Raw genomic sequence first — 68711 nt, forward strand, 5'->3', positions numbered from 1 at the left:
TGTAAATGGCCATTCCTCTCAGTGCACTCGAGTCAACTATGGAGTCCCACAGGGCTCAGTCTTGGGACCGATCCTGTTTACGCTTTATATGTTACCCCTAGGAAACATAATCAGGAAACACAGCATTAATTTTCATTGTTATGCCGACGATACGCAGTTGTATTTATCCATGAAGCCTGACCAGAATGACCAGATAGAGAAACTGAACGCCTGCATCAGTGACATCAAGACCTGGATGACAATTAATTACCTCCTCTTGAACCCAGAAAAAACTGAGGTCATTATACTTGGTCCTAAAAACCTCAGAGATGCTCTGTCTGCTCAGATAGTCTCCCTGGATGGTATAAGTATAGCCCCCAATTCCACAGTTAGAAACCTTGGGGTTTTACTTGACCAGGATTTATCATTTAAGGCTCATATATCTCAGGCGTGTAGAACTGCCTTTTTTCACCTGCGGAATATTGCTAAGATCAGAAATATACTTTCTAAGAGTGATGCTGAAAAACTCATCCATGCATTTGTTACGTCGAGGCTGGATTACTGTAACTCCTTGTTAGCAGCGTGTCCTAAGAGTTCCTTAAGAAGTCTCCAGCTTGTTCAGAACGCAGCTGCTAGATTGTTAGCTGGAACCAGCAGAAGAGATCACATCACTCCTGTGTTAGTTTCGCTCCATTGGCTCCCAGTTGATTCTAGAATTAAGTTCAAGATCCTCCTGTTAACCTATAAGGCCTTACATGGAATGGCCCCGTCCTATATTAAGGACCTCATAGTCCCTTACCAACCAATCAGAACACTTCGCTCGCAAAATGCAGGACTGCTTGTGGTTCCTAGAATTGGTAAAAGTACGGTTGGAGGTAGAGCGTTTAGCCACCAAGCCCCTGTCTTATGGAATAAACTCCCAGCTCATATAAGAGAGGCCGACTCAGTTTCTACATTCAAAGCTAGACTGAAAACATTCCTCTTTGGACAGGCTTATTGTCAGACTAGTTAGTATTCAGAGATTATTTAACTTAATGTTAGTTTGTTTAAATTAAACTTAATAATAACTATTTCTTTTAAAAGGCTGCTAGAAGTTGAAGCTGGGGTAACTATGGTGCACTGGGGTTCTGTCCTCTTTCCTTTTTTACTTCTACCCTTCCTCTCCTCTATTCTTGATCATAATTTATCATTTAGTTCTCCATGCCTCTGTTTGGTGCAGTGCGATTCATGTATTGTCCCTCTTTTCCTCTCCCCTCCTGGGGAGTGGGAGTGCTTCCAGACTCCAGTTGGCTCATCCGTGCTCCAGTTCCTGACCGTTTACCTCGCCTTTGCTCCTGCTCCTACACCTGGCTGTGGATCCTGCCTCTGGCTCATCTCTGGCTCGTCTCTGCTCTGTACCTGACCGAGTACCTCGTCTCTGCTCCTGCTCCTACACCTGGCTGTGGTTCCTGTCTCCGGCTCGACTCGCGCCTTTGACTGTCCCGATAACCACGGCTGGATGAAGCTCGTCTGCTGGACTTTTATATATGTAGTTGTAGATTTAGATAAGTTAATTCTTCTCTAAGATTTCTGGTAAATCGCCTGTCCGTCCTGGGGGAGGATCCCTCCTTCATGTGGGCACCCCTGAGGTTTCTTCGTTTTTTCCGGAATCCGGTTTTTTTGGGAGTTTTTCCTTACCGCGAAGGGGGGTCTAAGGGCAGGGATGCCAGTATAGCTTAGTCAGTTTGTTAGTTCATTTTAGTATTTTTCTATTGAACTCTTTGTATTCGTGATCCTTTTGATTTCATGTTTTACTTCGAAGCCCATCGAGACGACTGTTGTTGTGATTTTGGGCTATACAAATAAAATTGAATTGAATTGAATTGAATTGATTTCAGTGGGCTTCAGGTCCAGAAGACGATGGAGGAGCGGCTTCACAGACCAGAGAACACCAGACGGTCCACTCAGAACCGTTCCCCGCTGATGGACGAGCAACACTTCCAGCATCAGAATCTTCTCCTCAGGTTTCCTAGAACCATCCGCTGGTTTTCAAACCTGCCGGTTCCTGGTCAGAGTCACAGGGATGCTGGAGCCTATCCACGTGCTTTCAATGAACCCTCTGAAGTTCTGTTTCCTCCTGCTGCACACGTCTTCACTGCTGACAGGAGGTTCATACACAGAAGTTCTGCAGAATCCTGGCGAGGATTTGGGTTTCCGAACCGTCTGTGTCCTATTTTTATAGAGTGGGAGGTTCTGCAGGGGAGCATCGGCGCCACAGACAGACTCAGGTGGACTCTGACTGAGAACTTGACTGACAGTAAAGTTGAGATATTTTGTCTCTTTTGTTCTGGAGAATCTCAGAAAACGGGCCGAGCTGTGACAGAAGTTCTGCCCCGCCCCCCCACAGAGGCCCCTGGCTCATGAAAGGAGAACTTTTCACATGAAAACAGCAGCGTCATGCATTATTCTGCTGCTCTCATCAGTTTCCCAGCATGCAGTTCTGTGCTCGTCAACATCAGGAGGTCAGACCTTTCAGTTCTCTTTCTCCACCACCCCCCCACTCCACCCCCCAGCAGCTAGAGGTCCCGGCTACAAAAAAAATCACAGAAGAAACTCCAGATTTCAGCAAGAATCAGGTCCTCATCATGACTGTAGAGAACCTGAAGATCCACCTCAGTGGGTGGAGTTTGGATGATCAGTGGGTGGAGTTTGGAAGATCAGTGGGTGAAGTGTTAATGATCAGTGGGTGGAGTGTGGATGATCAGTGGGTGGAGTGTAGATGATCAGTGGGTGGAGTATGGAAGATCAGTGGGTGGGATGTAGATGATCAGTGGGTGGAGTATGGAAGATCAGTGGGTGGAGTGCAGATGATCAGTGGGTGGAGTTTGGATGATCAGTGGGTGGAGTTTGGAAGATCAGTGGGTGGAGTGTTAATGATCAGTGGGTGGAGTGTGGATGATCAGTGGGTGGAGTGTAGATGATCAGTGGGTGGAGTATGGAAGATCAGTGGGTGGAGTGCAGATGATCAGTGGGTGGAGTTTGGATGATCAGTGGGTGGAGTATGGATGATCAGTGGGTGGAGTGTAGATGATCAGTGGGTGGAGTTTGGATGATCAGTGGGTGGAGTTTGGATGATCAGTGGGTGGAGTATGGATGATCAGTGGGTGGGGTTTGGATGATCAGTGGGTGGAGTTTGGATAATCAGTGGGTGGAGTGTAGATGATCAGTGGGTGGAGTGTGGATGATTAGTGGGTGGAGTGTAGATGATCAGTGGGTGGGGTATGGATGATCAGTGGGTGGGGGTTGGATGTTCAGTGGGTGGACTGTGGATGATTAGTGGGTGGAGTTTGGATGATCAGTGGGTGGAGTGTAGATGATCAGTGGGTGGAGATTGGATGATCAGTGGGTGGAGTGTAGATGATCAGTGGGTGGAGTATGGAAGATCAGTGGGTGGAGTGTGGATGATCAGTGGGTGGAGTGTAGATGATCAGTGGGTGGAGTGTGGATGATCAGTGGGTGGAGTATGGATGATCAGTGGGTGGAGTGTAGATGATCAGTGGGTGGAGTGTTAATGATCAGTGGGTGGAGTGTGGATGATCAGTGGGTGGAGTGTGGATGATCAGTGGGTGGAGTGTAGATGATCAGTGGGTGGAGTATGGAAGATCAGTGGGTGGAGTATAGATGATCAGTGGGTGGGGTTTGGATGATCAGTGGGTGGAGTGTAGATGATCAGTGGGTGGAGTGTGGATGATCAGTGGGTGGAGTATGGATGATCAGTGGGTGGAGTGTAGATGATCAGTGGGTGGAGTATGGAAGATCAGTGGGTGGAGTGTAGATGATCAGTGGGTGGAGTTTGGATGATCAGTGGATGGAGTGTGGATGATTATTGGGTGGAGTTTTGATGATCAGTGGGTGGAGTATGGATGATCAGTGGGTGGAGTGTAGATGATCAGTGGGTGGAGTTTGGATGATCAGTGGGTGGAGTATGGATGATCAGTGGGTGGGGTTTGGATGATCAGTGGGTGGACTGTGACTGATCAGTGGGTGGAGTGTAGATGATCAGTGGGTGGAGTATGGAAGATCAGTGGGTGGAGTGCAGATGATCAGTGGGTGGAGTGCAGATGATCAGTGGGTGGAGTTTGGAAGATCAGTGGGTGGAGTGTTAATGATCAGTGGGTGGAGTGTGGATGATCAGTGGGTGGAGTGTAGATGATCAGTGGGTGGAGTATGGAAGATCAGTGGGTGGAGTGCAGATGATCAGTGGGTGGAGTTTGGATGATCAGTGGGTGGAGTATAGATGATCAGTGGGTGGGGTTTGGATTATCAGTGGGTGGAGTGTAGATGATCAGTGGGTGGAGTGTGGATGATCAGTGGATGGAATATGGATGATCAGTGGGTGGAGTGTAGATGATCAGTGGGTGGAGTATGGAAGATCAGTGGGTGGAGTGTGGATGATTATTGGGTGGAGTTTTGATGATCAGTGGGTGGAGTGTGACTGATCAGTGGGTGGAGTGTGGATGATCAGTGGGAGGAGTGTAGATGATCAGTGGGTGGAGTTTGGATGATCAGTGGGTGGAGTGTGAAATGATCAGTGGGTGGAATGTGGATGATTAGTGGGTGGAGTGTAGATGATCAGTGGGTGGGGTATGGATGATCAGTGGGTGGGGGTTGGATGATCAGTGGGTGGACTGTGGATGATTAGTGGGTGGAGTGTAGATGATCAGTGGGTGGAGTTTAGACGATCATTGGGTGGAGTGTAGATGATCAGTGGGTGGAGTTTGGATGATCAGTGGGTGGAGTATGGAAGATCAGTGGGTGGAGTGTGGATGATTATTGGGTGGAGTTTTGATGATCAGTGGGTGGAGTATGGATGATCAGTGGGTGGAAGGTACATGATCAGTGGGTGGATTTTGGGTGATCAGTGGGTGGAGTATGGATGATCAGTGGGTGGGGTTTGGATGATCAGTGGGTGGAGTGTGACTGATCAGTGGGTGGAGTGTAGATGATCAGTGGGTGGAGTGCAGATGATCAGTGGGTGGAGTTTGGAAGATCAGTGGGTGGAGTGCAGATGATCAGTGGGTGGAGTTTGGATGATCAGTGGGTGGAGTGCAGATGATCAGTGGGTGGAGTGCAGATGATCAGTGGGTGGAGTTTGGAAGATCAGTGGGTGGAGTGCAGATGATCAGTGGGTGGAGTTTGGATGATCAGTGGGTGGAGTGTAGATGATCAGTGGGTGGAGTATGGAAGATCAGTGGGTGGAGTGCAGATGATCAGTGGGTGGAGTTTGGATGATCAGTGGGTGGAGTATAGATGATCAGTGGGTGGGGTTTGGATTATCAGTGGGTGGAGTGTAGATGATCAGTGGGTGGAGTGTGGATGATCAGTGGGTGGAGTATGGATGATCAGTGGGTGGAGTGTAGATGATCAGTGGGTGGAGTATGGAAGATCAGTGGGTGGAGTGTGGATGATTATTGGGTGGAGTTTTGATGATCAGTGGGTGGAGTGTGGATGATCAGTGGGAGGAGTGTAAATGATCAGTGGGTGGAGTGTGAAATGATCAGTGGGTGGAATGTGGATGATTAGTGGGTGGAGTGTAGATGATCAGTGGGTGGGGTATGGATGATCAGTGGGTGGGGGTTGGATGATCAGTGGGTGGACTGTGGATGATTAGTGGGTGGAGTGTAGATGATCAGTGGGTGGAGTTTATACGATCATTTGGTGGAGTGTAGATTATCAGTGGGTGGAGTTTGGATGATCAGTGGGTGGAGTATGGAAGATCAGTGGGTGGAGTGTGGATGATTATTGGGTGGAGTTTTGATGATCAGTGGGTGGAGTATGGATGATCAGTGGGTGGAAGGTACATGATCAGTGGGTGGATTTTGGGTGATCAGTGGGTGGAGTATGGATGATCAGTGGGTGGAAGGTACATGATCAGTGGGTGGATTTTGGGTGATCAGTGGGTGGAGTATGGATGATCAGTGGGTGGAGTGTGAAATGATCAGTGGGTGGAATGTGGATGATCAGTGGGTGGACTGTTGATGATTAGTGGGTGGAGTGTAGATGATCAGTGGGTGGAGTTTAGACGATCATTGAATGGAGTGTAGATGATCAGTGGGTGGAGATTGGATGATCAGTGGGTGGAGTTTAGATGATCAGTGGGTTGAGTGTAGATGATCAGTGGGTGGAGTTTGGATGATCAGTGGGTGGAGTGTAGATGATCAGTGGGTTGAGTGTGGATGATCAGTGGGTGGAGTTTGGATCATCAGTGGGTGGAGTGTGGATGATCAGTGGGTGGAGTGTAGATGATCAGTGGGTGGAGTGTGGATGATCAGTGGGTGGAGTTTGGATGATCAGTGGGTGGAGTGTAGATGATCAGTGGGTGGAGTGTAGATGATCAGTGGGTGGAGTTTGGATGATCAGTGGGTGGAGTGTGGATGATCAGTGGGTGGAGTTTGGATGATCAGTGGGTGGAGTATAGATGATCAGTGGGTGGGGTTTGGATTATCAGTGGGTGGAGTGTAGATGATCAGTGGGTGGAGTGTGGATGATCAGTGGGTGGAGTATGGATGATCAGTGGGTGGAGTGTAGATGATCAGTGGGTGGAGTATGGAAAATCAGTGGGTGGAGTGTGGATGATTATTGGGTGGAGTTTTGATGATCAGTGAGTGGAGTGTGACTGATCAGTGGGTGGAGTGTGGATGATCAGTGGGAGGAGTGTAAATGATCAGTGGGTGGAGTGTGAAATGATCAGTGGGTGGAATGTGGATGATTAGTGGGTGGAGTGTAGATGATCAGTGGGTGGGGTATGGATGATCAGTGGGTGGGGGTTGGATGATCAGTGGGTGGACTGTGGATGATTAGTGGGTGGAGTGTAGATGATCAGTGGGTGGAGTTTATACGATCATTTGGTGGAGTGTAGATTATCAGTGGGTGGAGTTTGGATGATCAGTGGGTGGAGTATGGAAGATCAGTGGGTGGAGTGTGGATGATTATTGGGTGGAGTTTTGATGATCAGTGGGTGGAGTATGGATGATCAGTGGGTGGAAGGTACATGATCAGTGGGTGGATTTTGGGTGATCAGTGGGTGGAGTATGGATGATCAGTGGGTGGAAGGTACATGATCAGTGGGTGGATTTTGGGTGATCAGTGGGTGGAGTATGGATGATCAGTGGGTGGAGTGTGAAATGATCAGTGGGTGGAATGTGGATGATCAGTGGGTGGACTGTTGATGATTAGTGGGTGGAGTGTAGATGATCAGTGGGTGGAGTTTAGACGATCATTGAATGGAGTGTAGATGATCAGTGGGTGGAGATTGGATGATCAGTGGGTGGAGTTTAGATGATCAGTGGGTTGAGTGTAGATGATCAGTGGGTGGAGTTTGGATGATCAGTGGGTGGAGTGTAGATGATCAGTGGGTTGAGTGTGGATGATCAGTGGGTGGAGTTTGGATGATCAGTGGGTGGGGTTTGGATCATCAGTGGGTGGAGTGTGGATGATCAGTGGGTGGAGTGTAGATGATCAGTGGGTGGAGTGTGGATGATCAGTGGGTGGAGTTTGGATGATCAGTGGGTGGAGTGTAGATGATCAGTGGGTGGAGTGTAGATGATCAGTGGGTGGAGTTTGGATGATCAGTGGGTGGAGTGTGGATGATCAGTGGGTGGAGTGTAGATGATCAGTGGGTGGAGTATGGAAGATCAGTGGGTGGAGTGTTAATGATCAGTGGGTGGAGTTTGGATGATCAGTGGGTGGGGTTTGGATCATCAGTGGGTGGAGTGTGGATGATCAGTGGGTGGAGTGTAGATGATCAGTGGGTGGAGTGTGGATGATCAGTGGGTGGAGTTTGGATGATCAGTGGGTGGAGTGTAGATGATCAGTGGGTGGAGTGTAGATGATCAGTGGGTGGAGTTTGGATGATCAGTGGGTGGAGTGTGGATGATCAGTGGGTGGAGTGTAGATGATCAGTGGGTGGAGTATGGAAGATCAGTGGGTGGAGTGTTAATGATCAGTGGGTGGAGTGTGGATGATCAGTGGGTGGAGTGTAGATGATCAGTGGGTGGAGTATGGAAGATCAGTGGGTGGAGTGCAGATGATCAGTGGGTGGAGTGTAGATGATCAGTGGGTGGAGTATAGATGATCAGTGGGTGGGGTTTGGATGATCAGTGGGTGGAGTTTAGATGATCAGTGGGTGGAGTGTGGATGATCAGTGGGTGGAGTATGGATGATCAGTGGGTGGAGTGTAGATGATCAGTGGGTGGAGTATGGATGATTATTGGGTGGAGTTTTGATGATCAGTGGGTGGAGTATGGATGATCAGTGGGTGGAGTGTAGATGATCAGTGGGTGGAGTTTGGATGATCAGTGGGTGGAGTATGGATGATCAGTGGGTGGGGTTTGGATGATCAGTGGGTGGAGTGTGACTGATCAGTGGGTGGAGTGTGGATGATCAGTGGGAGGAGTGTAGATGATTAGTGGGTGGAGTGTAGACGATCAGTGGGTGGAGTGTAGATGATCAGTGGGTGGAGTATGGATGATCAGTGGGTGGAGTATGGATGATCAGTGGGTGGGGTTTGGATGATCAGTGGGTGGAGTGTGACTGATCAGTGGGTGGAGTGTGGATGATCAGTGGGAGGAGTGTAGATGATTAGTGGGTGGAGTGCAGATGATCAGTGGGTGGAGTTTAGACGATCATTGGGTGGAGTGTAGATGATCAGTGGGTGAAGTATGGATGATCAGTGGGTGGGGTTTGGATGATCAGTGGGTGGAGTGTGACTGATCAGTGGGTGGAGTGTGGATGATCAGTGGGAGGAGTGTAGATGATCAGTGGGTGGAGTTTGGATGATCAGTGGGTGGAGTGTGAAATGATCAGTGGGTGGAGTGTGGATGATTAGTGGGTGGAGTGTAGATGATCAGTGGGTGGGGTATGGATGATCAGTGGGTGGGGGTTGGATGATCAGTGGGTGGACTGTGGATGATTAGTGGGTGGAGTGTAGACGATCAGTGGGTGGAGTGTAGACGATCAGTGGGTGGAGTATGGAAGATCAGTGGGTGGAGTGTTAATGATCAGTGGGTGGAGTTTGGATGATCAGTGGGTGGGGTTTGGATCATCAGTGGGTGGAGTGTGGATGATCAGTGGGTGGAGTGTAGATGATCAGTGGGTGGAGTGTGGATGATCAGTGGGTGGAGTGTAGATGATCAGTGGGTGGAGTTTGAATGATCAGTGGGTGGAGTTTGGATGATCAGTGGGTGGAGTTTGGATGATCAGTGGGTGGAGTGTAAATGATCAGTGGGTGGAGTATGAATGATCAGTGGATTTCTTCTGCATTCATGTCTGACATCAAACCACATTTAAAAACCCAACACAGCAGAACTTTGATCTACTTTGAACCTCAGGGTGGTTCACCTTCACATCTTTTTCTCCTCAAGAACAAGACCTCTGTCATGTCAACTGCTCCTCAGGATCTCTTCAAACTCTCGGGTCTTACCTGATTTTGTTGCTTTCAGACCACCAGAACCTCCCAGAACCGCCTGTTAGAACGGATTCATGTCTGCTCCTGTCTGGTTCCAGGTTCTCCTGAGTTCCTCCAGGTCATCTGCTCTGCTCCTTTTTGCAGGTTTTGGTGGGTTCTGTCACGTTCTGCAGCTCCTCAGTCCGTTCAGACGCTCCTCTGGTCTCAGTCCTGCACCTCCTCTGTATGGAGCAGCTCTGCTCCTGGCTTCCTGTTTGTTTTATGATGTTGCTGCAGGAAACGGTCATCACTTCCTCTGAGAGCCCCCAACTCACACACACACACACACACACACACACACACAGGCACACACACAGGCACACACACCCACATGCACGCACGCACGCACACACAGACGTCTACATTCTGATGAAAACAAATGCATTTTCTTTTGACTTCTTGAATTTTTCCCATGATTCCTCCTGTTTGTTATTTTCTCCTAGAACCTTTTCAGTCCGTTCGGTTCTGCTCTCAGAGGTCGCTGCAGGTCGCCACTCCAGAGAGACTGAGGTGACGTTAATCAGGATTTTATGATCAATCCATCATAATGAAACATTTTACCTGGAATTCTGCAGGTGTGGAGGGGAGGAGCTAAGCTCACAGTCATACCAAGACAGAACTGGAAGAACAACAGAACCAGGAGGGTCCATCAGCTGAAGATGACCTGTAGAACACCTGTGGCAGAACCCTTCATCAGTGTTAAAGTACAGATGGAAAGTTCTGGAATACCTTTTTCTGCTCAACCGTTTATTCTGGAAAGCGAGTTTACATTCATCAGCATGTGAGAACGATGGAGGACATGAAGAGGGCGGGGCTCACAACAGAATGGGAAGGTCCAGTTCTGTGTTCTGGGTCTGAACCAACAGAACCCGTTCAGAAAGCTGTTTCATTTTAAAGAAAGTTCCTCTGGGTTTGGTCCCCCCCCCCTGCCCGTCTCCCCTACAATGGAACAGATGACCCCAACCCCCCCCCCCCCCCCCCCCCCCCCGAACCCAGAAGGGGTCGGTAAGTCCGGACAGAAGGTTCTGATCTCATGACATTGATGGATCTGAAACCTCTGAAGGATCCGTCCAGAAAGGGGAGCTGAAACTGGATTCAGAGGAGAAATGTCGCCTCCTGGTGACCAAAGACGAAAACTGCAGTTATTCTGGTTCCACAGAACCATAACAAAGAACCACAACAAAGGAAGACAAACATTCTGTTGGTAAATAAATAACCCATCAGCTGACAGAACTGAGCCCCCAGGTGTCGCATGAGGCGGGGTCCCACGGGGTCAGACGGGGTAAATGGGGTCAAACGGGGTCGGATGGGGTCGAACGGGGTCAGACGGGGTCAGACAGTGTAAATGGGGTCAGATGGGGTCGGATGGGGTCAAACGGGGTCAGATGGGGTCAGACGGGGTCAAACGGGGTCGAACGGAATAGGATGGGGTAGAACAGGGTCAGATGGGGTCAGACGGGGTCAGATGGTCAGACGTAGGCCTTGGCACTGCTGCTGTCTGAGGCGGGAGCGGCTCTGTAGATGCTCGGGCCCCTGCTGCTCCTGGGGAGGTACAACGCCCTGCAGGAGAAAACCACAGCAAACACATGAAAGTCGGTAGAGTGGGGGGCATTTTTACGCCTGGGGGGCAAAAGAAGCGTGATGTGGACGGGTGTTTACTGTGTAGCGGTCCCCCCACAGGTGGAGCAGCACAGCATGGACCCCCCTAGAATGGCCAGTCCCGCCGCCGCCCAGCCCAGGTACAGACCAGTTCCCAGCTCGAACCTGCAACACAAACGTGGTGAGCAGCAGCAAGGTAGCCCACACCCCGACCCCCACCCAGCGCCGGACTGACCGCATCCCCGGGTACAGCGGGTTGTAGAAGTCCTGGATGACTCTGGCGGCGTACCAGGAGATGGCGGTGAGCGTGAACACACCTGGGGGAGAGCAGGAGCGGTCAGAGCCGCCCCACACTGACCTGAACGTGGCGGTCAGTCTGATAGTCACCTGACAGCAGGAACAGGACCCCCCCGCTCAGAGCCACCTGCTCCTTGACCTTCTCCGACGTCCGGCCGATCTTGGTGCACTTCAGTCCGAGGATGGAGACCACAATGGCGACGAGGCCGAGCAGCAGGGACAGGATCATCAGAGCTCTGCAGGTCTGGATGTGAGCTGCGTTTGCCCCCGGGGGCAGAAAACAGGAACAGAGGGGATTATGGGGCTTTTGCTCATCACAGCCAATGAGCAACCTCGACTTCAGGAGAAGGTTAGGGAGCACAGGTTCCAAACCACGAACACCAGGAGCTTCAAACCAGACTGCAGGTTCTGGAGAAGCTCATCAGAAGGTCCAGGGAGGGGCTTCAGAACCAGAGGAGAACCGGTGACCACAGAACCGGATCCTCTGAGTGGATCTTCATCGGGAAGCTTCGTTCAACCCTCAACCGTTAAGACGGTCAAACGTCTGTGAGCAGAACCGAGGCCCCGGCCTCCCCTGGTCTGGAGGAACCGTCAGATGTCCTGATCCAGCTACCTTCACCGTTTCTCCGTGGATCAGCAGCAGCAGCTGTCTGAATTTTTCACGTGGTCTGGCTGTATCTGCAGACTCTGGTGGTCTGAGAGTAGAAACCTCCTTCCATGTCCCATGGAGAAGGTCAGAACATCTGAGGGAACACAGAGTCGGTGCGAGGAATTGCTCACCTGACAGTCCCAGGACCGTCTTGAACTTGCTGCACTGGACCGACCCCAACGCCGTGGCGGCGCAGCTCATCCACAAACCCTCAAACTGCCACTGGCTGGTGGTGACCGCCTCCACGTGACTCTTCATCTTCCACGTGTGCGAGGAGGTACTGCTGGACTGCAGACACCAGGACAGCACGCCCAGAACCAGACCCACCAGCTGCAGGCCCACCGCCATGACGCCCGACGTCCTCAAACTCACCTGAGGTCACCTGGAAACAAGGAGCGGTTGGTGAAGGTGATCTGATGGCGGATCCATGGAGGCTCCTCTGCAGAGGCAGTTCTGACAGTCGGAGCAGACGTGGATCCAACACAGAACCTTCAAGCCCTGATGAAGACTCTGGATGAAGGTCTTCACCTCTTTGATTGTGTGGACTCAGCCTGAAGCTGCTTGAAGCCGAGACGAAAAAACTCAAACTATAGCAGAAATAGAAAAAGCTGAGTCATGGAAACGCTATGGCGGTTTGATTCACAGGTTCCGTGTGGCGGGAAAACAGGGTTTTACAGCCATTGACCGTATCACAGACCTGGACTGATCCAGTCATCCACTGAAAATGGTTCATTCCAGCTGCAACCAAATGAAGTCAATTCATCGCCATTTTCTTCCCAATACCAGCGCCGCCATGTTGGAGCCAGAAGCCGTCAGTAAGCAGTGATTGGTCCGAGTCGGTCTGAGTCATCGTTTCTCTGGCAACCATTCCTATCAACCAGGATTGAGGTTTTAGGAGGGCCACGCCCCTACCACTTTGAAATGGGTTACACGAAATCTGTCAATCATTTTGAACGTTGGCTGTTGGAACACCAGGGGGCGGGGCCACTCAGTCCACTTCTCAGATACAGTCAATGGAACAAACTCATACAAGACAAGAGTCATAAATAAAATAAATAAAATTGTAAGTTGGATTCTGTGGGACATTTTATTCTGAAAAACCTGTTTCCTGTCTTCTTTCCAATGATGGGTTTTTGTTTCAGTGAAACTCAGCTACAGTTTCCGACTGAAACTCTATTTTTTTCTGAGTTTACGGCTTGTTTTTTCAGAAAAGCTGACTTTTTCTAGTAATCTAACTAATTCTGTGGGTTTTTTCAGGTTTGCATGCTTTGACACTCATACAGTGGTGTTTCTCATTGTTTGTCTAATAAATAATACATTTCTGCAGCTTCTTTTCTGTGAAGCTTCTACATCACTGGTGCCAATTCAGGAAGAAGATCCAATGTGGTAGAACTTGGGTCGAGTTGGGTCGAACAGAACCTGGAAGGGTAAACGCTGGAAAATGAGGTTCGGTTCTGCAGGAGGAAGAACTTTACTCTGAAAGGGTTCATCCCAATCAAAACTTCCTGCTGGTTTCTAAATCTCATTTGATCCGAACAGAAACTACAGAACCAAAGAACTGAAGTTCTGGTATCGTTTGCACATCCATGTTCTCGTCACGCCTGAGGAATTGAACCCTCGTGATCATAGCGCTCGTCTGAAGGAGTAACTTCACGTGAGAACATGGAGTTCTAGAGTCTGTGGTTCTCTGGTCATTTTTGGTGTGAACCGCCAAACGCTGACCTCCTACTGAAGGTCCGGAGCAGAGCGGTCCGGTTCCGCTCGAGCCTGAGCTCCTCACTTTTCTCTGGCAGAAAGGGACTCGGATCACGTCTTACCTTCTGCTTACGGAGCTCCGCTCTGGTCTGCAGCTCGGGTTCCTGCGTTTGGCGGTCTGACTGGACCCACGGCGCTGGTGGACTCCGACCTCTGAACACACATCGGTATCGACCTCCAGGAATGCCAGTTTCACCTGCAGCTGTTTGCTGGTTTTGGCTCCAACAGCAGTTTCAGCTGAACCGTCCGGTTCTGCCACAGTAGAACCAGGAAGAGAACCTGGGAGCAGATGTGACGGAGGCAGCAGCAGAGGAACCTGTCAGTTCTTCAGGACCCAGATGGAACCGTTGGTGGACTTCAAACTGACGGCAGTGTTTGTCCCAAAGTTTCTGTTTACTCTGGGACAACTCTGACCGAGTCCCCCCCAGAGCACAACACGGCTGAGCGTCAGCGCCATGTAGAACACAGGAACGACCCATAACCGAAATGTAGTGGAGCGAAAGTTCCTCACATTCTGAAGAACCATGATGTGGTTCCTCCAGGAGAACCTGCTTCCTTCGTCCAGAACCACCAAAGCTGTCATTAAGAAGCTCTGGTTCTGATCAAAACAGCTTCAGCTTCCAGAACCAGCATTTCGGTTCTTACTAGCAGAACCATCTCAACCCGCTTGACTCAGAACTCAACATTTTTACAGACAAACAGACGAAAACATTTAGATCCTTTTCAGCTTTTATTTTGAAAGACAACCAACAGTCATAAATAGGTGGGCTGAGGAGGTGGAGCTCTGAGACGGATCCATTCTTTGGTCAAACCAGAACTCAACTGACGAGGAAGAGCCACATTCAGGAGAACATCCAGAGTTTGTTCTAGTGCAAACACAGACGAGTCCGTGATCTTCCACCAGGATCCTAAACAGTTTTTTCGGCGTTACGCCTTCATTCAGAACCGACAGTCCGGTGTTCACAGCGTCTACACGGCTCCTCCACCTGCTCCTCCTCCTCCTCCTCGCGTCCTCAGATCGTGCCAAAGTTTCACAAAAGGTTCTCGGTTCTTCCAGATGAGTTCATGACCAAACAGGATGTACCAGCTGGAAAGAGGCGGAGTCAGGTTAGAGAAACACCCGGATCCAACACTGACACCTACAGGACACTCAGAGAATGGCTCCGGAGAACCACAGAACCACCGTTCTCTGGGTTCTTCCCTGGGAATTTCATGATGATGACAATTCAAAGACAAGATTGTTAAAAACATCCCAGAATAATTCTGAGGAAACACGAGTGACAAATGAAAACCTGTCGTGGGTTTGCTTTTGCGCTACGCTGAGCTCATATTGGTTCAAAAGGTTTTAGGGAGAGAAGAACATAAAGAGGCGAAGCTGTGAGAGGAGGTCGCCATTACAAAGCTCTGCAGATGTCTGCGTTCTGTTTGCCCCGATGAAGACCTTCACCAGCAACGATCTTCATCATTTAGCAACGACTAAGAAAACGATGGAACCTTCAGGACCAGAGAAGGAAAGTCTCAGTAGAAACGTTTCTTTTTGTCGTGACATCACAAAACGTCTCATGACATCACAAAAACCGTCTCATGACATCACAAACGTCTCATGACATCACAAAAACCATCTCATGACATCACTAAACCGTCTCATGACATCACAAAAACCATCTTATGACATCAGAAAAACCATCTCATGACATCACAAAACCATCTCAAGACATCACAAAAACCGTCTCATGACATCACAAAACCATCTCATGACATCACAAAACGTCTCATGACATCACAAAAACCGTCTTATGACATCACTAAACTGTCTCATTACATCACAAAAACCGCCTTGTGACATCTTAATCTCACGTCACTGAAACCGGAGCGTCGTGGTCAACTAAAGGCGGCGTCTGATAGAGTTGGGAGGAGGAGGAAGAGATAAAGATCAGCTGCTCCTCAGACTCACATTCCAAACAAGGCTCCTCCTAAATGAGCAGCGTGGTCGAAGAACTTCCATCCCAGCACCAACCCGGCCGTATCCATGGCAACGATGGCCTTCAGAGCCTGAGGAGCAAACAAAGGTGACGGATGTGAAAGGAGGCGGGGCTTAAGAGGGCAAAGAAGGAGGGGGGGGGTTCTTACATTGGCAGCGGTGAAGGTGAACATGGGGAGGAAGATGATGGCTAGCTTAGCCTCAGGCATTTTGGTGCAAACAACAGCCAGGATGGTCATGATGGCTCCAGACTGAAAACACAAAACACACCCACCTTTGGTTTGGGGGCGGGGCTTATACGAGTCTCAGCAGGATCCTCAATAGCTGCCTGGCTCCCGATCGGCTGTGTGGTCTCTGGCATCAGTTGCTATGGTTACCAGGAATTGGTACCTACACTTACCTCAGGTTTGAAAACGGTACAGAGTGGAGCCAGGTGAATTCAACAGGTAACCACTAGAGGGCCGGTTTCACATTCAGTCTCTTTTGACGGCAGTTTCTCCAACTTCACCTCAGAAATACACAAATTTACGTCTGTATGCCGTTTTTACCTCCGGGACTAGGGATGGGTACCGTGCCCCGGTATTGAACCCGCCCCGGGGCCACATTCTTCAAGACCGCAGTATCGTTAAGATCTGACCTGAACGGTTCTGCTATCGGTACTGGAGAAGTTACTTTTTCTTTTTTTTTTGTCCCACAAGCGTTTTCTGCCATATTTCACTCACCAAGTCAGTCAATTTTCCATTAATTAATGATGATATTAATTTCGGTATTCTCGTTGAAGCGGAGAGCTCTGTCTGTCTATTTGTGTGCACGGGGGCGGAGCTGTTGTTCAGACGGCACGCGACGCGCGCACACACACAAGACAAGGCAGCGCACACAGTCAGTGGCGATCTCGTAGGGGACACGTGAGCGCCCTAGAATAAGAACACCCGTTTCTGCGTTAAATTAATGAAGTTTGCATCAAGGAGCCCCTACCATGCCGTCACCTTGCTGCTACGATGACCGTTTGTTGCAACACACTTGTAGAACACGCTGGGGCGGCGTTTTCTACACAAAACAAACATGTAGAGAGGCGTGGCTTAGATTCACCGCTTATGATTCCAGACCCGCGACAAACTATCAGCTGCTTCCTAATACTTAATAATAATTAATGACTAATGATAGTTGTCATCCGTAAAATTAATATAATTTATTGGCTTTACTGGATTTAAATAAAAATAAATAATTAGAAAGGAGTCTGCATCAAAGTGAATTTGTTTCCATCATCTCACTCAATCCTAACACTGGTGTTTGACAGACAGAAAAGTCTATTCAAGGTTGTGGAAAATGGACAAAAGATCAAAGGAAACATCACTCTCATAAAGAATACAAATAATTAGATTAAATAATTTAAATGAATATCCGGTCTGGAACATTCACATGTATAAAGTAAAAGTTTTTGTTAAAAAAAAGTGTTGTTGCATAGTGAGGAAATAAAACACTTTATGTTCTTAATTTGTTATTTATTTATTTTTCGTCCTCAAAAACTATCGATAAGAGGATCCGTTAAAATACCAGATCGATAAGCAGTATCGATAAGAGTAGTAGTACTGTTAAAACCTTAACGATACCCATCCCTATCCGGGACCAACCAACTGGATCTAAATCTCTGAGATGGAAAATGATGCTAAAATGTGGGCGTGGCCTGTTGACTGACAGCCTCAGCTCTAGAACAAACATCCTTCATCTCCAGGGGAGACCCGCCCATTTTTGCACAGGTAGGTGATTGATGATGTCACATCCTGTGTCGAGCACAGAACTCAGAAGAGCCCAAAAGCAGGCAAAGGGGTCCGGTCCCCCAAACCCTCAGGGTTCTGGACCGTCCAGCAGCAGCCGCTGTGAGCTTTACCCAGGCATGAAGGAGAACCAACACTTCCATTCTTAATTCTAGAACGTTCTCCTGGTTCTGATGCTCTCCTCAGCACCACATCTACTTCAGGAAAAGTTCTGCTCACCGCTCCCAGAGACGGGCCGAACCTCCCTGTGGCCATCTTACCCACGTAGCTGACGAAGGAGGAGACGACACCTGGACACAGGAAAGCATGGTTTCCATGGGAATGCGGCTTGTTGTCATGGTAACATCAGTCAGGACGCCTGCAGCGACACGGCGGTCCTTCTCACCTGCAGACAGGTAGACGGCCATGAACTGCTCCCGGCCCAGCATGGAGACGGCGCTGCTGGAGAAGCTCCAGAGGACGTACATGTTGGCAGCCATGTGGAAGAAGGAGAAGTGGCTGAAGGTGGAGAGGAGCATCGGGGAGCAGAGGGTCTCTGGTGGAACAGACGGCGGTTAAAACGTCCCAGCTGGACCTGAACGCACCGCAGGAAGAGGAGGGGCACACTCACTGGAGGCGGGGTTGGAGGTGAAGTACTTGACCATGGAGCGCTGCAGGGATGGGACTCGCCAGCACAGGAAGACGGCGGCGTTGACGGCGATGATTCCTGAAGAGGACCAGAACATTTATCCAACAGCAGGTCCGTCTGAGGAGAAACTCGGGAAAAACATCCAGTCAACAACGTCTGACTGAAGCTCGGGGGCGGAGCTGAGTAGACGGCTTTGAAAAGACCAGAACCGTCACTGCAGTGTTGAGGACTCTGCAGGACTTCAGACCTGGACCTGCGGGACTCCAGACCTGGACCTGCGGGACTCCACACCTGGACCTGCAGGACTCTAAACCCGGACCTGCAGGACTCTAGACCTGGAACTGCAGGACTCTAGGCCCGGACCTGCAGGACTCTAAACCCGGACCTGCAGGACTCCAGACCTGGAACTGCAGGACTCTAGGCCCGGACCTGCAGGACTCTAGGCCAGGACCTGCAGGACTCTAAACCTGGACCTGCAGTACTCTAGACCTGGACCTGCAGTACTCTAGACCTGGACCTGGAGGAGCACCAGAGCGGAGCGGCTACTCCTGCATCCACAGACGCTCCTGAAGGAACAGGAGAACGTCCCGGAGGTTCTCAGTGGCAACGGGACTCAGGCGGTTCCGAGGACCACTGAGGGTCACATGACCACAGTGCTGCAGTTATACAAAAGACACGTCAGGTAAAAGGCAGGTGGACTCACCTGTGACGGTCCTCTGGCCTTCACTTAAGCTGTTCCACCAGTGGTTAACCTGGAAATCAAGCAGCCAATCAGAGGCCTCCTCTTGAGGAGCTCAAAGAAAAGCTCCGATGGACCAGGTTCGGTTCTTGCCTCTTTGCGGAGGTCGCCCCGTTTCTGAGGGCGGACTTTATCCAGCCAGTCGGTTCGGATCTCGTCGAAGTAGCCCTGGACTCGGGACTTCAGAGACTCGTACTGCCAGACGGCCGCCGCGCCGAAGGAGCAGCCTGTAAACTGACCTGGAGTTAGTGACATCCACCCGGAGGTCGTCCCGCGGCAGACGGGGAGCGCCACCTACCCCCACCGTGAAGAGGAAGGGCCTGACCAGCCGGCCGAAGGCCCGCGGAGGGCTGGGCGGAGCCTGCTGCTCCCAATGAGGCGGGGGCGTCCGGCGCTGAACTGCGGCCTCAGGGGGCTCGGTGTGGGCGGGGCTGAGCTCCTCCTCCGCCTTCCTGCTTTCCGGTTTCTTGGAGGCTTTTTTGAAGCCGCACCTTTGCTGGAGGCTGTGAGGCCACCTGCAGGACAGACGGAAAACCGCAGCGTTAGGGAGGAGCAGCGGGAGGAACCACAAACACCGCCATTACCGGACCGAACCAGAACCACGCCAAGATTCTGATCCAGAGCAAACAGGGAACAAAAACAGAGTTCAGGTGGCAGCTCAGCTGACACACACCGCCAAAATAAAAGTTTGTGTTTGTGGAAAAAAGTTTCTCCTTTTTTTTTTGCTTTTTTCACATTTCTGTGGGAAAAATCGACGACTTGGAGTCAAAAACCCCAAATTATTGGGAACTGACCACAGAAAATGTTCAGAAGTTTCAAGTCCAAAAGTGATTAGAAAGTTTAAAACATCAAAAGATAAAGTTATTTAAAAGAAATCAAAGCACTCTGACGATTTATATGCTTTAAAAATACATAAATATTCAAGTTTTATGATAAAAGAATAAAACTACTCAGATCAGAAAACATTTTACATACATTTAAATATTTATAGAATTTATATACTTTTACTCTCCAGGATTTTAAGTCTCTAATCTTTAATTGTTTTAATCTCACCAATGTAAGATACATGTACCATATATAGGTTTATGGTATAGTCGCCTACGTTAAACTTTTATGTCTTTTAGGCGGCAATAGCTATAGTATTTTATATAAGTTTTAGATATTTGGCAATTTTATGTATTCTCTGAAAACTTTAATTTTTATTCCTGTCTTTTATTTCTCTGGTGTTATTCTGGCAAACTTATTCTGTAATAATAAACTTCTTCTAAAATAATTGGTTTTATTTTTCGACCAGTTCGGAATGGCGGTACGTGAAACCGGTTCCAATGGTTCCGGTTCGGTTTAAGGATCTCTCATTTCTATCTCGGACCTTCATGTTTTGTTTTTATCCCTCCGCCGGAAGTGGAAACTTTACAAAAATAAAGGCCAAAGCGGAGCCAGGCACAGCGGGACGGAGGCTCCTCCTAGGCCGGGACCGGAGGCTCCTCGCCCGCTGCGGGGACTCACCTGCCTCCCCCTCCGGTCAGCCTCCAGAGAGCGGAGCAGCTCCTCCACGCCATCCTGAACGAACCCGGTCCGTTCACGCAGTCCGACCGGAAACTCGCATCGGGTCATTGCGACGAAGACGACGGCGCGACAGCGCCACCTGCCGGATGGGAGGTAAAGCAAAGACGTTATTGTCATTATTGTAAAAAGTTATTTTCTCCACAAAAAGCTAAATTATAAGGAGAGGAAAACATATAAAACCTAATGAGAATTTTTAAAGTCACGATTCTGTGCAAAAAAACTGAAGCCATGAAAATGATGTATTCTTTGTTTTCATCAAAAGGTCTATTCAAAGAAGAATTAAAAGAAAATTTAAACAAAAGGTCAGAACTTCAATTTCTCAAAAACAAACAACAGAAATTCCCTTAAAAACTAAAACTAAAAGAGAGAATTCTGGAGATGAGCAAAAATAAAAAACAAGTGTCAGAATTCCTCTAAAAGCCTGGAGTCTGTGTGGAAGAAGTCAGTATTTGAAAAAATGATCATAAACGTTAGAAGTCTCAATAAAGGAAAAATACAGTTTGGATTGTGAGAAGATGAACGTTGTTATCCATCCAAAGTGACCGAGTACCTCGTCTCTGCTCCTGCTCCTACACCTGGCTGTGGTTCCTGTCTCCGGCTCGACTCGCGCCCCTGACTGTCCCCCCAACCACATCTGGATGAAGCTCGTCTGCTGGACTTTATATATGTAGTTGTAGAGTTAGATAAGTTAATTCTTCTCTCAGAGTTCTGGTAAATCGCCTGTCCGTCCTGGGGGAGGATCCCTCCTTCATGTGGACACCACTGAGGTTTCTTCGTTTTTTTCTGGAATCCGTTTTTTTTAGGAGTTTTTCCTTACCGCGAAGGGGGGTCTAAGGGCAGAGATGCCAGTATAGCTTAGTCAGTTTGTTAGTTCATTTTAGTATTTTCCTATTGAACTCTTTGTATTCGTGATCCTTTTGAGTTCATGTTTCACGTTTTCAATTACGGATACGAAGCCCATCGAGACGACTGTTGATGTGAAATTAGGCTTTACAAATAAAATTGAATTGAAATTGAAAAGGGATCAAGATAATACTAAATAAATAAGAAATAAAACACGTTGCTCAATAAAAAACCCAGTTTAATTAATTTGCACATGTTGCCATTGTGTTTTTAATGCAGTTTGTTTTGGTTCAGTACATGCATTTAATGTACGCGGTTCCTACATAAACTGAGATTATTGAAACGGTCCTGATAGATTAAATAATCTAATTTTCTGACCCCGTGCATGGATCTGATTTGGAATTTCAAAATAAGACTCAAGTGAAATCTGGTTGTAGCACGGTGTTACCATCTGTTGCCTACAGGTATGATGTCAACAAAGTCTTGAGACTATTCTAGGCAAATGACTCTGTGGAAACGATCAGTTTTTCTTTTACACATAACTCAACATAAGGCAATAACGCATTTATAACTCATTTCAATTGGGTTTTATTTTGAAATTCCACATCAGATCCGTCTGAAACATTTTTTGTGACATCACCAGGTGAGACACTATCAGTCAGAAGTGACATGCCTCGTAGCTTCACTTGTAGCAATAACGCATTTATACCTGGGGTTCGTGTGTGTATACACAACCATTGATTGACAGTTCTTACACTTTGCTTTTACTTTAAAAAGAAGTCCCTCTTGCTGTTACCGCAACGTACGGAAGAAAGCGGCACACCGTTTTTGAGACAGGGCTCACGTGACAGCCGTCCCACGAAAGAGGGCTGGCTGACACCGGTGCAGCGGTAACAACAACAGTAACAACCTGATCTTTTTTCTTTAAAATCTCCTTGTGAGGAGGGCTTTTGTTTTGAAGGCGCCAGGCAGCGGAAGTGGCGCAGCAGCTTCCGCCACTTGTGTCGATGTGGTTCGGCTCAGCTCGGCTTGGTCCAGAGCGGCGGCAGCTAGCGCGGTAACGGAGCCGGACGTTCGTGAGAGACCGTGACGGAAGCATGGCGGCCCCGGCTCTGTCGGCGGGCAGCCTCGGGAACAGCCCCACCGCGGCCGCCGGGAGGCTGCCGCACGGCGGCGGGCCCGACCTGGACTTCAGGTCGGGGGCCCGGATGGAGGACCTGAACCGGCTGATCCAGGAGTTCAGCAAGCACGACCAGCGGGAGTACGACGACCAGCGCGCCCTGGAGATCCACACGGCCAAGGACTTCATCTTCTCCATGCTGGGTGAGGGCGGGGCTTTGCCGCGGGAGGGGCCGGTAAACAGATGATGCCGCGACGCCGGGACCCCCGCTGCGGTCCGACACAGGCTTTTGTTTTGGAGGGGGGCAGGAGGAGCTGCTGCAGAGGGGTCAGGTTCTGTAAAGGTGCTGGTTCTGGAGACCCTGCGGGTGTTTCTGGACCTGTGAGGTGCTTTTGGTTCTGACTTTTTATTAGAAATGTTTCCTAAACTGATGAGGGTGAGGAGTTCTTTACACTTCTTCACCTGATGGTTAGGAGGAGGAGTCTGCTCGTCTTCCTCACCTGCTGCTCCTTTCTGAACCTCACTGGCGCCGCGGTTCCACCGCTAAAATGAGGACTTTGGGTCAGATTGTGATGAAAACGAGCAGGTGCTGCTGCAGACACCCGAGGGTTCTGACAGAACCGAGCCAGGAACCAGTGATGCTGCTGGGCGTCCTGCAGGAGGCGTGAGTGACGGAGCGGGTGGTTCTGCTCCTCCGGAACCGGGACGTCTGCCTGAGGATCAGTCAAGAGGTGGGATGCTGCGTCTGACCTTTGACCCCTCGTGTCAGTGCAGCGGGATGTGGATGACGCCTCATGTTAGATATGGAGACCACGCCCCCATGTGCTGCAGAGACCACGCCCCCATACGCTGCAGAGACCATGCCCTCATGGGTTTGATTTGAGGGGCAACAGGAGACCGGATGGGTCGGGCAGCGAGGTTTGTGGTTCCACTGCAGGAAAAATCAAAGAGAAACATTCTGCTGCCGAGCTGCAAGTTCCAGGTTCACACCGGGCATGTGTGGACGCGCTGAACGCTAAAGGACGCGCTGAATTCTTGAATGCGATTCAAGCGTGTGATCTTCATGGTGAATCTGCTCCAGGCTTTTTCTGTCTCAGCTCCATTCCGATTACAGAACGACTTGGTGTCGTAGAATTCCAGCCGGACACGAACCGCGTTTCTCTTCCATGATTGATTTTCAAACGTTTGGTACTTCAGTGACGCCATCCATACGTCACTACTAAGGCTGCATGATATTAATGATCAATATTGCCATGACGATGTAACTGGCAACACGTAATAGCAACTTAGGATCTGCGATTCCAGAAGAGAATGCAGGGCTGATGCTATATTGCTGGATCAAAATTAAACTTACAAGAAATGATCAAAGTTGAGCATAAATAAAGTGAAAACAGCACAATAACAAAAAGATATGATCGTGAAAAATGCCAGAGCCGGGTATCGAACCAGCGAGCTTCTGCACCAAGGAGTCCCCATTTATTTCAACGGAGGCAGAAATCCTGGAATTTCTGGAAAAGTTCAGGGATTTGAAGGAGCAAAAGTCACAGCTGGAAGAAGCTGAAGGAGCTGAACATTTGACTAGTTAAATGAATAAAACAGATGAAACATTGTGGGAGGAGCTAAGAGATAAAAAATGGATGAAGATACTAGAATAAAGAAAGAGAAACAGGAAAATAATGATTGAATACTTTATAGTATTCAACCATTTAGATTCCAAATGATCCTCGTCTACATAGGAGAAGATCTGACAGAAAACGGCTCCATCTGATTGGTCAAATGCATAAACGGATTTATTTAAAAAAGTTAAATACTTCAAGTAGCCATAGAATTGTTTTGGCGTTTAAGGCATTTAAGGGAACCTTTTCTTCCAGTTTTCTTTTACGATGTGGGTTTTGCACAGCTTAACATCACGATGACGATAAATTTGCTATTTCTGGCCTGAAAACGGACGTAGTGACACACTTTTGAACGTGGGGGCCCGAAGCGTGCACTTGTGTGTGTTTCTGTAGACTTTCATTGTGTTTGCTTGAACGGCGTTGCCGAGGTCGGTGTGAACGCCGCATTAGGAAGTCACGGTTTCTTCAAAGGTTCCTGTCCCGCGCTGTGTCGGAAACCCGAGTAAAACCGGAAGAACTCGTCCTCTGACCGGGTCTCTCCTCTGCTCTGTTTCAGGGATGGTCCAGAAGCTGGACCAGAAGCTGCCAGTGGCCAACGAGTACCTCCTCCTGTCGGGTGGTGTCCGCGAGGGTGTGGTGGACATGGACCTGGACGATCTGAACGTCTACGCCCGTGGCACAGACTACGACATGGACTTCACCCTGCTGGTTCCGGCGCTCAAACTCCACGACCGGAACCAGCCGGTGACCCTGGACATGAGGCACTCGGCTCTGGGTCACTCGTGGCTCAGCCTCCGCCTCTTTGACGAAGGAACCATCAACAAGTGGAAGGACTGCTGCACCATCGTGGACCACATCAACGGCACCACCAACTACTTCTTCTCTCCAACGCTGGTGGCAGACTGGTTCTACCAGTCCATCTCTCTGGTGCTCCTGGAGGTGCAGAAGAAGCCCCAGAGAGGGATGCCGAAGGTGGAGAAGGTGGAACGGAACGGAACCATCATCTCAGTGATCCTCGGCGTGGGCAGCAGCCGGATGCTGTACGACATCGTCCCCGTGGTGTCGTTCAAAGGCTGGCCGGCCGTGGCTCAGAGTTGGCTGATGGAGAACCACTTCTGGGACGGGAAGATCACAGAGGAGGAGGTCATCAGCGGCTTCTACCTGGTCCCCGCCTGCTCCTTCAAGGGCCGCAAGGAGAACGAGTGGCGCCTGTCGTTCGCTCGCAGCGAGGTGCAGCTGAAGAAATGCATCTCGTCCAGCCTTATGCAGGCGTACCAGGCCTGCAAGGCCATCATCATCAAGCTGCTGTCCCGGCCCAAAGCCGTCAGCCCCTACCACCTGCGCAGCATCATGCTGTGGGCCTGCGACCGCCTGCCCTCCAACTACCTGTCCCAGGACGACTTCTCCGCCCACTTCCTGCTGGGCCTGATCGACGACCTGCAGCACTGCCTGGTCAACAAGATGTGTCCCAACTACTTCATCCCGCAGTGCAACATGCTGGAGCACCTGTGTGACGAGACCGCCATGCTCCACGCCCGCAAACTCTCCTCGGTGCGCTCCGACCCGGCCGAGCACCTGCGCACCACCATCGAGCACGCCAAGGCCGCCAACAGGCTGACGGTGGAACTGCAGTGGCGGGGCAGCTCCACCAACCTGCCGTCTCCGCAGTCGGACGCGGGCGGAGAAAACCAACCCGACGACCGGCTGGCCAAGAAGCTCCAGCAGCTGGTCACCGAGAACCCCGGCAAGTCCATCTCGGTCTTCATCAACCCAGACGACGTCACGCGGCCGCACTTCCGCATCGACGACAAATTCTTCTGAGACTGAGCTCCTCCCTGTCCCCGCCCCCGATGCCCCGCCTCCTCTGGTTTTTGTACTTTTTTATGTTTCTGCCACAGAGTGAAGTGAGGTGATCGTGTAGTTCTCCACCGGTTTTTATTTTTGTATTCCTCCCTCCCTTCTCTCACTGTGTGCCCTGTCTTCTCACCTGCTGAAGGCCTTTCCCAACATCAGCAGGATGGTCTCAAAGAAACCGGGACAGAAACCCATCTCAGAACCCAGCTGCTGATGAACCCACCGGACCTGAAACCACCTCTGAGAACTTTCCTCTTCTGTGTTTCCTCCTGAAATCAAGAGTTGGTCAAAAGTTCTGCAGAACAATCAGATTAGTTCAGTTGATCCAAACCTGGAGCTCTGATCCAGCAGAGGAGCCAGAATCGGGCCGATGCCGGATCTTCAGGACCGGGAGTGGGCCGGAGTCTGCAGCAGTTTTGGGTCTGAAGGTGGATTTCTGTCTCTCTGAGGAATGTCTCCGGCCCGCCGGGCCTCGATGGTACTAACGTCTTAGAGCTAACTGTAAATAGAAGAACACGGACTGAGAGGCGGACAGACCAGAACGGACTGTCCGCCGTGATTTTGTCTAATTTTGCACAGAATGTACAAACACTACTGTTCCTCCTGATTGTGGACGTTCTGAAATGTCTTACTGTGGCGGACGGACGGGTCTGGACCCGAGGACGGTCGTGCGGGGAGAACCCGGCAGCCTCACTGCTGCTCTCTCCCAGAAATCCTTTCTACGCCGATGACCTCAGATTTACCTGTGTAGCAGGTGTGTGGACACCTCCCACCCCCCAGGAACCTGTAGAGCGCTTAGAGCGAAGTCTGATTGGAAAATGGAACCTCATGAAATGTTTCCAGCTCCTTCCGATTCGGAATCTCCGCTCTTAGAAGATCCGTTTGGGACGTCGGTGGGGTTGAAGTCCTGCTGTGATGTCACCGCCTCCTTGCTTGGAGAACCCTTCATGACATCACGGTTCTTTGGTTCCACAAACAGACGTGTCACCAAACACCTGAAAGCGAGTCTACATCCGGGCGGTCTGGTGGGATGTCCCGGATGACGCACCAGAACCGTGTGGTCCAAAGTGTGGCTCTGGTTTAGAGCCATGTTCTGGTTCAGTCCGGTTTGATTTTCCATCTTCCAATCGGTGGTTGGTAGGCGTGTCGAAGCAAATGAAGCGAAACAAACTGCTAACGGCGTGTTCCACTGTTTTCTGTGCCTCTCCCAGAGTGGATTTCCAAGGGCTAGATGAGGACAGGCCGTTTGGGCTCCCCCTCCTGAAGAGCGAGGCGGGGCTAGAGGAGGACCAGATGTTTAGGCTCCGCCTCCTGTATAGTGAGGCGGGGCTAAAGGAGGACCAGATGTTTGGGCTCCGCCTCCTAAAGAGCGAGGCGGGGCTAGAGGAGGACAGGCCGTTTGGGCTCCGCCTCCTGTAGAGCGAGGCGGGGCTATAGGAGGCGGAGCCCAACTGGCCGGTCCTCCACTAGCCCTTGGAAATCCACTATGACCCAGTTAGGTCAGGAGGATGTACTGAAAATACACACCGGGCAAACCGAACCGTGCTGAGGCAGCACCTTCAGTTTCAGAACTTAGAGAGGGGAGTTCTGGTCCGGCTGAACGAAGGTTCTGGTTGGCTGTGAAGAACATTCAGCTGTCAGCTGGGAGGGACAGAAGCTCAGGACCTGGTGGGACATCCTGTCCGTGTTTCTCACACCTGCTGCTCACAGATCTTCTCTCTCAGGTGAACCCGCCGCTGTGCGACCGTCCTCTGGTGCGCGGCGCCGTCCTCTGGCGCCGTCCACTCTGCACCTGGTCCTCTTCACGTCCTGACCAGTTCCTTCTTTTTTCTGACCCCACTTTCTGCTGCTTCTTCAAGTCTCCATGTTGTCCCTTCAGCTCCTTGAAGCCGCTCAGCCGGTGCCGCTCCACACGGGTTCTGGAGAACATCAGACCGAAGCTGGCGGTTCTGGAGCTGAACCGGACCCATTTTGTGTTGTGTGAAAGTCCAAACCAAAAAAGTCCTGCTGAAATCTCACTGGTGATGTAATGTTCTCCACGGATCCTCATCCTGAAGTGCAATTAGTGAGCAGCCACACTCATGCATGCACACGCCATGTAGCATCTGGCCCCGCCCACAGGTCTCTACACCCTCAAAGTGCCGCGCCCCCACTCGGTGAATGTGCCCCGTGTTCTCTGCTCACAACCTTCCGACTGTGACCTCTGGTTGACCTTTCAGCTGGCAGCTCCTCCGGCCGTTCACGGCGCCGTGTACAGCACAGCCCTCATAAAGTCTTCTGACCTGAGATGCTCCGCCTCTTCTTCATCCCCGTGACGCCGGGGAACATCCAGGTGTGGGGGGGGGGTGTTCTCCTGGATGTTCCCCGGCAGATTCCTGTCGGGTTTTCTTGAAAATAGGCAGCAGCGGTTCTGGAATCCAGAGGAAGTCCAGACCTGTAGGAACCTCAGGGAACGTTCCTGCAGACATTTCCACATTATTCTGACCAGAGTTTTCATTATTTCAACATCAGACGAGCTCTGACCAGAACCTTTATTATTATTCACATATTTAGAGTGAACCATATCGTCTGTTCTCGGGCATTCAGTTGATAAACCAACATTTGCGTCTGCTCCCGTTTTCCTTGTTTGGAAGGTAAAGTCAAAACTGTAAAGGTTCCACCAGAGAACCCTGTGGAACTCCAGTTTCACTTCTGAAGATGGTTGCGGTGTCGCCGCGGGGTGATGGCAGAAAAGGTCGGTGTGAGTTCTGTGTCTCGACTTTCAGCTCAAAGATGAAGAACCTCAGATTCTGGTGTCATCAAAGGGGCGTGGCCTCTTATATTGGGAAGAGTAAAGCCACCCATCACTGGAACCCGCTCTTCCTGCTGTGCTCTTCCTGCCCCGGCGGTGATCCATAAGCATGTGGCGCTGTTCCTGCAGGGGGCGCTAGAACCCCCTCAAAGGTTTGCTCTGTAGGAAAAAAGAATGGAAAACCTTTTAGAACCAAAGTTTGGGACGACGTTTCCACGGGATTTTCTGGTAAATATTTTTAAAGTTGGGAGAAAATGTTAATGTGGGCTAACTTATCGGAACCGAACCGAGCTAAACTGCTGAGACCATAAAGTTCTTTATAGGATTATTGAATCCAATATATTTGTTTAAGTGAAGAAATCTGTGATTCTGAGAGTTTAGCTCAAATATTTTCACTGTTTGCTGCAAAAACTAAGAAAATGATCAAAGTTTGATTCAAATTTCAGAAAATTTGGGGTTTTGCCAAAAATTTCTTTGGAATTTTGATGGTGGTCAATCTGTATCTGGTCCTGGACTGGTTCTAGCCTGGTTCTGGTCTGGTACCGGTCTGCTCTATGACTAGTCCAGGTCTGGTCCAGAGCAGGTTTCTTCTGATGGTTCTGGTTCTGTGAGTTCCCCTGAACTTGAGTCGGGTTTTCAGCACCGTGTGAAAACCGGACCCGATGAAGGTGAGTCCAGTGGAATAATTCCAAAGGAGAAGCAGCCCATCCAGGAGGTGGCGCTCTAACCCATCATCTATTGGGTTTCATGAGGAATCCAAACGTCAGGAAAAGTATTTTTCTCCTCACTCACTTCCCGTTTCCTCCTCCACTCCTGGCCTCCCCCTCACTGCTCCTCCCTTGGCTTCGCTCCTCGCCACGTTTCCTCATTCAAATGGTTAATGTCTGTGGTCGTCCCTCGTTTCCTCTGTCATCCATCGTTTTTCCACGCTGACGTCTCTTCTCCCAGCCTCCTGGGGTCCCTGCACCTGTTCTCCTCTTTGGTTCTCTTGTTTCCTGGCTTCCATCAAGTCTGTCGCCGTGCCAACAGGAAACAGATCGGCCGGCCGCAGCATATGCTGCAGCGCCGCCGGCTCATCGGAGACTCTGCAGGGCGCCAGTGAAGGTCCCATGGATCCCAGCCTTTCATCTAATTGGCTGAGAGTCGGTCATGTGACCAGAGAGACAAAGACTCTAAATCAGGGGTGTTAAACTCATTTTGGTTCGGGGGCCACATTCAACCCGTCTGATCTCAAGTGGGCCGGACCAGTAGCGTAAAGGTAAAATAACAGCTTTGTTTTTGTTTTTTTACTCGATTGGAAAACATGCCTCAACCAACATGGTAGCCTAATCATTTCTTATTACACGTTCATTCACAGAGGCCAATGGATCTTAAATAAAATTAAATTCACTTTAAAAAATATTGTTTTTTTCTATTTTATACAGACTGAATATTTTAAATCTGACACTGAAGCAATCCTGATAACAAATTCTAGAGGGGCTACAGAAAAAATGAAACATCTTCCTAAAATGTAAACGTCCAAACGGTGACAAAATTACACTAAATTAAACTTGCAAACATTTGTGAACATAAGAGTTTGGAGTTAACCTCCTTTCTCTCCTGAAACTTCACCAGACCGTCAATATCAGGATTCAAATCCTGTGCAGAAACACATTAACTGTCATTCAAGTGTGCAAAACACAATGACATGTCCATTATTATTATCATTCATTATTATAAGAACATTTTCCTGGTTTCTGCCTGAATTTTGTGGTAACACCTGCCTTCTTCCTGACCTTTGATGGAGCGCCATCAGTGACCAAAATTACCTCATGTGACCAGTTCCCTTCAACATCGTCCAGCACAGTAACGAGAGAGCTGACTATGTCATCAGTTGTTGTTGTGTCCATCAACTCCAGAAACTCCACTGTGACGTCTCTTCATCACCTCTAATAAATATGCACAGCTGTACATATCTGTGATGTTGGTGTTTTCATCAATAGTGACTGAAAATACAATAAATGTCTGTATTCCTTCATATGGCTGCCCATGTTTCCTCAGAGATGTTGGATCTGATCGTAATTCTTGACAGAATCGTGTTTAAGGTCGACTGCTTTTTGGGAACAAGACTTCTGCAGCCTTCAGCATTTTTCCATAAGTTCACCATCAGAAAATGGATTGGATGTTTGCTCCAACTTGTTTGCAATAATGTAGCTAGCTTTCACTGCTCCATCACTGACGTCACGGCTGCAGTAAATCCAGATGGTTGTTTATCGGTCCAGCTAATAGATGCTAAATATTTTTTTTCTTAACTGCAAATGGTGAAACTTTTCTTTGTGGAGAGTCTCATAGTGGTACTGAATGTTATATTCTTGGAGAACCTGTTGATGACATACCAAGCATGCAGGTTTGCATTCAGCTCCGTGAACAAATGAAACGCTTTCCATTTTCCTGGAAAGCTCAGGACTTCACTTCAACCTTTTTTTCTTTTTGATAACATTTTGGTCATTAGTGTCACTACTGATCATCCTTCAGTGGTGAGGCTCACAGGGAACCAAACTACTGCCTACCCAGACACAGAGCTGTTAGGTTTCGCTTTTGGCACATGCAGAGTTATGTTGTTTCACCTGTTAAGCTTTTCCTTTGCTCCCCCTAGTGGCGGAATTGCGCTTTTCGGTTATTTCTTTGAAAAATCATAACTTGGAATGGACTAGAACAGGGGTCACCAACCTTTTTGAAACTGAGAGCTACTTCACGGTTACTGAATCATACGAAGGGCTACCAGTTTGATACGCTCTTCTGAAATAACAAATTTGCTCAGTTTGCCTTTAGTTATACATTATTTATAATGATTAGTAATACTCACCTATGTAAAAACACTGATCATGTTAATGATTTCTAACAATGATTATCAAAAATGACAACAAGGTGGGAAACAGATATCAATATTCAACACTTTATCTCTATTAATCACAGTATTTGTTACATTTTCAGATGATCACTTACATCACTACATTTTAGCAAAAAATATCCCATTTGCACAAGCCACTGACATGCCCTGTTAACAAATCATGAACTATGTTGCAACATGTTTCAAAAAGTTAACAATTATGTAATGTTAAACAAAATCAACTTACATATTTTTAAATATGTAATACATTTTTTATTTCACATTTTGAACTAATGGCCAAGTCTGTGTTATGTTTAACAAAATTATAACTTTTAAATGTCATGAACACACTTTTAAATTGAACACAATTCTTCAATATTTTAATTCAACTTTGCCATGGCACTACCATGTTGTCACTGACTACATCTGGTATCCGTCCTTGGTTAGTGGGAAGACTGGCATTGCATGCTGTTCACCAGTGTGTTGTAATCTGGTGTGTAACTTGACACTGCAACTGTGAGTGAGTCTCTCAGATGTGCATCAGTGAGGCGTGTTCTGTGTTTGTTTTTGATGAAGTTCATGTCAGAAAATGCTGATTCACAGAGATAGGTTGAGCCAAACAGGCTGGCAACCTTCATGGCTGCTGTGCATACTCCACTGTACTTCTCTGTGTCAACAAGGCGCCAAAAGTTTGGTGCAGCCTGGTAGGCTTTGAGATGGAGATCATTTTGCAATGTTATAATTTCAATCTCCACCTGTCCAGCATCCAAGTTGAACGTTGCACTTAACTGCTCAGCAAAGCATGTTGTGTCCCCATTCATGAAAGGGTTGGAAATGAAGAACACACATGGTTCAAGCTGATGAAGGTCACAAAACCTATTCTCAAACTCTTGCCCAAGTCTGTTTATTACTTCAATGTACTTTTCTGCCACTTTTTCAAATGTCTCAGATGCAGAAGCATTGTCTTTCAGCACTGACTGCACAGAGGGAAAGTGCAGAACTTTTTTTCTCTGTAAATCTGCAGAGAATGCATTCATTTTGGCTTTAAATGCATTTAAAGCACTTATCATATCGACAACAGTCTTACCTTTGCCTTGCAGCTGGCAGTTCAGGAGGTTTAGTTTCCCAGTAATGTCCACCAAAAATGCAAGGTCAAGTGTCCACTCTGTGTCCTCTAGCAGTGAGACATCTTCGCCTTTGGACTGCATGAACTCTTTGATTTCACGCAAAAGAGACAAAAAACGATGCAAAACTCGTCCTCTGCTGAGCCATCTGATTTCTGTGTGTAGCAGTAGGTCCCCATATTCTGCTGACATCTCCTCTAATAGTACCTTGAAAATCCTGTGCTGCTTTGCTTTGGAGCGGATGTTGTTTATGATTTTCACAACGGGAGTCATCACGTGCCCAAAGCCGATCACTTTCGCACACAACGCCTGCTGGTGAATGATGCAATGGTAATGCAGAAATTTGGGGAAGTCTGGGTCACGTTTACAGTGAGCGATGAAACCTGTCTGTCGGCCGACCATAGCAGGAGCCCCGTCTGTTGTCACCGCTACCAGCTTTTCCAATGGCACCTTTTTCTGCACGAAAAACTCCTTCACCGTGTTATAAATGTCAACTCCTCTCGTAGTTGTCTTTAAGGGCAGTAGTGTCAGGAGTTCTTCTTTTGTGGAGAAATCATTAAACACCATCCGGATAAAAACCAATAACTGCGCTGTACTGCTGCTGTCCACGGACTCATCGCACTGGAGGCTAAACCACTTGCACTTCGCCAGATCCTGCTCCAACTGATCGACCAAGTTACTGGACATAGCTGATACTCGTCTTGCCATCGTAGATGCCCCCAGTTGGACGTCGGAAAGAGTGGAGATTAGGTCGCTTCCATTTTTCTCGTCTTTAAATACAGTGTTAGCAATTAATAACATCGCTTCTTTGACAACTTCTCCATCTGTAAATGCCTTTTTTTTCTTGATCAGAAAATGTGTAGCTCTAAACGAGGCTTCGGATGCTTTTTGTGAGTTTTTGGCCGGCCTCGTAAAAAAAGACTGTTGCTTACCCAGAGCGGTCTTTAGCTCACGGGCTTTTTCTGCCCGTAGGGCGCTTGCAGGTGGATATTTATCATGGTAGCTTTTGTGACACGTATTGAAATGTCTCTCCACATTGTGCCGTTTTGCTGTCGCCACGGTCGTCCCGCAAATCAGACACACGCAGGTTTCTTTTACAGTCGTAAAAAAGAACTCCTCTTCCCATTCACTGTGAAAGAGATACGTTTTCTTTCTTTTTTCTGCCATGTTTTTGGGGTACGAAAGTGCATACAGCGCCCGCTAGCTTACTCTCCACATCCCACAAGCTCTACTTTACTGCCCATAGGTAAATATTGTGCGCGTTAACCTTAAAGTATTTTTAAGATAGTATTTTTTAAATCTATATACATACAAGTGTGATTAAAAAAATAATAGCAACAGAACAAAATTAATTTTTAGACGCAGCTCTCTATGAGATGTGCTATTTTTGGAACAGGCCCGCGGGCGACTCATGTGGTCCTTGCGGGCGACCGGGTGCCCGCGGGCACCGTGTTGGTGACACCTGGACTAGAAACTTGCTTTCTTTTTTAAACATCATTATGATTTTTACTCTTCATGTGTGGGCCGGACTAAACGGACCGTATGTTTGACACCCCTGCTCTAAATGGAGTGAAGGAGTTTGAAGCCAAACCCTCCGGTCTGCTGCAGAGTCCAGCTTAGTTCAGACTGTTACCAATGAGTTGCATAGACTAAAGTCGCTACGCTAGCTTGGTGCGTGCGCAAAGTTGGACGCCATATTGGAAAGGTAGGCTCAGTGCTGTGCTAAAACAACCTAAACAGAGCTGGAAAACAAGGATGTGAAAGGAAAACATTCTGGGAAGATCTGAGAGTGTTTCCTGTCAGAACAGCGAGCGTTAAGGCGGATCTAGTAGTCAAAGGTGGCAGTAGACTATTTCCACGTTTCTTTGTTTTCTGGAGGATGAGCCGCTGAATGGCGTGCTTTACACCAAACGTTGCCGGGACCTCGCCGCACCGGGGGCGTGGACTGAAGTGCTCAGGACGCCCTCTTTCCTGCCAGCGGGGCCCTCCAGACTGCTGTGACTGTTGACCAGGTTGCCCTGTTCTCAGTCCGCTCTAACCAGGCGGAGACTGGCTTACGTACGACGGGCGCTAGCGGTCTGCGGCGATGTCGGCTACCTGCCCACCTGTTTATAAGCACCGACCGAGCATCTTGTACGAAAACATTCATTCCGTGACCTTGGGGCTTTAATTATGCCAGAACTCCTAAAACACGTGTCAAACTCAATGTCATTGTATGTGGCCTGCAAGAGCATAAAGGTTTTTAATTGAAAATAAAAAATAAACATTGGTGTGTATTTATTCATAACTATACATTAGGACTTAAACACTGTCCATATAACCTAACCTGACGGTATCAAATGTAAAAGGATTTATGCTAAAGTAACAAACAGATGTTTTCTATGCAGCTGGAATTGTCACTTTAAAAAGTTATAATAAATAAATAAACTAGTAATTTAACTTTAAGGAGTAGTTACATTTATTTTTCATTACATTTAGTTACATGTATAAGTTACATCTGGCCCTTTGAGGACGGACACTATGCTGATGTGGCCCCCAGTGAAAATGGTTGGACCCCCCTGACCTAAAGGGACATCGTCACGCGGGCCGCCTGCTGGCTACTGGGCGGAGTCACTTCAAGCAGCAGTTTGTGGTTTCACAAACAAAGATGAAAGCTTGTTCTTCCCTAGAGGCCACGCCTCCATTTTAGTGCAGTCTGACCACGAAAAAAAAATCATAACATTCTTACCAATTCAGCGTCACAAATAGATTCAGAGTGAGAGAGGGGTGGAGCAAGTACCCCCCTCTCTGCAGTGAAAATGGACTGTTCCGTGGGGCGGGTTTTTCGCAGAAAGCCCTCTAGCGGTGAGATGCTGAAATGTTTTTGATCCGTTTGATCTTTTCAACACGTTAGAAGCCTGAAACAGAGTTTTAAATGTTAAAAACCAAAAACAACTTTATTCATATGAACAATCAACGTATTTCTAGAATTTGCGGCTCCGCGGAAACAGACGTCATCAAATCTCACCCTCCCGGTTGCGGGTGCGATTCCTGCCTGGCGTGGAGGGAGGAGGCTTCCCCCCTCCTCTCACCATCCACGCTCCTCGGTGGTGACGTCACTTCTGGCTCGGGCTGCAGCAACACGGCGCGAGCCGAGACAGAGGAGAGATAGCAAGCGCCGCGCGCGGACAGACGCACGCGCACCGACGTCCGCAGGAGCAGAAAAGGCAGAGAAGAGCCAGGAGGAAGAGGAGGAGAAGCTTTCTGTGTCTGTGCCTCCTCCGCAGCGGCCGAGAACAGCCGAGGAGCGGCGGCCTCACCCAGACGCGGACATGATGGAGAGCAAGGAGAAGACTCCTTCAGGTAGGGGGGGAAGGTGGAGGAGGGGGTGGATGCTGGGTGGAGGGGTACCGCAGTGCCGCTGCGCCGGAGCGCTGAGGAGTGGTTATTATGGGATGCAGACTGTGATGCAGCAAAACACGGACAGAGGGAATGACGGACAGGTGAGGGGGGTGACGGACAGAAGGGCAGGGGCAGCAGTTTCTAGGGATGGGGGGGTGGGGGTAGATCCGTACGGACTCCATAACAACCAAAGAGGCGTGTGATTGGTCCAGGTGTGGTCATGTGACTTAGGTGCGTCTCATGTTGAAGCCATAGATTTCTTGGAGTTTCGCAGTAATATTTTTCCCTAAAACCCGCCCCCCTTTGCGCGCGCGCGTGTCGGGGGGGGGGGGGGGGGTCGTCGCACGTGGCCAGCAGCTGCTCCACATTTGAAGTCCGTACCTCTGACGTGAAACACCTGGTGACGTCTGCCTACCTGCCCTGGCCACTGAGAGGCAGAAGGGAGCCACAGGTGATCAGACACGCCCCAAAACGACCCCCACCCACACAGGGCATCAGGGTGGGGGCACAGGGTCCCGCCTCAAAGGTGGAGACATTTATTCTTGAAAAGTGAGGGAAAAAACACAAAAGTGTGGAGAACCGGAACGTTTGGAACCCGATTCCACAGATGACCACGGACCCCCCCAAAAATACACCCCCCCCCCATTATTTCAGCTGTGAAGGTGAGGCTGACGAAGGAACGTTTGGCTGTCCAGGACTTCTGTCCCGATCCTGGAATCGGACCTGTGTTCTGGTCGGACCGTCTGCAGGCAGGAAGGTTCTGCCATCGGCTCGTCTTTCAGCTCAGGCGTCTTGCTCAAGGGCACAGTGTCTGATGAGGTTGTTGGTAAAATCCTGGACTGTGATGTCTGTGAGCGACTGACTTCTGTGGTTCTGGAGGTCCAAAAGCAGACCAGAACCAAACCAGCAGAGAGAAAGTGAAGAGAAAATGAAATCCAAACCCACAAAGGAAAGAGTAGAAGGTTTGAATCCCTGAAGGACTCGGTCCTCCGAGCAGAAAACTACAACGATTGACCACAAACTGTAAATAAATGCCGATGGAGTAGCTTTGGTTCAGTGGTCTGTCCACAAGGATTCTTCCTCTCTGTTCCCCTGAAACACCTGAGGCTACTTCTGACTCGGTTCTGATCCACATTTTTTAACAAAGCCAGCGGCTAACATAAAATAATGACCGTTAATTAACCTGTGAAGTACTTTTAGGTGTACTGGTACTTAAGGCTCAGTCCGTTTACACTCCTATACATTACTCACCACCTTAGGTAACCAAAGGTTGAGTGGCTTGGCCTCCTGGGTAGCCAGGAATCAAACCACCAACCCGTGAGAGAAGGTGGATTTTGATGTGATGTTTGCGTTTGGGATGAGTTGGCGTGTTTTCAGTAATGGTGTTGATGATGACCCCCACGGTCCCTGAACCATGGTCCAGTCCACCGCTGCCATGACTCGGTTCTCATAAAGGAAAAACGGAACGAGATAAACCCGTGTGGGCGGAGTCAAAACAGCTGAAGCTCCAACAAATGCAGAATGAAAACGAGGTTCTTCTATCAGTAAATATAAAAGAACGAGGGGAACCGTTCTTCAGCCTTGACCTTTCGTTGTTTCTTGTGGCTCCGCCTCTTTCCTGACCTCATTTTTGTTAAATCAGACATTTGTCATTTTTACATTTGCTCCGCCTCTTTCGTGTTGCTCCACCTCTTTATTGTGGCACCGCCTCTTTCTTGTGGCACCGCCTCTTTATCGTGGCCCCGCCTCTTTCTCGTGGCCCCGCCTCTTTCTTGTTGCTTCAACCCTTTTGTGTTGCTCCGCCTCTTCCTTGTGGCTCCGCCTCTTTCCTGACCTCATTTTTGTTAAATCAGACATTTATCATTTTTGCTGCAGTTATTATTCATCTTGATTGATGTCATTGTATTCTGCCCCATTGACCCCTCCCCCTGCTGTTCCTAGTGTGTGTGAGTGTGGGGGGGGGGGGGGGGGTTGCAGGTTCGAGTCCATCATGACTCCAGCATCACACCTGTCAGAGCTGAAAGCAGCGGATGATTCGGGGACTTCCTGCTTCTCTCCTCCTTCCCTGCAGCACAGGGGGCGGGGCTTGAGGAGGCTGTGTGCTTGCAGGTGTTTGGTGTCGGTGTGTTTGTTGTCAGCACACAGATGGGTGTTAGGCATCGATCCGACAGTTCAGTGACACAACAGAGAAACCCGAGTCAGCGGGCGAAAGCTGCTCAGCGTGACGGCAGCTCGCCGCCTCGACCTGCTGATCTGCTTAAGCCCCGCCTTCTCAGCGCCTGTGGAAAATGCAGCGGCGGGCAGAGGCGTTGTGTTGGGATTACAGGGATGTTTGTGGTTTCAACAGGTGTGCAGCCACCTGTGCATGTGCACGTGCACGGCCCTTATGACTGCAGCAGGATCACGCTCACACTCTTGGTTCCACATTTGTTCTGAGGTGAAAACCGTCGTTCCTCCTTTTATAATTTCCTGTTTTTTACGTTCTTGAAATCATCAAACAAACATTATCATCATTATTCTAAAGGAACCAGAACCGGTCCCCCAGTACCTGCAGGATGGAGGAACTTCAACCAAGTCTGTGTGGAGAACTGGTGGTGGAACCGACGGTTCTCCTGTCCTCGCTATGAAGGACACAATGATCTCTGGAGAGGTTCTGACCCGTGACGCATACAGCAGAACCTGCTGTGCTGACGATGAGCACTGACAGGAGGGAACCTAGGATCCCAACTTCCTTGTTGAGTTTGGTTCTTTGTTCTTTTCTTTAAGCAAAGCCTGTAGAGGGTTCTACAGGGTTCTGCTGCGTTGGGACTGCAGAGAACCTCACAGATCCAGGAACCACACACGGGGAAAACCCTGCAACGCAGGAGAACCTGATCTGGAGCGACCGCAGCCAGAGCAAGAACACGAGGAAGACCATCCAGGGATGACAGAGAGCGGGCCTCAGCGGACTCGGTTCTGGTCGGAACCGGCAGTCAGCAGGTGGATGACTGTGGTTCCACCGGAAACGGTAAACGGCGTGTACAGTCGGCTGCCGAACACCGTCTCCAACCGTCCACCAGAGGCAAGGTGGGGTTCAGTGTTTGACTCATGGACGGGTGAGGTGGGAATCAAACCTGTGATCTTACGGTCATAGGTCGGCCTACCGCTGCACCACGGCCGCTCGTGCTCTATAACGACTTGGATAGTGAGGGTTGAAACCAGTGGTCTCCAACGTTTGTCAGACCACCAGCCGGTACCGATCCGGGGTCCGGGGGGGGGATAGAAACCCCATTTTGTTGCCGTTTTTCACCAGAATTTACAGTTAGGGTTCTAGGCCCGGGTCCAGGTCTACAGAACCACCTTGGGCTGTGATGGAGTTTGTCTTCTGCTGGTTTCTGACTCAAATCCTGACCCGGCTGAGGTCCGTGTAGAGCGGACGCTTCCTGTGGCCGATCGATAAGCGGAGCTCATTAAGTGAAACCGAAGCTCCTCTAACTGGGTTTTCCAGACCAGCCGCTCCGACGGATCAATACCAACAGCACCGGCGGGGAGAGTACTTACAGAGCCTGACGGGGACGGCGGTCCGCCTTCACCCAACAGCATGTGTGTCTCAGGCTGCTGGTTTGATTCCTGCTGGTGGTGAATGACCAGAACATTTTTCCTGATTTTACATGTGGTTCCAAACTCGTGTGGTTCTGTCCGAACCCGTTTGGGTTTTCGAGATTGGCCACTGCAGGAGCTGTTGTGGACCCAATGCATTGTGGGTAGTAATGTTTTCTGTTTGTTGTTCCTGGCGTGTTTCTGGTTGGAGCGGCTGATGAACCACTGCCCCCCTCCTCCTCCCTCCTCCTCCGTGTGGATCCTAAAGAGCAGGAGATGCTGAGCTCAGCATCAGTGCCCCTCCCTGCTTTATGGCCCCCTCAGGGGTTTACAGCCGCCCCCCCCAGCAGCTGCTCCAGACTGGATTAACATCGATTGGACCTTCCAGCAGAGATCTGGGGTCCGTCAGACCCGTTCTCCCTCCCAGCGTTAGAAAAGTTATGACATCATCAATCTGCTGGACGCTCAGCACTAAAGGGTTGGATGGGGGGGGGGGGTGTAGCGGCTAAAGCTAACAGGAAGTCACGGGGGCCGTCCTCTGCAGAGGCTCCTCCCTCATGGAGGAACCTTTTAGGCTCCATATCAGCACTAATGGACCTGCAGGAGCGCCGCTCTCTCCGTGTCCATCAACCACTTTGGCCCCGTCCCAGCTGGGAAGTGGGCCGGTCCGCCTCCGAGCAGGAAATGGAAAAGTGAATCCATGAAGTTCCTGGTGAAGGAGAGGGGAGTGAGGCACTCAGGAGAAAATGTTTCAGGCCTTTGGAGTGACTTTGGTTGTTTGTTCAGCTCTTCTTTTTGGTTGTTGTTATTTCTGAGCCTTTGTTTCCAGGCTGTGCAGAGAAAAGTTGTTCTTCAAGTTTCATTTGTCAGAAAATTTGACTGAGACAGAAGATGAACCGTTCTGATGTGTTCAGAAGATTCCCGGACAAACGGGAAACGTGTTTCACGCTTCCATGTGGAAACCAACATGCTGCTGGAAGAACGGCGGCTTTCTATGCAAATACCAGCATTTCCCCAAAAATGAAAGTGTGAGGATCTTGATGCCGGTTCAGAAACGGAGAATGGACCCTGTCAGAAGTGAAACGAGCAGAACCGGGCTCAGAACAGAACCATGGACAGTTCCGCGACTAAACAGCATTAAATGTGTTTTAAAAGCTTCTGTGGTCCAGAGGATGTGAGACGCAGATCCAGAGCAGCCTAATGAACCTAATTGAAGCTCAAAGTGCTGACTGGGCAGAACCCCCCCCTGTTTGTTCAGGGACCTGACTGGGCGCCAGGAAGATAAACGGCGCCAAATGTCATGAGATCAGCTGATAAAACACCTGCTGAGCGGGTTAGAGCTTTAATCTGTAGAACGTTCTCCCCTCTCCTCCCCTCTGAGACACAGAGGAACAAAATGTCCAAAACTGATGGAGGAGGACCGACCCGCTTCTATCAGTGGGTCGGGCTGGAACCTTTTTGATGGAACATCCAAATCAGAGACGTCTGACGATGAGGGGAGGGGCCAAAACGTTGTGTTGACTTTAGGAGGATGAAGTGGGATCAGATCTGCAGCAGGACTTTCTGTCAAGTCAAACCTCAGAACTTCATGACGAGACTCAGCAGATCTGGAGGAATCTCTGTAGGTCAGGGACACTTTGAAGAAAGCCTCAGAGCTGAAACCGATTCCATGACAAACACCTGCACAGGTGTGCCCGGCCTGCTGTGAGCTCACCTGTGGGAAGGTGAGGTGGTCAAAGGTCCGAAGGCCTTCTGACAGTGTTACCGTGGAAACGTGAGCTCAGCAGAGTGTTTGCTTGTTCACAAGGATCTTCACGTGCACACGCACCACCGTGCACGTGCCCTCTCAGGTTTGCACTCACAGATGCGCTGATGTGCTGCTGAAATGCAGCTGCTCGCCTGTGCACTAGGCCACGCCCCCTGCTGAGGGTCTGAACATTTCGTTACCAGACTGAACCGAATCTGACGGAACGTCTGAAAACATTTAGGAGGAGGCATTTAGTAAACGTCTGTGGACCTTTGATCGTGTGGAAAATGGCGTGCGTCTTCGCCGCGTGTCTTCTCGCCGCGTGTCTTTGCTGCATGTATCCGCCGCGTCATGTTGGGCGCCGTCCGCCTTCTTTCACGGTGTTTTTACGTTCAAACATTTCAGTTCCGATGTTCCAACGTGTTTTCACCTTCACTCAGGCGGTTCTAATCTATCTTAAAATCCGAGTTCATCTCAATGGCAGCAGGATATGATGTCATCAGAAATGGGCGGAGCTGGCTGAACTGTAATGGAAGGACTACCTGCATGAGAGGCCACGCCCCCATACGAGAAGTCTCAATCTGAATGTTGGTACGGTTGTCATGGATACGTCTGACCTCAGGAAGCAGACGGTTTTAATCCAGACGTTAGGTGTGTTTGGACTTGTGTTCTGAAAGGGCTTCAGTCTGGAAGTCTGGCTGTTTTGGAGTCCGGATCGGTTCCTGTTCGGTTTCTTTTGCTGCGGTTCTGCATGAAGCATCTGCTGCTTATTCAGCGGCATTTTCTGCAGAGCTCCACGTTCTTCACCTTCCTCAGGAAAAGCTAAATATAGGCGCCTAAATAAAGACGACTTCCAGATTCCTCTTGGGTGAACCGAATCAGCGGTCCTCTTGCAGGGAGGAGAATCTTTCACCTCCTTTCCCAGGAGTCCCTGCTTGTGTTTCTCCTGTTTACTGCTCCCGTCTCCACGTGGAAGAGGCCTGTGTTACCATGGAAACCTAGTGACCGACAGCGGATTGGCTCAGTGCAGGGTGGATCAGCTTCCTCAGAGGGAGGGTGAGCATGTGTCCTTCGTCAAGCAGCTTCTCCTCCTCTTCCTCTGCTGCTGCTGCGCCCCCCGCTGGTCACGCAGGGAACAGAGTGCCGCGCTGCTCGTCTTCGATGATGAAGGTCGCAGGAGAAACGGGCCCGCAGGATTCTCAGAGATGAAGTCTTTTACCTTAGGGAGCCCGAGCCTCCATCGTCTCCTGTAGGTCCAGATCTGAGATAGCGACTCAGTGCTGCCCCCTGCTGCTGCAGAGCCGCCACTGCAGACAGCAGCAGCCTGAAGATCTGCAGAAAAAAGACTTCTGTGCTTTTATTACAACAGAATGAAGACAGTTTCATTAAAAGATTTGCAGTTCAATATTAAAGAATGACATTTCTATGCATGGTTTGCTTTAAATCTCTAGCATTGATGAGCGTCTTTGCATTTCCTTTTTGCCACATAATGCCATGCAAATGAAGATGCCTGACACCAGGGGGCGCTGTTTCATTTCCCATGAATTCTGACCCAGAAACAGCCTTTTTATATTATTATAGATCTGAAGTCACTTTAAAATGAATTTAAAGCTAAAAATGTCATGTTTTAATATTGAATTGTCAATTGAAAAATGCTTTTTACTTTGAGTTAAGCCTAAAGAAACGTACGTAGCACAAACGTATGTTTCAGTTTTACTGATGAAAAAAGGTATTTTTCTACATTTCATCATATTTAGTGTCGATGTGACGTGAAATCCGTTTGGTGGTTCCTCCTTCTCGCCCCTGCATGCCCCACCGCGGCGGTTTTCTCCTTGACTCCTCCTCCGTTCGCTCTGAACTTCTCTGAAGTATCAGACGATCTTCTCACGGCGTATTTTGGGGAGGGGGGGTCATGCAGCTGCAATGTTCTCCTGGAACAGCTGAACAAACACCCCCGGAGTGCTGAGTCCAGACGTTTTTCCAGCGAGCCTCCCAGCTGTTTGCGGCGCCGTCAGTGAGTCAACACCACAACAGCTGAGCGCGTCGTCACATGCCGGCTTAAAACCGACACCCGACCTCCTCCTGGAGGGACTCTGAAGCGGATCGGTACCGGTGCCACAATGAACCACTACTGCAGCCTGTTCCAGCTGCTGCTGTCCAGAGACGGCAAGGCAGAGGAGGAAGACGAGGAGGAAGGCAGCGTCTGCAGGGACAGCAGCGCCCAGGGTGAGTCCTCCGCTTCAGTCTGGACTCTTCTGACGGCAGCTGTTTACTCCAACAGCAGAGACTTTTACTCTGAAAAGCTGAAGACTTCCTTTCCTGCAGCTGCAGGATCGCAGCTGCGATCACTCGTGTTCTCCTGGAGAAACGGTCAGTTTATGAAGCGGCAGCAGCATGAATGATCAGACATCACAGCGTCATCTGCATAGAATCGAACTCTGATCTTCAGCTGTGAAGATCCGAACAGCAGTTTGGCCTGTAGAACCGTTTTCCTGCACCTGCAGGCGGTCTGGGCGTACCTGTGCAGGTGCGGCTTCATGCAAAGGAGATTCAAACCTCGTGGAAAGGTTTGGTCGTGTTTTTCCTGCAGACCGGCTCTTCGTTCGTGAGGGCGACCCCCTGGCTGCTTCATGGTTTAGGGTGGGGGTGGGGCACCAGATCAGTTTTAGGGATCTCATTCGTCCTTCTCCTCACCTGTAACCTCCAAACACGTGAGCCGGCGCATTCGGGATAATTACAGCTCTCCCTTTCATCAGGGGGTGTGGCTTAAATATCACAAGGAACATCATTCTTTCTAAAGGAAACGATTGTCGTCTGAATCTGTCGGTAAAGACACGTTGCTGAATAAATCTTTGTTTTACGGGAAATCCTTTTGTTTATTGGCGGATGAAAAATCAATGACATCAGGAAGTACCGCCCCCTGCTGTCCGGGGGGAACATCTGCTGTACGGGGGGAACATCCGCACTCAGACCTTCATGGACATTGTGAGGCTGGACCAGAACAACAGTCATGTTCAAGTCCCATCAGCTGTTACACACCTCGATGTGTGACATTTGTTCTCTGCGTTTGACCCCTCCCCTGGTGGAGCAGCAAACCATTTGGTTAATTAACCCCCCCATTCCCGCTGGTAGAGTCTTTGGTACGACCCACGACTTCCAGTCAGGGCGGACGCTCTACCATGAGGCCTCGGGGCCGGTGTTCTGGCTGTGAGTGAGTCGGACCCCCGTTTGATATGGAATGACCGTGTCTCCCGCCCTCACAGGAACGGTCCGGCCTCGTGCCTCCGTGCACGCAGGCGCTCGCATGACTCCACGGCGGGGTCGTCATTCAGGCCGCCGACCTTCACAGGTCTATTTTAAACCTTAAGGACGGCTGTACGCTGAAGCCCCGGGCCGAGCTCTTGGAGTCCTCCTCACTCAGGGTTCAGCCGGCCTGGGGGAAGAGGGGGTGGAGCCAGGGTGCCGTGGTGGGAGCAGAGGTGGCGTCCAAAGCTGGGCTGTGTTTTTCAACACGCTGCAGCTCAGAGGACGCGTGTTTGACGGCGCTGCGGCCGCCGCTCCGGAGGGGTCATGAGAGCCCCCCTGGGGGGGTCCGCGTCACACGGATCTTTGTGTTGTTCCAGCCCCCACGTCTGGCTGTAATGAGTGTCGGCCAATCAGAACCGGGCTTTGCTTCAAGAGCCAATAAAACTGTTTTGGGGGCGGGACAACTTTAATAAACACAGTTTTGGACGCTGTGACGCGAGTCCTGTGGGGACGTTACACCAAAGGGTCTCCGTGTTCTCTGGTGGTTCCCCGTCTCAAACCTGGTTTAGTCGGAACCGTCTGAACAGAACTGGATTAGAACATCTGGAATGTTTTATAAATAAAATGAAATAACTGAAACCGTCCGTCCTGCTGCTTCCGACTGAAAGGCTTTAATGCCCCCTGAGAAATGCAGCTCCTCACCAGAAGGGGGTGTGGCCTCCTGATTGACAGGTAACTGTTGAACTGTTGACCCTAGATTGACTTTATTAGGCATGCTCCAACATATGACAGGATCCTATTTTCCATTTTTGGAGAGGATATGAGGTCATCACATCTAGATTTACATGAGATTTAAATAAAAACAGGTCACATGACCTCAAGTTGGTTTTCCAACGGCAGCAGAGCAGCTCTGACCGAAACACAACACCAACAGGAATGTCGCTCTGTGTGTGTGTGTGTGTTTTTATGTGTCTCTAAAGTTGTCTCCATGCGCCAACATGGAGACCTGTTGTTTGGCTCCGCCTATTTACCCACCAGATGGTCTCAGTTTCATGATTAGTCCTTTTGTTCTCAACCATAAAACAAACCTTGAAGTGTCAAACTTCATCTGGGACGTTGGTCCCGCCCAGAGACGGACAGATGGAGGCGGAGTCAAAGTGTTTATTTCTGCTGTAGCCTTTGAATTCTTCCCAATGACCTGGTTCTGTGACCACACCCCCGCGGTTCTGCTGTTGGCTGATCTGTCTCCCCCTGCTGGTGACACGAGGAACGTCTCCTCTGAAGGACGGACTCGGACCTCCTCAGAGGTCCCGGAGCGGTCTTCAGTTTCAGGGCGACGCCTGCAGGAGTCCGTCTGTCCTCTGCTTCCTCTGACGGATCCAGAAGCAGAACCCGGTTCTGTGTCTGGAGACGCCTGCAGTTGCGTGTTCAAACCTCTGTTTGCTCTGACTTCATGCATGTTTCAGCAGCAGAAGCTCCTGAATTAGATCCAGCATGAAACTTTAAACAGTCAGCCACACGGCAGCTCTGTGTGATGAAGATGAGAAGGCTGGTCTTCATCGTGTGTTTGCTCTGTACGGCCAGCAGAGGACAGCAGCCCTGCAGTTTTTCACATCACCGTTTCTACTGTCTGGAGGCTTCAGAACCAAATAACAACATGAAAGTTTTTAGGAATCAGAGAAGATTGGAGGCAGAAAGACGTTTGGAATTCTTTTCTGCTGCAGTTTCATCCTGATTTGGATTCAAAATGATCTTTATTTCTATCTGGAGATGTTTTTGGAAAAGGTCTTCATGGAGTGAAGCTTCAGAAACTTCAGACCATCTTAACTCCTCGACCGAAGCAGCAGTTTCAGACCAGAAACCTCGATCTGGACCAAACGTCTTCAGGGAGAAGAATTCAGCGTCTGTGGACTTCAAGCTAAACGTCTGTGGTTGTTCAATGGTAGCTGGTTCCGTTTGGATGGACGTCCTGGACCCCGTTTGTCGACCTGACGTGGGAACCTGGATGGCTTTGGACCAGCTCTGGATCTGAATCAGCTCTGGATCTGGATCAGCTCTGGATCAGGTCTGGATCTGGATTAGCTCTGGATCAGGATCAGCTCTGGATGTAGATCAGCTCTGGATCAGCTCTGGATGTGGATCAGCTCTGGATCATGTCTGGATCAGGATCAGCTCTGGATCTGGATCAGCTCTGGATCTTGATCAGGTCTGGATCTGGATAAGCTCTGGATGTGGATAAGCTCTGGATGTGGATCAGCTCTGGATCAGGATCAGCTCCGGATAAGGATCAGCTCTGGGTCTGGATCAACTCTGGATGTGGATCAGCTCTGGATGTGGATCAGCTCCGGATCAGGATCAGCTCTGGATCTGGATCAACTCTGGATGTGGATCAGCTCTGGAATGTGGATCAGCCCTGGATCTGGATCAGCTCTGGATGTGGATCAGCTCTGGATCAGGTCTGGATCTGGATCAGCTCTGGATCTGGATCAGCTCTGGATGTGGATAAGGTCTGGATCAGCTCTGGATCAGGATCATCTCTGGATCAGGTCTGGATCAGGATCAGCTCTGGATCAGGTCTGGATCAGGATCAGCTCTGGATCAGGTCTGGATCAGGATCAGCTCTGGATCTGGATCAGCTCTGGATGTGGATCAGCTCTGGATCATTTCTGGATCAGGATCAGCTCTGGATCTGGATCAGCTCTGGATCTGGATCAGTTCTGGATCTGGATCAGGTCTGGATCTGGATCAACTCTGGATCTGGATAAGCTCTGGATGTGGATAAGCTCTGGATGTGGATCAGCTCTGGATCAGGATCAGCTCCGGATCAGGATCAGCTCTGGATGTGGATCAGCTCTGGATGTGGATCAGCTCTGGATCAGGATCAGCTCTGGATCAGGATCAGCTCCGGATCTGGAACAACTCTGGATGTGGATCAGCTCTGGATCAGGATCAAGTCTGGATCAGGATCAGCTCTGGATCTGGATCAGCTCTGGATCAGGTCTGGATCAGGATCAGCTCTGGATCTGGATCAGCTTTGGATGTGGATCAGCTCTGGATCAGCTCTGGAATGTGGATCAGCTCTGGATCTGGATCAGCTCTGGATGTGGATCAGCTCTGGATCAGGTCTGGATCTGGATCAGCTCTGGATCTGGATCAGCTCTGGATGTGGATCAGCTCTGGATCAGCTCTGGATCTGGATCAGCTCTGGATGTGGATCAGCTCTGGATCAGGTCTGGATCTGGATCAGGTCTGGATCTGGATCAGCTCTGGATCTGGATCAGCTCTGGATGTGGATCAGGTCTGGATCAGCTCTGGATCAGGATCATCTCTGGATCAGGTCTGGATCAGGATCAGCTCTGGATCAGCTCTGGATCAGGATCACCTCTGGATCAGGTCTGGATCAGGATCAGCTCTGGATCAGGATCCTGAAGCGGGCCTCCCCTTCAGGAAGACGAGGAGCTCAGAGTGGAGCCGCCGCTCCTCCACATCCAGAGGCCTGTTGAAGTGGATTGTTCACGTCTTTCAGACCCCCGGAGTTGTTCTGGGCGGGTCCCACTGAGAGGAGGCCCCCCAGGAGAACCCGCAGTGTTAGCGGAACTTTTGGGTTCCAAAGGAACAGCTGGTGGAAGGGTTCACCTTGATGGAGGCCAGAATTCATGAAAAAGTTTGACTTTTTAGACCCAGTTTAGTAAACAGCGTGTCAGTAAAAACCTTCCACGTGAGGCTGATGGGATGGGGGGCGGCGTGCCCCGCAGATGACCTGAAGGGGCCACAGGGGTTTGGCTGTGGCCCTTCCTCAGAAAAATGCTGATCAGCATAGATCCAATGTTGTTGGTATATGCTGAGGAACAGAACCTTCAGGCAGAACCTTTTCTCTAAGCCGTGGGCGGGTTCTATCTGCAGCTAAACTATGGTGGCCCCGAAGGGCCAGTGACACCAACAACCCACTCAACGCAAAAACGTAATAGAGGTCACTGCTGCCACTAAGAAAGCAAAAACAACAAGGTTACATTTAGGATCTAAAACCAAATTCCACAAAAAAAGAAAAGAAAAGGAATTTTTCTCCAAATGAAATGTAAAAAAGAAAACGAAACAAAAAGAAACAGGAAAAGGACGGCAGAACCGAGAGTTTGCTTCCTGTTGGCAATGTTGAAATCCAGTTTCTGATGCTTATACTCACTCAAAAATGGGGGGTTGGGGGCTGCCCCCTGTAGCTCCACCCATGTAGCTCCGCCCATGTAGCCCCGCCCATGTAGCTCCGCCCATGTAGCCCCACCCATGTAGCTCCGCCCCTGGTATGGAGCAGATCCAATATGGTTTGACAGCAAATAACATTCGGTTGAAATGATGGGCAATCTTCATGACATAAATAAATGATGATAGTAGACTAAAATAATAACATAATATGATAAATGCAAACATTTATGTCTAATTGATGATTGACATTTGTTTGATAAACCTGTTTTCCTGTTAAGATCAATTTCTAAACAAAAAATCATTTTATTTGATGTTTAATCTTAAAAAATCACAAATATTGAAAGAAAAACATTTTCTCTTTAGTGAAAACTGAAACCAAACGAGTGAAAAGAGGAAAGGATGAGGGTTGAATGATGACCTTTGACCTTCATGTGACGGACCTCAGAGTGAACATTCTGCACCTCCAAACGTGAAGGCGGCGAGGACCGTCCTGAGGCGTGGAACCGTGGCGCGTTCGTGTGATGAAGCATCGGGATGTGGGAGCAGAATATTTATAGGAGCGTCTTCCTCCTCCTCCTCCTCCTCCACTCGCCCCCCTCCCTCTGCCTCTCAGCCTCTCTTCACATTCAGCAGCGAGGAAGAGGAGGACGAGGAGCCAGCCTCCTCTGCTCCGGGATCCTTCAGAACTTCTGTTCCGGGTTTGAGCTCCTCTGGAGAGAGGAGACGGTTCTGGAAGATCCAAACAGCTTCTGCAGACACGAGTTCTCTGGGACCAAAACTACCCAGAAGGCTTTGCTCTTCATTTATTCATCCATGCAGACGCTCCGTCAGCTCGGAGGACCATCATCTTCTCTGCAGGTCAAAGCGGAACCGTTCTGAGAAGACGGTTGGATTCCCGATAGCTGAGGCTCTGGGACGTGACAGGATTTTACCGCTTCAGCAGGTCGGGACTCTTCTGGCGACTCACGGGGGTGCTCAGCACTCGCCTCTGCAGCTCGGCGCCACCGTGGCTCGGTTCTGATTGACTCCCCTTCAGATGGTCCGCTGTCTTCTGCTCTGGACTGAAACCTGGAGCCGGTTCTTGGTGGGAGATGGCGGCGGCCATCGCCAGCTCCCTGATCCGGCAGAAGCGTCAGGCCCGCGAGTCCAACAACAACCAAGTCGCCAGCAGCAAGCGGCGCTCCAGTCCCAGCAAAGACCCGCGCTCGCTGTGCGAGCGGCACGTCTTCAGCGTCTTCAGAAAAGTTCGCTTCTGCAGCGGGAAGAAGCGGCCGGTGCGCCGGAAACCAGGTGGGTCCAGAACCGTCTCTGGTCGGTCCAGAAGAACAGCGTCTGTTTTTCTGCTAGAAACCAGCATCGGCACAGGTGAGCTCGCTGCACCAGTGCATGATGGGAAAGTTCGATCTGCTAGGGACACCGGTGGGGTGGGAAGCGGGACGAAGCTGGACCTCCTGCAGGAGGACAGCAAGGAGGTCCCGGTTCCCTTTGATGGAAGCTGGTCCTGATGAGGAAGGGGGGCGGTCCATTCAGTGGGGGTGGGGGGCCTCTGAGGTTCAACGGTGGAGCCCCCCCGATGACCTGCAAGTCGTCCTGCACACCAATGACACGACAACGTTGAAGCAGAGGGGAGGGGGTGGGGGGCTTTTACTTTAGAGCCCCGCCTCCATTTTGTTCTAACTTTCTGGGGTTTTCACGTCATCAGACACGGATCCACTGTGACACAAATGTCTGGCGTGGAATGAGGGGGGACTTTGTGGAGCGAAGGATTCTAAGGATTCAGGAGAAAGTTCGTCTCTGAATGTTTGGTCCCGTTGGTTTGGTAGCCGTCACTCCCAGCTGATTCCCTTCCAGTGTTCCTGTGTCTTTATCCACTTCTTCTCTGGTGGATTCCAGTTTTTGGCAGTAATATCTGCAGCAGAGCGGCTCGGCTCCTTCGTCGTCACACCGGAAGTCCTCTTGTTGTGTTTTCTTCTTGTCCAACAGCTGAGCAGACAGACGGGATCAGAGCTGACGGCTCTTTGATTGACAGATTTCACTGCTACAATCTTCTGACACATGAGGTGCATATTTGAATAAACCCCCTTTGAAAATTGTTTATATTTGGAACTACGACTCTTAAGGCAGGTGTACAAACAAAAAAGGATTTTTTTTTTATTCGTAGTTGTAAATTTATGACTTTAAAAAGGAAAAACACTAAAGTTGTCTGTCTATTAGAGCCGCGCTGGAAGATGACAGATGTGGAGCTTTATTTCCAGATAGGTTTAAAAAAAAAAGACATTCTGAACATTTTGGCGACTCAAAATCAGAATATTTTCAGTGTAGCCGTCTTTCTGGGGTTTGGTGTCAGTAAAACGGAGTTTCAGGGGGAGCGGCGCCTCCCGCCTCAGGGGGAGACACCCCGTCCTCTGACCACAGCTTACAGCAGGGCTGCTGGTTCCTGGTCCTGCAGATCTCTTCCAGCTCTCTGCCTGCTGCTGGTTACCTGGACCAGGTGTTCATTCAGACAGAAGGTGGAGGTTTCTGGTTGAGCTAATCAGCAGCTAGCAGGACTTGAAGATCTGGACAACAGTCAGGTTGCTGGACCTCCAGGACCAGGAATGAGCGGATCCGCCTTAGACTTTCAGACTTTCTGTGGCTCCTTCACCGTGGAAGTTCTTCCTCCGTGGTCAGAATACCCATCATACCGGCTCACAATAGACTTCAGGTGTGTCCTCATTTGTGGGCGGAGCCGTTTGTGGCGTTGTCTGTAACTCACTTCCTGGTGGCGTGGCCCTGCGTCCTCCTGGACTCTGAGGTGAGCTTCAGAAATGGCAGAGCAGCCGTTGTTTCAGCATCTTCACCCCATCAGCTTGTCCGGATCAGTAGAGGCTCCTCCCCCGGCGGTGTGCAGCGCACCTTTAAAAATAGCTCTGCAGGGAGGAACGGCGTCTTGTTGCTGCAGCTCCATCAGAGGATCTAAGCCTCCCCCTGAGCACAGGACGGTGAACGGGTGATTGGCGGGAAGCTGCTCAGGTGGGAGGAGTCTGCGGTGCCCCCCCTCATGTCTTTTGTGTTACTGTTGTTGCAGAGCCGCAGCTGAAGGGCATCGTGACGCGTCTGTTCAGCGAGCAGGGCTTCTTCCTGCAGATGCTGCCTGATGGGACCATCAGCGGCTGTAAAGACGAGAACAGCGACCACAGTGAGTTCCCCGCCCACCTGCTGCCACACACTGCCACACCCACCTGCTGCCACACCCACCTGCTGCCACACCCACCTGCTGCCACACACACACTGCCACACCCACCTGCTGCCACACCCACCTGCTGCCACACCCACCTGCTGCCACACCCACCTGCTGCCACACACACACTGCCACACCCACCTGCTGCCACACCCACCTGCTGCCACACCCACCTGCTGCCACACCCACCTGCTGCCACACCCACCTGCTGCCACACACACACTGCCACACCCACCTGCTGCCACACCCACCTGCTGCCACACCCACCTGCTGCCACACCCACCTGCTGCCACACACACACTGCCACACCCACCTGCTGCCACACCCACCTGCTGCCACACCCACCTGACTGAAGGAACCCAGATCCGTGTCACTCAGTGTCCTCTGATCCGGCACGCCGTCCGACCGGACCCTGGCCTCAGACAGCCACAGTTTGGTCCAATGGGAGGGTCAATCATTTTAGATCCAATTCCAACCCACACACTGACGTTTTCATGGCTCCGCCCACAGAAACATCAGGAGACGTTCCCTCCTGGTGTTTCCTCCTCATCAGATGAAGATCCTTGATCTGCAGACGCTCAGCTTTGCTTCCTGCTGCAGACCCACCTCCTCTGCCGCTGTGGAAGAGCCGAAAAGGAGGCCAGGAGGAGGAGGACCAGAGTTAAATAAAGGAGGACCAGCAGCAGCGCGGCCACAGGCCTCCTCCACCTCCTCCACCTCCTCTCCCACGCAGCAGCTCCGTCTCTGAGGAGCCAATCGCCTGGTGGCGCGGTCCCGTTTCGTTCCGCCTCGTTCTGGCTGTCTGCTGCGGCGCTGCTGTCTCCGCTGAGTGGGTCGCGTGCGTTGGCGGGCGGGAAGCTGCTGCTGACCCGGTTCTGTTTGTCGCCCTCAGCTCTCTTCAACCTGATCCCTGTGGGGCTGAGGGTCGTGGCCATCCAGGGAGTGAAGGCGGGGCTCTACGTGGCCATGAACGCCGAGGGATTCCTCTACACGTCTGTAAGTCTCCTCACAAAAACATGGTTCACCATCAGAACCCATCCATGGAAAACGTTCTTCAGGACGGGTTCTGCTGTCCACTCTTGTGACCGAATGGAGAGCTACGGGTTTTTGTTTGTCCGGGTCTCAGAGAGGAGCGGCTCCGTCTTCAGGTGCAGGCGTGTCTTTCCGTTCCCTTCAGGCTCGTCTGGACAGTGAAAATGGAACGTACCATTGTCCTGCGTATTCATCGCTCTGATGACGGTCGGCGTCCTTACGCCACTCTCTAGTGGTTAGTCTCTATGGGTTTTTTTGAGCGACAGGAAGTAGGCGGGCTTCCTGAAAAGACAGGAAGTAACTTTTGTTTCTGGGTGGTCATGAAATGTTTTGACTCCTTTGCTGTTGGAACACGTCTGATCGAGTCCTCCAGGAAGGAAAGCGGTTACTGGTTCAACTCTGGAGTTTGTCAGGCTCAGGGGGAGGGGCTTGTTCTGCTCTGATTGACTTGCATTGAGCACCTGTTATGTCTGGGGGGCGCGCCTGTGAAGCACGGAGCAAACACCTGTTATATCTGGGGGGGCAGGTGAACGAGCTAAACTGGGAATCAGAGCGCGACCGGTGCTGTCGGGTCAGAACACGGACGCCCCCGCCCCGCTGCATGATGGGACCAGAAGCTGCTGGACGTCACCCGTAGGTGTTCGTCATGACAGAACTGCTGACCCGGTTTGGATCAGAACAGGTTTGTGTACTGAACAGAACAGGGGGGGGGGGCGTCATCCTCCAATGAAACAAAACTATGACCCGATGGGGACGAAAATAAGAGTCTGACAGAATCTGTCAAATTATTGGTTGAAATCTATAAAGTATTCAACCATAGTTTTCCTCTTTATTCTAGTATCTTCCTCCGTGTTTTATCTCTTAGCTCCTCCCACAGTGTTTCATCTTTTTCAACCATTCAATTATTCAAATGTTCAGCTCCTTCAGCTTTTTCCAGCTCTGACTTTTGGTCCTTCAAATCCTAGAACTGTTCCAGATATTCCAGGATTTCTGCCTCCATTGAAATAAATGGGGAATGAGGTGCATGAGGTTGCTGGTTCGATACCCGGCTCTGGCGTTTTTCACAAACATATCTTTTTGTTATGGTGCGGTTTTCACTGTATTTATGCTCAACTGTGATCATTTCTTTCTTGTTTTTTGCCATTTATTCCTCTTTAAGCTTCATTTTCATTCAGTATTGTTGCATCAACCTGCTCCTTCTAGTATTTCTAGCTTTTCTTTTCTTCACATGTTCATGGCAGAAACAGCTGAAGACTCACAATAATTCAAAGAACGTCAACACAGCCGCCAAGACTCTGGTGTTTACAGGTTAAATTACGTTGTTGGTTTCTATGGAAACTTCCAGAAGACTCCAAAGACTTGGAACGGCTAGAATTCCCGGTTCTTGGGTTCCTGGTGTGAATCTAAACCGCTCTGTCTGTTTCAGGACGTCTTCACGCCCGAGTGCAAGTTCAAGGAGTCGGTCTTTGAGAACTACTACGTCATCTACTCGTCCACTCTGTACCGGCAGCACGAGTCGGGCCGGGCCTGGTTCCTGGGACTCAACAAGGAGGGAATCATCATGAAGGGGAACCGGGTGAAGAAAACCAAACCCTGCTCACACTTTGTTCCCAGACCCATTGAAGGTAACAGGCTCTCACGGGAGCACACAAAGACCGGCTCGACCTTTGACCTCCATGTCCACACGGAGCACACCTTGATCTGAGATGGGTAGAAGTCCTCCAGGGTTTGACCTCCCATCCCTTTAGGACTCGAGGTTCTGAAACGGGCCTCTAAAGCTCCATGTCACCAAATACTAAACCGTGTTTTCTCGGCGCATGCCGCGGACGACAGGCCGCAGAGAACACCTGAACAACACGTTAGGGTTAGTGAGACGCAGGCGTGTCGTACAAAAATATGTCTTTGTGTCCACTGTCTATGTTATTGGTCGATTGTCTATGTCTACTGAAGGAGTTCATTGAACATTGGTTCATGCATTATGTTTAAAACTTTGCATTTGTCTTTGTTATTGTCGTTACCCCCCGTCGTCTCACTTTGTCGTCAGGAAAGTCCTTAGCAACCGTTGTTAGTGTCGTTAGCTACGATGTTTCCCATGTCGTGTCCTTAGATCTTGTCGTATTTCAAATTTTGCCAAAATCGTCAGAAAAGTCCTTTGTACGGCCGGTACTACCACGGAACGAAAAAAAAAGTTTATTAAAGCCGACGCTAGCGTTAACCATGACAAACAGCAGACGGGCCAAAAACTGGATTTACATCTTTTTAATCTGTTCTGTATTTATTTGACCATGAGGTGGCGTTCTCGGGACCAGTATGATGCTCTTTTGGGCGCCTCTGCTCCTCGTTTATCTACCAGATTTGTTTGATAAAGATCAGTTATTTTTCAAAAGACTTTTAAATAATAGTTTCATCATCAGATTGAATTGAAGCCATACTCTAAATACCTTAAAACTATTTGCAAGTCGGGAACGTGGAACCATTGTATGCATGCACCCCCCCCTCTGGCAATGCGCGTTTGCAGGAATATCAATAAAGGTTTTTTTTTAACGTGTCTCTTTCCGTGGTAGTACAGGGAACAATTTACCGGCTGTACAAAGTACTTTTCTGACGACTTTGGCAAAATTTGAAATACGACAAGATGTAACGACACGGGGAAACGACGTGGCTAACGACACTAGCAACGGTTGCTAAGGACTTTCCTGACGACATAGTGAGACGACATAGGAAAACAACAATAATAAAGACAAATGCAAAGTTTTAAGCATAAAACAAGCATATAAATAACAAAGCCAATAGAAAGTAATAATCAAAGAAGCATGGGCAGGCAGAAGAAACTGCTTAGTAGAACATCGACAAGAACCAATGTTCAATTTACTCGTTTAATAGACACAGACAATGGACCAAAAACATATTTTCATATTTTTGGCACAAATGGAACTTCATAGTACAGATGTTGTTCACGTGATCCGTGAGCGCTCCTCGCTGCTCCTCGCTGCTCCTCGCTGCTCCTCGCTGCTCCTCGCTGCTCCTCGCTGCTCCTCGCTGCTCCTCGCTGCTCCTCGCTGCTCCTCGCTGCATCCTGATTGTTGGTCATGAAGACCATCAGACTGTAGTCCCACGTAGAGCGGAGCATTCGGATTTCTTCATTTGGTCATGAAGAAAATTTTGATTTGTGAAAATGAAACTTGGTTGGTCAAAGTTCAACTGGTGTAGCTTTCAACGCGCGTTTTGACCGGAACACGGCGCGGTCTCTTGAACGAGTGCTGGCCGCTGTGGACGTGGCCCCGGGTCTGATGTCGCTCTCACTCCAGACCCGCCCAGACTCTAGCTGGTTCGCCGCCGTCCCTCTGCTCCACGCTCCATGAGGCGTGGCCCAGAAAGGTCTGGCACCGCCCACTTGTGCTGACACCTGTCTGTCTCCTCCCACAGTCTGCATGTACAAGGAGCCGTCGCTGCACGAGCTGGAGGAGAAGCTGCTGAAGTCCTCACGGAGCCCCACGCTGAGGAGTGGGAGGAGCCTGGGCCGGGCCCCGCGACAGGTGGACTCCTCCACAGAACGGGAGGCCTCGTAGCCTGCAGCGCCCCCCACAGGAGGAGAAGGACAACTCCCATTTAACGCTCCCTCCGTGCAGAAACCACCAGTCATTCGGGAAACAAATGTTGCTTGTGTGAAATAGGTCAGTGGGTGGGGGAGGGGCTTGTTCAGACACGAACTTTATGATAGGAAATGTTTATGCAAACGGAGACGGCGCCAGGAGGCCGCACACCTGCTCTTCATCATCGTAAGCATCATCTTCCTCCGGGTCGAGCCAGAACTCTCCAGCTTTAAGTCAGAACTTTTTCATTTTAGATCCTTTTTCTCTCGTCACGCTTCTTCTGCTGCGGCGAGTCGTTCTTTCAGAACCGAGCCTCCGATCCTCCAGAACCGAGCCTCCGGTCCTCCAGAACCGAGCCTCCGATCCTCCAGACCCGAGCCTCCGGTCCTCCAGAACCGAGCCTCCGGTCCTTCAGACCTGAGCCTCCAATCCTCCAGACCCGAGCCTCCAATCCTCCAGACCCGAGCCTCCAATCCTCCAGCTACCCGTCCTCGGCTTTGCATTTCGGGTTTTGTCTCCACTCTGTGGTGAGGACGGTTCTGACCGGGACCTCTTGCCGGGTTTGGACCTTCAGCTCATTTCTATGGAAACCTTTTTCTCCAAAACGGAGATCCAGTTCTGCATGTGCCCCCCAGGTCAGGCATGAGTGTGAGGGCGGGTCGGGGAGGCGTGGCCTCTGTGCAGGAGTGGGGGTCACTCGCTCAGAGATGGCGTGACGCTCCGTTTCAAACAGCAGAGAACCTGAAAAGCCGCCGCAGTTCGTGGTTTCCATAGAAACGGAGCTGGAACCACCGGATGTGGGCAGAACCGGGCGTTCAGACCCGGTTCCCACAAGTTTTGCATGATTTACTGTCCTGAAGCAGAGCGGCGCCTCCCAGAGGCGCTCTGGGGGCCTAAATGGTTGAAGGAGGAGCTGAGGTCCGGTCTGGACAGGACTGACCCCCCACCCACCCCCCACCCCCTCGACTCTGCAGGAATTCCTCGGAAACGGTCGTCTTTCTGATCTGATGCCGCTCCGAGAATTCTGATTGGTCCTTTTTTAAACCTGTTTAGCCACGCCCCCTTTTTGGGGCCAATCACGTTAAAGAGATGATGGTTTTGATCAAATCGTCCTCTTAGCAAAATCACCAAACTGGATAGACCGTAAAGTTTATTTAATGTGAAGCAAACCAAAAATTTAAGGAGAAATATGGGATTCATGAAAACTGGGATCAGGTCGGTTTCCGTGTCTTTTTTTAGTTCAGGAAACAGGAAGTTGCCGCTAAAACGTCCGTTTGGACCCGGTTCCTGAAGCCGTCGGCTGATGGGTCGCTTCTGTTGGATTATCACTGCCGAGATCACTGCCCTCAGAACCGAAACTGCTCCAGTCCAACATCTTCTGAAATTCATCCATCAGGAAAACTGCTTCCTGTTGACCTCCACAATAAAAGCCTCACCAATAGACGGTCAAACGGTCAGCCGCTTCAGGCTAGAAGAACGAGGCCGCAGATTTGTCCTTTTGCTGCGCAGGACGGCGTCAGATTTGAACGTTGACTTAGACGTGATGTTCCGTGACGTTCCCATAAAACGCTGACGTTCCAAAGTGGTTTAGTGGAACGTTCACGTCTGAACTTCCTTTGGTTCTGGCAGCGGGCGGGAAACTGGTCTTCAATGTAAATCCAGACTTCCCCTCCTGCAGCAGAGAGCAGGTTCTTCCACCCCCATCCCGGTTCCGGCTGGGGGTCAGAACTGCAGACGTCCTGATCCGTGAATTTCAGATGGACTCACTCCACTGCCCTCCCCAGCCTTCATCCTCTTCTTCTCTTCCCGAACCCGATCCTCCTCTCAGGACCGCCGGTTCCCCAGAAGCATCTGAAGCCAGTGTGGTTTGGACCCCTGCAGTGTTTCTGAAAGAAAACGGTTGCCGTGCCGACGAGGTTCTGAGAAGAATCCGGAGCCACAAACAGCAGACGGTTCGGACCGGATTCTGTTCGACTCCAGAGTCCGATGAGCCTCTCTGTCCCGCTCTCAGACGTAGTTCAAGAACTGGGCTGAAATGGTTTTTGGTGCCGTTCTGCACAGCTCCCCTCATTAGGCACGCTGCAGCAGCTACCACTACAACAAAAAAACGTCCTGAGTGTCCGACCCAAATCCAACCGCTCGCCCTCCAGATGTTTTTGGGAAACCCGGGTCACGTCCCATCAGCCGACAGGAAGCACTGTTCTAAAAATGTTTGAGTCGTTTAGAGGTGGAGTCGAGGTGGGCGGGGCCTATGTCCTTTCACTTCTAAAGTGCTTTTCTTTGATGTTTCCCGGATGTGAACACATGGACTGAAAACTGAAGCGATCCCATCCCAACGTTCCACCTCAGAGAAAGTCTTCCAGTGTGAGTTTATATGAGGATCGTTGGGAACGTCGGGATCGACCCGGTTACCCGTTTTAACGCACGATTGTCTTTTATGTCACAGCTTTAAAAATTCAGAAAAAGTGGAAACACCAAGACAGAATTTCCAATGCAGCAGGAATGTTTTAGTCATTTCCTGTCCAAAGACTGAGAGCTTTGGAGGAGAAAGTCCGGCTTTGAGTCGCCTGCAGCTCCTAAAAACCTGCAAAGATCGGAATTTGACATGTTCCTCTTTACGGAGCGCTGCGTTTGGGTTCTGCAGGAAATACCGAACCTGTTGGGACAGAAGTGGGTTTTGCTGCTTTTCCGTGTTTCCAAAGGCAGCACGCATGTAGAACAGAGAAGACGCTCCGCCTGCAGGCGGCGCCGCTGCAGCTGTCTTTGTGTTTGCACCTTTTCTCACGCTTTCATGTAACGCACCATATAGTAGAAAACGCCATTGCTAATGCGCAGCAGGATGAAAGTATGACAATAAAAAGACCATGAACACGGCCGAGTCTGCCTCCCTTATTCTGAGGGTTTCAAACCCTCGTCCTCCGTCTGCAGCAGCTGCTGCAAGGAAAAGCAGGACAAAGACATGAATGATGCGTGAAAACAGCAGCTCTCCTGGGGAAACGCTCACTTTTTATGCTGAGCGGGAGCAACTTTAATGTTCAATACATCAAATATTCAAATCAACTTCAATCTGCAGAGGAAAGGGTTTTTATCCAGCAGTTTGGAGTTGGGCAGCAGGGGGCGCCACTGAGCGCAGACACTTTTCTGTTCAAGTTTATACTTCAGGCAGTTTTCCTTCTGCTGGGATTTTCCTGAAGCGGCGGGAAAGCAGCAGAAGCTGGAACCTCTGAGCCCAAAATGATGATCTACAGTAAACCTTAAGCCTCTGGACCCCATGAAGACCCGGATCACGCCTTAAACCAGAACAAACTCCAGGTGTTACGCTTTTCTATGAACCACCTTAATAATAACTAATCTCCTGGATCAGATGGGTTAACAGGGGAATTTTATAAACTATTTAGTGACTAAATTACCCCCCAGGTATTTGTAGAGAGCATCGAAAAAGCAGTAAACATTAAATCAAGGTGGACTTACCCTGAAACCCTAAAAGATGGACTTCTGTCTATGTGAAATAATGACAAGATTCCTGCAGATGAAGATACTTTCCAAGAACAAATCTTCATTTTACAATAACTGCTTTAATGATTATTTAATTATTATTATTATTAATGATAATATCCTATGGTGGGTCGGCTCTTTAACCATCGTGGTCGATTACTCAGATCTGAAGAATTGAACCTTAAATATAACCTGCTGTTCCTCCAACAGAGTATTCCATTGTTTCTGATTACTAATGAAATCTGAAACTCTTTAAAAACTCTGACCTTGATGAAAATGTCTCCTTCTTATCTCTGAATGACACTAATGTTAGAAAATCCTGTTTGTCCTGAAGAACAAAGTCCTGTTTCAGCAGAACGTCGTTTCTGCTAAAGAACATTTATTCCTGGAAACAGATCTGGACTCTGGATCAGAAATTATGAATCCCGATGAGAGACGTCTCCTAGAAACGTCTGCACAGAATCTAACCTACTGATCAATACAAACATATAATCAGACAACTGACCCCAACTGTGAAGACCAGAAACCATCAGTCACCTGCTGGAACTGGAATATTACTAGAAGGTTTATGTTTGATCACAAATTTGAATCACAATTTCATAATAAATTTGAATAAATCATAAATGAGAAGAACACAAAATCTAACATAACATTGGAATTGAATCTTATTATAATATTTGGTAAGTTTCATTTTCACAAATCAAAATGTTCTTAATGACAACTTTCTTCCTCTGTAATAATTATAGAATTAGAATCTTATTTATGCAGCATTTTCTAATAGTTTAAACAAAAAAAACAGGCATTTATAAATTCTGTTTGAACATATTTCTTCTGTAGTAGAAATGTCATCTCCTGCCATTCTCCTTATGACTGTTGTTCTTGTTCCGTTCTGTTTAGAACAATAAAGCAGAAAAAAGTCAATAAAGGTTGAATTCAAAAATAATAATAAAAATCTGCTGCATGACTTTTAGAGGTGGAGTTCTCAGAAATCCTGTTCCAGAGTAAAACTTTAGAGCAGAAATGAAAGTTTCTGCTGGAACTTCACCGTTTTCCTCCTGACAAACTCTGAAGGGAACCTCAGAGGGAACAGAACCAGGTCAGACTGTCCAGAACCAGAACTCTGACGGATGCCCCTGCAGCCAATGATAGGATCTGATCCGGGTCCTGCATGGCCCTCAACAGAACCTTCAGCCTGTTGTCGGTTCTGACCCGGTCTGCAGGTCTTCCAAACACAGACGTTCCTGCAGGCGGAACAACATTCCCATTTCTGCCAGTGGAGTCAGAGACGTTCCTCCTGGTTCGTGGATCTCAGCTCCAGGAAAGAACTTTGTTCTGGAACCTGAGCAGACGTTTCATCTGATTCTCCATCTTTCAAGTCTTCGCTTTTCTGCAACTGCTGAACATCTTATTTCAAACTGTTGTTTTGGAAATGATCCCAAACTTCCAGGAGTGATCTTCACCTTCCACCTGGAAAACCCTGGAGAACCCTAAATAATCCTGGAGAACCCTGGAAAACCCTGAAGAACCCTGGAGAACTCTGGATAACCCTGAAGAAACCTGGAAAACCCTGGAGAACCCTGGAGAACCCTGAAAAACCCTGGAGAACCCTGGAAAACCCTGGAGAACCCTGGAGAATCCTGGAGAACCCTGGAAAACCCTGGAGAACGCTGGAGAACCCGGGAGAATCCTGGAAAACCCTGGAGAATCCTGGAGAACCCTGGAAAACCCTGGAGAATCCTGGAGAATCCTGGAGAACCCTGAAAAACCCTGGAGAACCCTGGAGAATCCTGGAGAACCCTGGAGAATCCTGGAGGACCCTGGAGAATCCTGGAGAACCCTGGAGAACTCTGGATAACCCTGAAGAACCCTGGAAAACCCTGGAGAACCCTGGAGAATCATGGAGAACCCTGAAAAACCCTGGAGAACCCTGGAGAGCCCTGGGAAACCCTGGAGAATCCTGGAGAACCCTGGAAAACCCTGGAGAACGCTGGAGAACCCGGGAGAATCCTGGAGAACCCTGGAAAACCCTGGAAAACACTGGAGAATCCTGGAGAACCCTGGAGGACCCTGAAGAACCCTGGAGAACTCTGGATAACCCTGAAGAACCCTGGAAAACCCTGGAGAACCCTGGAGAACCCTGAAAAACCCTGGAGAACCCTGGAAAACCCTGGAGAATCCTGGAGAACCCTGGAAAACCCTGGAGAACGCTGGAGAACCCGGGAGAATCCTGGAGAACCCTGGAGAAACCCTGGAAAACACTGGAGAATCCTGGAGAACCCTGGAGAATCCTGGAAAACCCTGGAGAACCCTGAAAAATCCTGGAGAACCCTGGAGAATCATGGAGAACCCTGGAAAACCCTGAAGAACCCTGGAGAACTCTGGAGAACCCTGGAAAACCCTGGAGAACCCTGGAGAATCCTGGAGAATCCTGGAGAACCCGGGAGAACCCTGGAGAATCCTGGAGAACCCTGGAGAATCCTGGAGAACCCTGGAGAATCCTGGAGAACCCTGAAGAACCCTTGAGAACTTTGGATAACCCTGAATAACCCTGGAAAACCCTGGAGAACCCTGGAGAATCCTGGAGAACCCTGAAAAACCCTGGAGAACCCTGGAACACCCTGGAGAACCCTGGAGAATCCTGGAGAACCCTGGAGAATCCTGGAGAACCCTGGAAAACCCTGGAGAACGCTGGAGAACCCGGGAGAATCCTGGAGAACCCTGAAAAACCCTGGAAAACCCTGGAGAATCCTGGAGAACCCTGAAGAACCCTTGAGAACTTTGGATAACCCTGAATAACCCTGGAAAACCCTGGAGAACCCTGGAGAATCCTGGAGAACCCTGAAAAACCCTGGAGAACCCTGGAACACCCTGGAGAACCCTGGAGAATCCTGGAGAACCCTGGAGAATCCTGGAGAACCCTGGAAAACCCTGGAGAACGCTGGAGAACCCGGGAGAATCCTGGAGAACCCTGAAAAACCCTGGAAAACCCTGGAGAATCCTGGAAAACCCTGGAAAACACTGGAGAATCCTGGAGAACCCTGGAGAATCCTGGAGAACCCTGGAGAATCCAGGAGAACCCCGGAAAACCCTGGAGAATCCTGGAGAACCCTGGAGAATCCTGGAGAACCCTGGAGAATCCTGGAGAACCCTGAAAAACCCTGGAGAACCCTGGAAAACCCTGGAAAACACTGGAGAATCCTGGAGAATCCTGGAGAACCCTGAAGAACCCTGGAAAACCCTGGAGAACCCTGAAAAACCCTGGAGAACCCTGGAAAACCCTGGAAAACCCTGGAGAATCCTGGAGAACCCTGGAAAACCCTGGAGAATCCTGGAGAACCCTGGAGAATCCTGGAGAACCCTGGAGAATCCTGGAGAACCCTGGAGAATCCTGGAGAACCCTGGAAAACCCTGGAGAACGCTGGAGAACCCGGGAGAATCCTGGAGAACCCTGAAAAACACTGGAGAATCCTGGAAAACCCTGGAGAACCCTGGAGAATCCTGGAGAACCCTGGAAAACCCTGGAGAACGCTGGAAAACCCTGGAGAATCCTGGAGAACCCGGGAGAACCCTGGAGAACCCTGGAAAACCCCGGAGAACGCTGGAGAACCCGGGAGAATCCTGGAGAACCCTGGAAAACCCTGGAGAACCCTGGAAAACCCTGGAGAACTCTGGAGAACCCTGGAAAACCCTGAAGAACCGTGGAAAACCCTGGAGAATCCTGGAGAACGCTGGAGAACCCTGGAGAACCCTGAAAAACCCTGGAGAACCCTGGAACACCCTGGAGAACCCTGGAGAATCCTGGAGAACCCTGGAGAATCCTGGAGAACCCTGGAAAACCCTGGAGAACGCTGGAGAACCCGGGAGAATCCTGGAGAACCCTGAAAAACCCTGGAAAACCCTGGAGAACGCTGGAGAACCCGGGAGAATCCTGGAGAACCCTGAAAAACACTGGAGAATCCTGGAAAACCCTGGAGAACCCTGGAGAACCCTGGAGAACCCTGGAAAACCCTGGAGAACGCTGGAAAACCCTGGAGAATCCTGGAGAACCCTGGAGAACCCGGGAGAACCCTGGAGAACCCTGGAAAACCCCGGAGAACGCTGGAGAACCCGGGAGAATCCTGGAGAACCCTGGAGAACCCTGGAAAACCCTGGAGAACTCTGGAGAACCCTGGAAAACCCTGAAGAACCGTGGAAAACCCTGGAGAATCCTGGAGAACGCTGGAGAACCCTGGAGAACCCTGGAAAACCCTGGAGAACCCTGGAAAACCCTGGAGAATCCTGGAGAACCCTGGAAAACCCAGGAAAACCCTGGAGAACTCTGGAGAACCCTGGAAAACCCTGAAGAACCCTGGAAAACCCTGGAGAATCCTGGAGAACCCTGAAAAACCCTGGAGAACCCTGGAAAACCCCGGAGAACCCTGGAGAATCCTGGAAAATCCTGGAGAACCCGGGAGAATCCTGGAGAACCCTGGAGAACCCGGGAGATTCCTGGAGAACCCTGGAGAACCCTGGAAAACCCTGGAAAACACTGGAGAATCCTGGAGAACCCAGGAGAATCCTGGAGAACCCTGGAGAACCCTGGAGAACCCTGGAAAACACTGGAGAATCCTGGAGAACCCTGAAGAACCCTGGAGAATCCTGGAGAACCCTGGAGAACCCTGGAAAACCCTGGAGAATCCTGGAGAACCCTGAAAAACCCTGGAGAACCCTGGAAAACCCCGGAGAACCCTGGAGAATCCTGGAGAATCCTGGAGAACCCTGGAAAACCCTGGAGAACAATGGAGAACCCGGGAGAATCCTGGAGAACCCTGGAGAACCCTGGAAACCCCTGGAAAACACTGGAGAATCCTGGAGAACCCTGGAGAATCCTGGACAATCCTGAAGAACCCTGGAGAATCCTGGAGAACCCTGGAAAACGCTGGAGAACCCGGGAGAATCCTGGAGAACCCTGGAGAACCCTGGAAAACCCTGGAGAACCCTGGAAAACCCCGGAGAACCCTGGAGAATCCTGGAGAATCCTGGAGAACCCTGGAAAACCCTGGAGAACAATGGAGAACCCGGGAGAATCCTGGAGAACCCTGGAGAACCCTGGAAACCCCTGGAAAACACTGGAGAATCCTGGAGAACCCTGGAGAATCCTGGACAATCCTGAAGAACCCTGGAGAATCCTGGAGAACCCTGGAAAACGCTGGAGAACCCGGGAGAATCCTGGAGAACCCTGGAGAACCCTGGAAAACCCTGGAGAACCCTGGAAAACCCCGGAGAACCCTGGAGAATCCTGGAGAATCCTGGAGAACCCTGGAGAACAATGGAGAACCCGGTAGAATCCTGGAGAACCCTGGAGAACCCTGGAAACCCCTGGAAAACACTGGAGAATCCTGGAGAACCCTGGAGAATCCTGGACAATCCTGAAGAACCCTGGAGAATCCTGGAGAACCCTGGAAAACGCTGGAGAACCCGGGAGAATCCTGGAGAACCCTGAAGAACCCTGGAAAACCCTGGAGAACCCTGGAGAATCATGGAGAACCCTGAAAAACCCTGGAGAACCCTGGAGAGCCCTGGGAAACCCTGGAGAATCCTGGAGAACCCTGGAAAACCCTGGAGAACGCTGGAGAACCCGGGAGAATCCTGGAGAACCCTGGAAAACCCTGGAAAACACTGGAGAATCCTGGAGAACCCTGGAGGACCCTGAAGAACCCTGGAGAACTCTGGATAACCCTGAAGAACCCTGGAAAACCCTGGAGAACCCTGGAGAACCCTGAAAAACCCTGGAGAACCCTGGAAAACCCTGGAGAATCCTGGAGAACCCTGGAAAACCCTGGAGAACGCTGGAGAACCCGGGAGAATCCTGGAGAACCCTGGAGAAACCCTGGAGAATCCTGGAGAACCCTGGAGAATCCTGGAAAACCCTGGAGAACCCTGAAAAATCCTGGAGAACCCTGGAGAATCATGGAGAACCCTGGAAACCCTGAAGAACCCTGGAGAACTCTGGAGAACCCTGGAAAACCCTGGAGAACCCTGGAGAATCCTGGAGAATCCTGGAGAACCCGGGAGAACCCTGGAGAATCCTGGAGAACCCTGGAGAATCCTGGAGAACCCTGGAGAATCCTGGAGAACCCTGAAGAACCCTTGAGAACTTTGGATAACCCTGAATAACCCTGGAAAACCCTGGAGAACCCTGGAGAATCCTGGAGAACCCTGGAGAACCCGGGAGAATCCTGGAGAACCCTGAAAAACCCTGGAGAACCCTGGAGAATCCTGGAGAACCCTGGAGAATCCTGGAGAACCCTGAAGAACCCTTGAGAACTTTGGATAACCCTGAATAACCCTGGAAAACCCTGGAGAACCCTGGAGAATCCTGGAGAACGCTGGAGAACCCGGGAGAATCCTGGAGAACCCTGAAAAACCCTGGAAAACCCTGGAGAATCCTGGAGAACCCAGGAGAATCCTGGAGAACCCTGGAGAACCCTGGAGAACCCTGGAGAATCCTGGAGAACCCTGGAAAACCCTGGAGAACAATGGAGAACCCGGGAGAATCCTGGAGAACCCTGGAGAACCCTGGAAACCCCTGGAAAACACTGGAGAATCCTGGAGAACCCTGGAGAATCCTGGACAATCCTGAAGAACCCTGGAGAATCCTGGAGAACCCTGGAAAACGCTGGAGAACCCGGGAGAATCCTGGAGAACCCTGGAGAACCCTGGAAAACCCTGGAGAACCCTGGAAAACCCCGGAGAACCCTGGAGAATCCTGGAGAATCCTGGAGAACCCTGGAAAACCCTGGAGAACAATGGAGAACCCGGGAGAATCCTGGAGAACCCTGGAGAACCCTGGAAAACCCCGGAGAACCCTGGAGAATCCTGGAAAATCCTGGAGAACCCGGGAGAATCCTGGAGAACCCTGGAGAACCCGGGAGATTCCTGGAGAACCCTGGAGAACCCTGGAAAACCCTGGAAAACACTGGAGAATCCTGGAGAACCCAGGAGAATCCTGGAGAACCCTGGAGAACCCTGGAAAACACTGGAGAATCCTGGAGAACCCTGAAGAACCCTGGAGAATCCTGGAGAACCCTGGAGAACCCTGGAAAACCCTGGAGAATCCTGGAGAACCCTGAAAAACCCTGGAGAACCCTGGAAAACCCCGGAGAACCCTGGAGAATCCTGGAGAACCCTGGAAAACCCTGGAGAACAATGGAGAACCCGGGAGAATCCTGGAGAACCCTGGAGAACCCTGGAAACCCCTGGAAAACACTGGAGAATCCTGGAGAACCCTGGAAAACGCTGGAGAACCCGGGAGAATCCTGGAGAACCCGGGAGAATCCTGGAGAACCCTGGAGAACCCTGGAAAACCCTGGAGAACCCTGGAGAATCCTGGATAATCCTGGAGAACCCGGGAGAATCCTGGAGAACCCTGGAAAACCCTGGAGAACAATGGAGAACCCGGGAGAACCCTGGAAACCCCTGGAAAACACTGGAGAATCCTGGAGAACCCTGGAGAATCCTGGACAATCCTGAAGAACCCTGGAGAATCCTGGAGAACCCTGGAAAACGCTGGAGAACCCGGGAGAATCCTGGAGAACCCTGGAGAACCCTGGAAAACCCTGGAGAACCCTGGAAAACCCCGGAGAACCCTGGAGAATCCTGGAGAATCCTGGAGAACCCTGGAAAACCCTGGAGAACAATGGAGAACCCGGGAGAATCCTGGAGAACCCTGGAGAACCCTGGAAACCCCTGGAAAACACTGGAGAATCCTGGACAATCCTGAAGAACCCTGGAGAATCCTGGAGAACCCTGGAAAACGCTGGAGAACCCGGGAGAATCCTGGAGAACCCTGGAGAACCCTGGAAAACCCTGGAGAACCCTGGAAAACCCCGGAGAACCCTGGAGAATCCTGGAGAATCCTGGAGAACCCTGGAAAACCCTGGAGAACAATGGAGAACCCGGGAGAATCCTGGAGAACCCTGGAGAACCCTGGAAACCCCTGGAAAACACTGGAGAATCCTGGAGAACCCTGGAGAATCCTGGACAATCCTGAAGAACCCTGGAGAATCCTGGAGAACCCTGGAAAACGCTGGAGAACCCGGGAGAATCCTGGAGAACCCTGGAGAACCCTGGAAAACCCTGGAGAACCCTGGAAAACCCCGGAGAACCCTGGAGAATCCTGGAGAACCCTGGAAAACCCTGGAGAACAATGGAGAACCCGGGAGAATCCTGGAGAACCCTGGAGAACCCTGGAAACCCCTGGAAAACACTGGAGAATCCTGGAGAACCCTGGAGAATCCTGGACAATCCTGAAGAACCCTGGAGAATCCTGGAGAACCCTGGAAAACGCTGGAGAACCCGGGAGAATCCTGGAGAACCCTGAAGAACCCTGGAAAACCCTGGAGAACCCTGGAGAATCATGGAGAACCCTGAAAAACCCTGGAGAACCCTGGAGAGCCCTGGGAAACCCTGGAGAATCCTGGAGAACCCTGGAAAACCCTGGAGAACGCTGGAGAACCCGGGAGAATCCTGGAGAACCCTGGAAAACCCTGGAAAACACTGGAGAATCCTGG

General features: G+C 50.1%; 5 protein-coding genes across 10 annotated transcripts; 2 read left to right on the plus strand and 3 right to left on the minus strand.

Annotated features, from left to right (window-relative positions):
• Positions 1-10442: 10442 nt before the first annotated feature.
• On the minus strand, positions 10443-14137 carry LOC101155569 (claudin-19-like). Of its 2 annotated transcripts, XM_020700447.2 has the most exons (7): positions 13826-14137; positions 12537-12595; positions 12140-12390; positions 11450-11614; positions 11298-11379; positions 11123-11227; positions 10443-11023 (listed from the first exon to the last, which is right to left on the minus strand). In XM_020700447.2, the coding sequence occupies exons 3-7, from the start codon at positions 12354-12356 to the stop codon at positions 10933-10935; spliced, it is 660 nt and encodes a 219-aa protein (XP_020556106.1). In that variant the 5' UTR covers positions 12357-12390; positions 12537-12595; positions 13826-14137; the 3' UTR covers positions 10443-10932. The 2 variants fall into 2 exon arrangements, with proteins under 2 accessions (XP_020556106.1, XP_004085085.1); XM_004085037.4 differs by lacking the exon at positions 12537-12595 and having other exon boundaries at positions 13826-14136.
• Positions 14138-14479: 342 nt separating this feature from the next.
• Positions 14480-20550, minus strand: parl (presenilin associated rhomboid like). The gene is made up of 10 exons (XM_004085036.3): positions 20393-20550; positions 19185-19401; positions 18980-19120; positions 18851-18899; positions 18130-18225; positions 17905-18054; positions 17739-17809; positions 15894-15995; positions 15718-15815; positions 14480-14850 (listed from the first exon to the last, which is right to left on the minus strand). The coding sequence occupies exons 1-10, from the start codon at positions 20443-20445 to the stop codon at positions 14733-14735; spliced, it is 1095 nt and encodes a 364-aa protein (XP_004085084.1). The 5' UTR covers positions 20446-20550; the 3' UTR covers positions 14480-14732.
• Positions 20551-21977: 1427 nt separating this feature from the next.
• mb21d2 (Mab-21 domain containing 2) lies at positions 21978-28171 on the plus strand. Its single transcript, XM_011493424.3, has 2 exons — positions 21978-22618; positions 24588-28171. Exons 1-2 carry the CDS (start codon positions 22393-22395, stop codon positions 25850-25852), a joined length of 1491 nt encoding a protein of 496 aa, XP_011491726.2. The 5' UTR covers positions 21978-22392; the 3' UTR covers positions 25853-28171.
• A 231-nt stretch (positions 28172-28402) lies between these two features.
• Positions 28403-35784, minus strand: LOC105357952 (general transcription factor II-I repeat domain-containing protein 2-like). Of its 3 annotated transcripts, XR_002289029.2 has the most exons (3): positions 35677-35784; positions 35398-35566; positions 28403-28835 (listed from the first exon to the last, which is right to left on the minus strand). XR_002289029.2 is itself a non-coding variant. In XM_023961991.1 (2 exons), the coding sequence occupies exons 1-2, from the start codon at positions 33834-33836 to the stop codon at positions 28729-28731; spliced, it is 1311 nt and encodes a 436-aa protein (XP_023817759.1). In that variant the 5' UTR covers positions 33837-34129; the 3' UTR covers positions 28403-28728. The 3 variants fall into 3 exon arrangements, 1 of the variants encoding a protein (XP_023817759.1); XR_002874516.1 differs by lacking the exons at positions 35398-35566; positions 35677-35784 and adding an exon at positions 29469-29932; XM_023961991.1 differs by lacking the exons at positions 35398-35566; positions 35677-35784 and adding an exon at positions 32633-34129.
• A 39-nt stretch (positions 35785-35823) lies between these two features.
• On the plus strand, positions 35824-59537 carry LOC101174977 (fibroblast growth factor 12). Of its 3 annotated transcripts, none has more exons than XM_023961994.1 (5): positions 35824-36011; positions 51887-51997; positions 52932-53035; positions 54498-54696; positions 56498-59536. In XM_023961994.1, exons 1-5 carry the CDS (start codon positions 35981-35983, stop codon positions 56638-56640), a joined length of 588 nt encoding a protein of 195 aa, XP_023817762.1. In that variant the 5' UTR covers positions 35824-35980; the 3' UTR covers positions 56641-59536. The 3 variants fall into 3 exon arrangements, with proteins under 3 accessions (XP_023817762.1, XP_023817761.1, XP_023817760.1); XM_023961993.1 differs by lacking the exon at positions 35824-36011 and adding an exon at positions 43347-43602 and having other exon boundaries at positions 56498-59537; XM_023961992.1 differs by lacking the exon at positions 35824-36011 and adding an exon at positions 49444-50109 and having other exon boundaries at positions 56498-59537.
• Positions 59538-68711: the final 9174 nt, after the last annotated feature.

This window comes from Oryzias latipes, chromosome 13, assembly GCF_002234675.1.
Source record: "Oryzias latipes chromosome 13, ASM223467v1".
In the NCBI taxonomy this organism is placed as follows: domain Eukaryota; kingdom Metazoa; phylum Chordata; class Actinopteri; order Beloniformes; family Adrianichthyidae; genus Oryzias; species Oryzias latipes.

Excerpts from the sequence above, each read along its gene's own strand:
- LOC101155569 (XM_020700447.2), bottom strand. The coding sequence starts at position 12,356 with ATGGCGGTGGGCCTGCAGCTGGTGGGTCTGGTTCTGGGCGTGCTGTCC. Across the intron at positions 11,615-12,139 it reads GACGGTCCTGGGACTGTCAG|CTCACATCCAGACCTGCAGA; the intron begins GTGAGCAATTCC and ends GGGCAAACGCAG. Across the intron at positions 11,024-11,122 it reads TGTGGGGGGACCGCTACACA|GGCGTTGTACCTCCCCAGGA; the intron begins GTAAACACCCGT and ends TTTCTCCTGCAG.
- mb21d2 (XM_011493424.3), top strand. The coding sequence starts at position 22,393 with ATGGCGGCCCCGGCTCTGTCGGCGGGCAGCCTCGGGAACAGCCCCACC. Across the intron at positions 22,619-24,587 it reads CTTCATCTTCTCCATGCTGG|GGATGGTCCAGAAGCTGGAC; the intron begins GTGAGGGCGGGG and ends GCTCTGTTTCAG.
- LOC101174977 (XM_023961992.1), top strand. The coding sequence starts at position 49,911 with ATGGCGGCGGCCATCGCCAGCTCCCTGATCCGGCAGAAGCGTCAGGCC. Across the intron at positions 51,998-52,931 it reads AGACGAGAACAGCGACCACA|CTCTCTTCAACCTGATCCCT; the intron begins GTGAGTTCCCCG and ends TGTCGCCCTCAG. Across the intron at positions 54,697-56,497 it reads TGTTCCCAGACCCATTGAAG|TCTGCATGTACAAGGAGCCG; the intron begins GTAACAGGCTCT and ends CTCCTCCCACAG.
- parl (XM_004085036.3), bottom strand. The coding sequence starts at position 20,445 with ATGGCGTGGAGGAGCTGCTCCGCTCTCTGGAGGCTGACCGGAGGGGGA. Across the intron at positions 18,055-18,129 it reads CACCTCCAACCCCGCCTCCA|AGACCCTCTGCTCCCCGATG; the intron begins GTGAGTGTGCCC and ends CTGTTCCACCAG. Across the intron at positions 15,996-17,738 it reads TCGGCCCGTCTCTGGGAGCG|TCTGGAGCCATCATGACCAT; the intron begins GTGAGCAGAACT and ends TTGTGTTTTCAG.
- LOC105357952 (XM_023961991.1), bottom strand. The coding sequence starts at position 33,836 with ATGGCAGAAAAAAGAAAGAAAACGTATCTCTTTCACAGTGAATGGGAA. Across the intron at positions 28,836-32,632 it reads CTGCCAGCTGCAAGGCAAAG|AGCAAACCTTTGAGGGGGTT; the intron begins GTAAGACTGTTG and ends TTTTTCCTACAG.